Genomic DNA, 72,089 nt, shown 5'->3' on the forward strand with positions numbered 1-72,089 from the left:
TAAAATTACGTGAACTGAAATTTTCAAATTAAACATTCAAAACGATCTAATCGAAACGCAAACACCCTACGCGTTGCACGCCCATGGGCTGTACGCACACAGCCATTGCTGGCCATGTGCGCGCAGCCCATGCGCTCGTTGCATAGCTGCTGCTGTCTCATACGCAAGCCTCCGCACAGCGCCCCATCGCACGCGAGCTATCGCTCGCAGTGCGCGCGCGAGATCGCTCGCTGGGCGCGCTGGTTCGCTCGCTGGCGCGCGAGATCGCTCGCTGGCGCGCGAGATCGCTCGCTGGTGCGCGCGAGCCATCGCTCGCTGGCGCGCGAGATCGCTCGCTGCGCGCGCGCGAGCCATCGCTCGCTGGTGCGCGACATCGCTCGCTGGGCGGGCGACGTCGCGCGCTGTGCGCGCGAGTGATGCTGTGCGCAGCGCTCGTGGCACGCGAGCTTGCGCTCGCTGCGCACGAGGCTGCGCGCTGTTGTGCGAGGCAGCGCGCGCTGTGGCGCAGCTCGCTTGCTGCCCACACGCGACTGCCTTGGCTTGCCCCTCGCCCATGCCCATCCGTTCATTGCTCGTGGCACACGACACAAGGCAGGGCTGCTGCCTTGTGCTCGTGCACTACGCCCTTGCTCATTGCATTCGTGCCGCACGGGCGACGAGCTCCCTTGCTCGTCGTCGCATGCCCGCATTATACAACACCCCTTAAAGGTAACACGAAGCGTCCATTGCTTCGTGCGTGCAAGTTATTTGAACGAATCGCATAAAATTTAAAATTTATATTTAAAATTAATGACAAATTAATAAATATTATTAATTTCATAATTTTAGGGCGAAAAATCGAAAATTTATTATCCAATTGATTTCCGATTGATATGGATTCAAGTCTAGGTCATAAAAATTTAAAATTTATCGTAAATTTACAATTTTTATGGTGGTTTTTAATCATAGGTTTCTAATTAAATTACAATTAATTATGAAAATCAAATTAATTCTAAATTATTCTAATTTTCAACAAATTAATCATAATTACAAATTAGATTGCATAATTAACAAGACTAGGCATTCAAACTTGTTAAACATATGCAGTAGGTCAATCAAAAATTCAAGATTTATCAACAGGAATCGCAAATATTTAATTTAACATCTTAAATTTACGAAATTTTGCATCCGAAAAACTAAAACCTTCGAAAAGTCATAGTTAGGCTTCGAATTTGAGAATTCTGGGTTCGGCAGAAAAATACTATTTTTGTCAAAATTTTAGAATGCCTTTTACATACGGAATTGACACAAAAATCACTCAATTCGGATGAGTAATGAAGAAACTGCCGAAAAACTGCGTACATATATTTAAATAAACGCAATTTGCAATTAATTAACAATTACGAAAATTAATCACCCCTTTTAATTCTTGCAAATTTGTAATATTTAACCATGTTCATGCAATTTAGATTATGAAAATAATAAGGGGCTCTGATACCACTGTTAGGTTATGATACATATGACATTTACATAGATCATGCGGAAACAACCATTAACCCAGGAAACATATTATTTACACATAATCATATAGCATAATTAGATGCATACTCTTTGTTGCGTGCCTTCCCTAGCTGCGCCCGAACCGAACAAGAACAAGTCTTTTAGGACTCCAAGTGTCGTCCCTCCGTAGAAAGTCCACAGCACGTCCGGATCCGCCTTAAGATTGACCAACTAGAATCGCCCTTAAGGTACTCAGAAAATTCGGCACTTTTGGGGCAAGATGGGTGTTTGAATTTTCTCTCAAAAACCTCACTTTTGAATACTTTGAAACTTATGTATAAATTATGACCCCTAGGCCTTTATTTATAGAGTTATGGAAAAGGAATCGTAATCCTAGTAGGATGCGAATTAATTGGAATTAGAATTCTACATGAATTCTATTTAATCAATTTATCCAATAGGAATAGACATTTAATCATACACTGACTCTTGCAGATTCAGGAATCTCGCATGAGCTCAAACTCACACACACACGGCAGCCACAAGGGCTGCCCACGCATGCGAGCAGCAGCCCACGCAGCGCGGCCCACGCATGCGCGGCCTTGTGCGCGCTGGGCTGTGGCGTGCGTGCTTGCTGGGCGATGGCCTGGCTTCGTGCTGGGCCTTCGTCCGGCAGGCCTCGTCCGATGCTAATTCGTACGATACGCTTCCGATTAAATTTCCATTTCCGGAATCTATTTCCGATACGAACAATATTTAATATTTCCGATTCCGGAATTAATTTCCGTTTCGAACAAATATTTAATATTTCCGTTTTCGGAATTATTTTCCGATTCCGGCAATATTTCCGATTCTGACAATATTTCCGTTTCCGGCAATATTTCCGATTCTGGTAATATTTCCATTTCCAATAATATTTTCCGATACGTACCATGTTTCCGTTTCCGGTAACATCTACGACTTGGATAATATTCATATTTCCAATACGATCCATATTTCCGTTTCCGGCAATATCATCGTTTCCGGAGTATTCATTTCTTGCCTGTGACGATCTTAGCTCCCACTGAAACCAAGATCCGTCGGTTCCGAATATTCATAGATGGAGTATTTAATGCCATTAAATACTTGATCCGTTTACGTACTATTTGTGTGACCCTACGGGTTCAGTCAAGAGTAAGCTGTGGATTAATATCATTAATTCCACTTGAACTGAAGCGGCCTCTAGCCAGGCATTCAGCTCACTTGATCTCACTGAATTATTAACTTGTTAATTAATACTGAACCGCATTTATTAGACTTAACATAGAATGCATACTTGGACCAAGGGCATTATTTCCTTCACGTTCCGGTAACTCCTTCTCTCCCCTTGTGTTTCTTTCTTTCTCTCTCGTTTTTTCTCTCCTCCTTCATAAGTGGTTCTGTTTTCTTGCACAGCCGCCGCACCGCTGCCGCCAAATTCCTCCGCCGAGACGCCCTGTCGCCGGCGAGCCTCACTCTTTCATATCTCCCTCTCGCTAGCTTGTGGAACTCTTCCACTTTGCTGCTTCTTTGTTTCTTGCTCACAGCCACGTGCGGCCGCCTAACCAACCACCGCACGGCTACCAGCGCTCGCCGCCAGTCGCGGCGCCTCCCCTACTCGCCGCCGCGCCACCCTGTCCACCGGCAGCCTCTTGTTTTCTTCTTTATTGGGTTATTTCTTAAACCCTAAGCTAATTAAATTAAATGTTTTAATTATATTATTAATTTAATTTATGTTTTGATTGAATTAAATTTATGATTTTTGTGTATTATTTATGAATTTCAGATTTTAATATTGCATAATTGAATTATTAATTTTTAGATTTCATAATTTGATTGAAATAAGGGTTTGAATTATTTAAGGCATGAATTGCAAGGCTTTAATAGTTTTAAACCATGGTAGAATAATTAGGAATTACTAAAACTATTATTTTTATACTCTAAGCATGATAATTTGATTTTGGTAAAGCTTTAAACGAGTTTATATTGCTGGAAATTTAAAGTATGTTCTTTTGAAGAGTTTTCAACGAATTTCAATCATTAATTCAATAATTATTATGCTAGGAGATCAAATATTCAAGTTTTGATATTGGGGAAGGTTCTAAATATGTTTAGGATGCATTTAGAATGCTTTATTATGGTTGCGAATTATTAGAAAGTGATTGGGATCATTTGTTGGTTGTTTTAGGCGGAGAATTCTCTTTAGGCGACTTTTGAAAAGTGTTAAAGTGGTCTATCAGTTTGTTTACACAAGGTACGTACATACCTGTGTGCTTGGAATGTGTGTTATTTGTTGAATCCATTTTGAAATTTGTTGATGAACTTGATTGTGTTGGAATTACATGTTTAATATTGTTGGATGAACATGTTGAACATATATATTTCGTTATGAGAATTATAACATGTTAGTATATGATTGATGCGAACATGTTGGTTGGGAACATTAGATTATTATATATATATATATATATATATATATATATATATATATATATATATATATATATATATATATATATATATATATATATATATATATTATATTGATTCATATCGATTGTTCGTTGTTCCCTTTTAGCTTTTCACTACTTTATGAGGGCCGAGGACCTTGTTTAGTAAGTTGAAACCTTATACCCATATAGAGGGGTTGATCAATATTAAAGAAAAAGTTGAATTAATTGGAATAAGTCTTGATTGATACCTATGTGATCACTTACTTAATTCCAAGATAAAAACAGTTGAGAATTAATGATTGTTGATTGTATGACTTATGTGATTGTTGAGTAATAACAGAGTTTAATTTGTAAATCATGTAAAGTGAAACTGAGTAGCAATAGCTTTAGACTGTGCACGTCTAAAGTGACAGGCAATCAGGAGTTGGGGTCATGAGTTGCCTATGGATTTCTCTGGGCCGGATTGATCACCGGTTCTATTTTATTCAAAAGTCCCTCGATATCGCAGGTCATTGGGGTTTGCGGAGTCGCGCCCGTACCTCGTCTTCCTTAGTGAAGAAGTTTCTAGTAGACAACTCAGTCCATTGACTATTTCAATTAAAATAATGTTAATGATACAAAGGTCTAGTTCAGTCAAATATAGTTTTCAAGTCAATATGTTTTGGTTATCCTTGCTTATATTTTATTAGTATCATGTTAGGGTTGTTCGTTTGATAGTATCATGTTAGGATTATTATTGTCTTGGTATGTAGTACTCAGCTTTGCTGATTACGTGCTTTGTTTGTGTGTGTTGATCATGGCTATGCCTTATTGATCATGTGATGACCCATTTTTGGTGAGCAGTCTCTAAGGATCAATAAGCGTTGTCATCTACAGGTTTGAAGATGATGCATCATTGGGATCGGGATTAGAGAGCTTGTATTTATTTTTGTTTTGCTAAGTGACTTCGTTTGTTAATTTGGACTTGAAACTTGTCGTACTATCTACATTTCCTTATTTTAGTTGATTGGTTTTTGGATTTAATATGTAATCGATTATTTATAAACTTAAAAGTTAGTTTTATATTTTCCGCTGCAAAATTCTGAATAAGCCGTTACGTTTTCACACGGGCGATAATACTTTAATAATTCTCTATAGTTATATTTATAAAAAGGGTTATTTTAGAAGAAGGAGAATTGTCGGGGTGTTACAAAGTGGTATCTAGAAGCTAAGGTTTTACTTTACTAAATTTTTAGGCGCCTAACTATCTAGTACTTAAAATAAATTTCTTAAAATCGAGCTCTTACATATTATAATGTTATAAAAAAATTGGTACTTTTTTTTGGGGGGGCGAATTCCTTTTATCTTGTATGAAAGTATATAACATTTACTTATTTATTCAAATTAAAGTGATAGTTTCGAAATTTTTATTTTTCTTATTATTTATTATTCAAAAAAATTGGTACAATTTTTTTTTAAAAGAAGTTCGAAAGTTTTAGTTGCTTTAAGAGGTTATAAGTCTTTGTTTAAGGAAATATAAATTCTTTATTCGAATTAATAACTTCATTTACGATTTTATTCGCTACGAATTTTCTTAATTTATTTTATTTTATTAATTTTATATTTTTGTTTATTTATTATTTGATTTTCTTATTTTCCTATCACTATTCTCGTTTTATTTTATTATTTAAATTACTTCAACGTTTTAGTTTACGAGAGATGGGCAGTATAAGAAGGATGTGCATTAGTAGCTAGTTAATGCTAGCATAAGAAATTAATTGTTATGTACGTGCATGTGTTCATTGTTTAAATGTTGCAATTATATGTGCATAATAGAAATTGTTTGCTTCCACCAAACTTATTGTGTTATCAAATTTTGATTATGATTTGGTTGGGAAGTCATTAGTAAGACCTGAAATTGTTTATTTCAGGAATAAGATATTTCTTTCCAAGTACACCAACATAGGATCTCTCGAGAAAGATCGATATAGAGACCACTGATATTTTGTGTGAAGAAAGTGGTGTTTAGATGTGAATATCTTGCTAGGATTCAAGAGCAACCCAATTGTAATAAGTGATCATGAGAATGAAATGGATTATGAGTCTGACATATATAGTTACACCAGCTTTGAACGCACTATGCGTCATATATTAATAACAGGAGAGCCTGAAAGGGATGAGGAAGCCCTTCGTGAGTTTGACCGTGCTAGAGGGCATACTAGAGATGATATTTATAATGTAGTGATACTGAGCCAGAGGAGGATGACCTCAGTATCAAAGAATACGAAGATCCACAAGGCAGAGAAAACTAGCTTAGTATTTTAATACCGAGGATGAGGATGAGTTTAAATACGAGCCCTTTACTCCAGAAAGCTATAAGAAATCAAAAAACAAGATTTATAATGTTTCCCTCTAAGATTGTTTCATTATTTATTTATGTTGGGAATAATGTGGGACAAGTCGCCCAACGGTAGTTTAAATTTATTGCATAGCGCTTTTATTTTCTTTTGGGACAAGTACGTTATTATGGTTTAGAAATTGTTATTAATATTCTTTTGAGGAATACAAGTTTCTTTTGAGAAATTAAAGTTAAATATTTAATTATCCAAGTGGTCAATGATTTAGTTTGGGCACGCGAAGAGGAATAATTTCTTTTATTATTATTATTATTATTTGTGATGATTGAATTTGATTTGTTTTCCCTCGATCAGATGTCCGTTATGTGAATGTCGTTCACGAATGATCCAGGAGGATTATCTTGCAATGATTATTGCATCTTCGTAAATGATTTTATGTGAATATTTTTTATTGAGGCGATCTCTATGGTCAAATCAAATATTGCTTGGTATAGAACGACATGTAAGTGGTGTTTAGAACCTAAGATAGAGTATATTAATTTCAGGTCACGTTCTAGAATGACCAACAACAACCACCTAGCTGCCGTTATTCGCCTCTTGGCAGAAAAACTGACCCAGGAAAGAACTGAGCGCCCCGATTCTGCAGGGGAAATGTTTGAAAGACTTTCTAAGGTTAAGCCACCGTATTTCAAGGGTCAAGCAGATCCTACCCTCCTGGAAAGCTGGATTAGGGAGTTTGAGAAACTGTTTGAGGGTGTGAGTTGCCCTGGAATTATGAGAGTAGGTCAAGCTGTCCTACATCTAAAGGATGAGGCCGATCTGTGGTGGAAGGAAATGGGGTTAGACTTAGGGATGCTGAAGAATTTAATTGGGATTCCTTTGTCACTGCTTTGAGGGGAAAGTTTTATCCTCCTTTTACGAGAAAACAGAAAGCCCAAGAATTTATAAACTTTAGAATGAGGAGTATGACCATTGCACAATATTACAGTAAATTTATAACACTATAGAGGTTTGCACCTGAGGTTGTAGCCACAGAGGAACTAAAAGCTCAAAGGTTTGAGCAAGGGTTGACTGTTGAGATTCAACTGGGATTAGGTGGGGAAACTTTTACATCCTTAGACATAGTGTATGGGAGAGCTGCTCATATTTATGATCTGCAGTCCAGAAGGGACAAGGAAACTGTGGTAATTGGGGAAAAAAGAAAAGATTTTAATGTTGGGGGTATCCAAGAGAACTTTAAAAGGAATAGAAACGGAAATGGAAATGGAAATGGAAATTTCCAAGGAGCAAACAATCAGGGGCACCACAACAATACGAACCGATTTGAGAGAGTGCATCATTGCAAGATGTTTAGTAACAATCACCCTGGTAGGAATTACAAAGGAGACTTGGTGATATGTAACTACTGTCATAAAATGGGCCACAGGGAATATGAGTGCTTCACTAAGCAGGAAAAGGAAAAAAATGGTAATGGAAGTGGAAATCAAGTGAGGTTTAACCAGTCTGGAAGTCAAGATTCAAAGCCTGGAGGGGCACAAAACAATCAAGGAAACTATAATAAGCCTGTAAATGATAACAACAACTAGAATAAGGCTCCAGGAAAACTGTACATGATGAGTCAGAATGAGGATGAACGATCTGCCGATATAGATTCTGGTACTTTTCTATTAACTTCGTGCTTGTTAAAGCATTAAATAATTCGTTGGCGACTAATTCTTTTGTTTCGTCATCTGTTGTTAAGAGTCTGAATTTAATAGATTTTGAGGTGATTGATTTACCTGTTAGTGTACCTACTGGTGTAACCATAAGGTGTACCAAGTTGTTAAAGAACTTTCCTTGGAAGATAAAAGATTGTGTTTTCCTTCTGATTTGATAGAGTTTAATCTGGGGAACCTAGATGTAATTATGGGGATGGATTGGCTAAGTTTGTACAAGGCTAAGGTAGATTGTCTAATTCAGAAAGTAAGTTTAAGGAACCCTATTGGAAGGTTGACCTCATATAGATATTTTGAGATGACCAAGAATCTTTAGTTATTTCGGTAATGCAAGTGAGGAAATTGATGAATAGGGAGTGTGAACAATTTTTCTGTAGTGTGTTAGAGGTAAGTAAAGAAGTTGGAGTGAAAACCGAGGATGTTTCTGTTTAATTGGATTGATTGATGTGTTTCCGAGTGAAATTGCAAGTATGTTACCTATTAGAGCCTTTGAGTTCACTATAGAGTTAAATCCCGAAACAACACCTATATTAAAAGCACCATATAGAATGACACCTCCTCAAATGAGAGAATTAGGACACAATTGCAAGAGTCGTTTCTTGCATCACCGTGGGGAGCTCCTGTGTTGTTTGTTAAGGAGTAAGATAAGAGTATGGAATTATGCATCGATTTTAGGGAACTAAACACCATCAAGAACATGTATCCTTTGCCTAGGATAAATGACACATTGGATCAATTGAATTGGGCGAATGTGTTCTCGAAGACAGATTTGCGTTCGAAGTACCACCAATTGAGAATATATGATAAGAGCCTAAGACCTCATTAGGATTCGTTATTGTCATTATGGGTTTGGAGTAATGTCTTTTGGGTTAACCAATGTACCTGCCATAATTATGGATTTGATGAATAAGATTTTCCATGAATTCCGAATTAATTAAGTTCGTTATTATGTTATTGATGATATCCTAATTTATCCAAGTAATAAGAAAGAGCATGACAAATACTTGAGGATTATTTGGAGACGCTTAGAAAGAATCTAGTTTTATTCGATGAATTATACAAATCGTGAAGTCATGTGTGTATAACTGACACCGACGGAAAGGTGAAGGACTAAATGGATTGAAAACTACGTTACGTAAAGGAATAAATTTAAGAGAAGATTCGAGTGGTCCAGGATCGTTAGAAATCATTTGTTGTATTGAAAAGACGGGAGGAAATACATGAATTGGTGCAAGAGCTAAGAGTTAAGCAAGAAATTTATACATCCATGAAAGACGAATTGAGGTTCGGTAAAAAGGAAAAGTTGGGCAGAAGGAGTTTCTGTAGATAATGCTAAGATACAAGCTGTGAGTGAGTGACCTACTCCAAAGAACGTGTCTGATATCTGAAGTTTCCTAGGCCTAACTGGCTATTATAGGAGGTTTGTGAAAGACTTTTGGAAGAAAGAAAAATCAATGACCAACCTGTTTGAAAAAGGAATCGAAATTAAAGTGGAGTGAGAAATGGGAGTAAACTTTCCAAGGTTGAAAAGAGCATTTGACCTCTGCACCTGTTGTCGCGTTAGTTGAAACCCTATGGGACTAGTTAACCTACTCATGACCTAAAGCTAGCTGCTATTGTGTTATCTGCGAATATTTGTAGACATCACCTTTATAGGGCAACATGTAAGATCTTTACCGAGCACAAAAGTCTGGAATTTTGACAATAAGGTCCAACTGTAGACACCTACTTTTGTCCCCGTTCCCGCAAGGGAAAGGTTCGATGATGAAAGCATAAAAACTCCACTTGACAACGCATCTCCTATAAAATAAACAAATCTCGATTCCCCATTTCATTTCACCCGAAACCTGCTATTTATGGAAACCTGCTAAAAATAGTAACTGCCATAAAAGGTAGCGTCTAAAAGTGGCAAATCATAAAAGATAGAAACCTGTCAGAATTAGGTGTTGCACTCCAACATAAATCCTAAACGACATAGAAAACTGCGAGAATCCTATTCCTAATATGATTCAGAAATAAGAGTTACGTATTAATTAAAATCCTAACGAGCCTAGAGTTCGTAACGGGCCCGGATGCATTCCGTCACAAAATTGATACGCGCTAAAAGACTCGAATTAATCTCAAACTCTACGGATTTCAGGAATCCGAATCTGACTAAAGAAAACTGCCCACACCCTATTTTCAACGCCTGGCTCTGGTCGCCGAAATCTTCGGCGCCCAGGCCTGGGCACTGAAAATACCTGGGTACGTTTCTTTTCCTAATTCTTTGTGGATTAGAACTCTGCAAATTCTATCTTTCCACGAACTCTTCCCTATAAATAGGCCCCTAGTTTCGACGTGAAACGACACACAACAACACACATAATATATTCTGAGTATTGACTCTAAACCCCTTAGCCTAAGCCTCTCGCTGCGAAACTGTTCACGCGTTCTGTCGCAATCGGTCCATAAATCGAACAGAACGTATCCTGTCCCATAATTGAGATTCGTTAAATAAAAAGGAGAAATAGCAAAGTCAAAGTGGTTAGTTTTCTGAGAACCGTGACGCACCTACGGCCGTCGTGGTCAAACATAATTGCACTCCCTTTATGTCACGATAACCAGGTTTTGTCAGTTTTTCTCATTGTCGTTAAAAACTGAATGGCGACTCCTATATTACTAGTCAATTGGGTGTATACTCACAGGAAATCCAATTACACTTGATTGAATAAAAAGAATCGTCACACCCACGAGGGACAAGGTCACGCATCAGCCTCGCGCTTTTTCGACCCCCTCATAGTGGCGACTCCACTGGGGATAGTGAAGGAAATACTCGTGCTTGTAGGTAATCAAAATAGCCGAAGGGTGAAACGATCCTACCCCGCGTTTATTTCCCCATCAAGTTGGGACGACCTGAAAATCAGCATATTAATGTGAACAGGGCAGAACATCATAACGAATCTCGGCTCCCTCGGGAGTTGGGACTAAGGATACCTTTTTTCGCCAATAGGGGGGTGCATACGCCGCGCATGTTTCCCACTCGGTACTTGTGCAGGTAGTACACCTATCCCGAACCCAATCGCTCGCCCATTAGGTCCCTCTCGCCTGCATGCCCCCTTGGCTTGCACTTGCGGGTTGGCCTCTTGAGCGAAATTCGTCTGCTGAAGACACTACCTCGACCGGGGCATGTGTTGGATCTACGATAGAAGCGGTACCAAGCCAGGCGCAAATAAACTACCCATAGAAGCCTATCATAAACTACGTGGCATATTTAATTTTCAAATCCATGTTTGTAATGTAGTTATGTGTAGCGAAATATGTGATTGTGTGTGACAAACTATCCTAAGAAAACCAATGACCTTAAAAATTGCCCAAACATTCATAGACTAATTTGCCAAAGAGTTCTACCGAAACACGTATTTCGCAAACCCGAATGATCGCCACAAAATAAGCGACGCTCGGGATGGCCTGTAACGAATCCCACAAACGCTGTTACGCGTAAAGGACGTTATTAGGCAAGCACACAAATCGAAGTCGCATAAACAGAAAACGAGAACCAGCCAGGGACGCATTTTCAACGCCCCTGGCTGGGCGCCAAAATTTCTCACGCCCACTGCTGGGCGCTGAAGTTGCTGCTTGGCTTTCTGGTCAGGCGCAGCAGCCTCGGTGCCCATGCAAAAAGAAAGTACGTAGCACAAAAAATGTTCATCAAAAGAATTGCTACGAGGGCGTAAGAAAAGCACTCGATTTCAAAAGGCGACTCGCGAAAAATTAATAACTCTTTGTGTCGTCGTTAGGCCTCCTACGACGGCAATGCTCGGCACCAAAACCGAACATGCTAACAACTATGAATGTCACACGGGCAAGTGTTTCGAAAATCCAAAGAATGACCAAAATAAAAAAAACCCCAAAAAAGTGTACCGACAGAAGAAAGAGCGAAAAAAAAAATACACAAATTTAGAGAGTCGAAGTCTAGACTAAGTAATGCTTGAAACTTTGGGAACCTAAACTTTAGCTTATCTTATGCCTAGGACTGGTCCTGCCACTTGGTGCCGATCAAGGAATCAACGGCTAGTGCGTCTCGAAGATACATCACCAACACCAGGTTTAGTAACTCCAAGCTCCGTCCGTCGTCCCTCATTTCAAGGATCTCCGCTTCCCCAACCTCGATTCGCACCTCCAAACATGTCCATCGAAGATTTGCGAGACCAGATGGTCCAAATGACCCAACTCATGGGCCAACTGAAAATGGAAAACGAAGCCTTAGCGGCAGCGCAAGCCAAAAATGACCTCGAAAACGAGAAGAGGATTGAAAAAATGGTCCTACAGCAAACCATGGCGAGCAAATACTTCTCCCTCGAGCCTGAACCTTTTTCTGGCAAATTACCAGAAAAGTTCAGTTCATCTGACTTACCAAAGTTCAAGGCCACGGATAACCCCCGTGATCATCTACTGAGCTTTGTGAATACCATGAACTTGAAAGGCGTGGACAAGTCCATGTACTTACCTGCCTTTCCTTTGTCCTTGGAACCTGTGCCGCTCAAATGGTACTATCACCAGGACCCTAAGCTCTTCCCCACTTGGGAAGACTTTGTCAATGTCTTCATCAAGCAATACTCGTCGAACATGGACTTTCAAGTCACCATGCGCGAGCTGGAAGTTCTCTTCCAAAAGAAAAATGAGGGTTTCACAACCTACTTTGCTAGATGGAGGGACTAGGCGGCCCAGCTAATCAATAGGCCTCCCGAAACAGAATTGGTCCAAAAATTCATTGACAATCTGGACCCAGCTTACAGACAACACCTTAGGTACCTGGGACTCGACACTTTCAAAAGAGTTTATGATGTGGGAATAAAAATCGAGGACGACCTCGCCAAAACCATACAGAGCAAACCTACATATAAGACCAACACCTATAATCGGGGTAACACATCCCAAGCCCAAGAAGTCCATGCTGTAGAAGAGGCTCCCGCCCGAAGATACCCTGTAAGATGGGTCCGAGACCGAAAGTTTGCCCCACTCGGGTCAACTTTGGTACAAGCCTTTGAAAGACTAACCAATCAAGGAAAGTTGAGACCTATAGGCCCCACCCGTGACCCACCTGTCAAAAACAAATATTGGGTCGAAGGTACTTACTGCAAATTCCATCAAGGAAATGGGCATGACACTGAAAGCTGCTGGAATCTAAAACATACGATCCAGGACATGATAGAGGATGAAGTAATACCTCTCCCTAACGTTGGCAAACCCAACAACAACAAGAGCCCACTCGGCTCTTGTCACATCTCTCTCGACCAACCAGAGAATTTCGACCCCACGGTGTATATTACACCTCAAGGTGCACCACTCGCTGTGGTACCTATGGATCGAATCGAGGGGGAAGTGTGCGGTGTGTGGAACGATGATGCTGAAGATATTTACCTATCTCAAGTCTCGGGCCAGGACCTCTTCACTGAAACTTGGCCCGGGTATGCTCTCATTGACACCACCCCTCAAGAGCCCCAGGTCGATAACCTCACCCGATCCGGAAGGATATACCAACCGGATATTCACCCGCCTCCTATGGACGACATCCCGGTCAGACAAACTCCTGAGAACGGGCGGCACGCCACTGTCGCGGAAGTCAATGAAAATCCTCTCCTGAAACAACTAAAAAGAACCAAGGCTGAGATTACCATCTGGGATCTTATGTGTACTTCAAAGGAACATCGCGAAAAGCTTATTCGCTCACTTGATCTCATCTCGGTACCTACAGATATCACACCTGACTCATTGGTTAGCCATGTCACGAGAGATGCCGGAGAAAAGGCCATAGTTTTCACTGATAAAGACTTACCCAAAGAGGGGGGTGATCACAATAAAGCCCTTTACCTAGTGGTTGGGTGCAAAGGACAAAACATCCCCCTAGCGCTCGTAGATAAAGGTTCGGCGGTTAATGTCTACCCATTGCGAACCGCCCATTGCTTGGGGCTATGAAACGATGATTTCCAAACCTCCACGCAAGGGGTACGAGCTTATGATAACTCCCGAAGGCCTGTATTGGGAAAAATCAACCTTACCATACAAACCGGGCCTGTGGCACGCACCACGGAGTTTCAAATTATCGACATCAAGCCCACATTCAACCTTCTCTTGGGGCGACCTTGGCTCCATGACTTAGGAGGTGTGGCTTCAACCTTGCACCAAATGGTTAAACTTAACCATAACGGGGTAATACTAGAAATCCGCGCCCCTCCTCTCGACGTCAGTTGTACTATGGTTGGAACGTCTGAAACTGCAGACGACCTTTATGGGTTTCAAATGGAAGAAACAATCCAGTTCATCGAAGATTATGATCCAGCATTCCTAGACCCGCATGCATCCCGAGTCATCCCTAGGATGCTGTTAGCTCAAGCCTATTTTCCAGGAACCCCATTGGGCATAAGGAAGAAGGAATGCACATTCCATCCTTTTCCCAACAAATCTACTCCCTTTGGCTTAGGTTATGAGCCAACGGAGGAAGATATTGCTGACCGCCTATCCAGGCTACGCCTTAACAAAACCAAACAAACCACCCTCCTTCCCCCATATCAAAGGACCCTTAACGGGATGTTCATTCGGGAAGGGGAATAACACCCATGCTGTGATTTCCCTGAACCCTTCGTTCAGGATGGCTTGCTAAAACCCGGATTTGAAATTTTCCATGACTGCCACACCTTGGATGAGGCACCCCACCTCACCAAGACTAAAACAGCTGAAATATTGGACAACCAGGCTCTGTGGACATTGTTTAACGAATCGAGGCCTATGGAGGATGAGACTGTGATGACTACCCTAGCTTTACAAGATGAAGGTTTCGATCCAACCCGGTTAATCTCTCCTGCATCAACACTAGAAGAGGTCGAGAACGGATGGGTGAAGACATATCAGTGGGTCAACGCAAAAGGAATAGGATTCAAGATGAGTACCGGTGAAGGACCGGAGTTTTATGAGACTAAACCCCAGGCTCGAGCCATATAGAGCACCATTAGTAAAAAAAACGCCTAGTAGTTCTTTAGATTGATAGAAAAAAATAATAGAGACTTTAGATGGTCCTAAGGCCCCTTAGAATATGGGCCAGTTTTATTTCAGTGTGTTTTCCTTACTTTCCAAATCAATAAAGGCGTAATATTTCTCCTAAAATTTTTATTCTAACACTAAATAAACACCAAATGTACTTGCAAAATAAAAAAAATAAGGAAGCGGCCCACTCTAGGCCCAACAAACAAAGCCCACTCGGTTTTGAAATAATGCCATGTGAACCAGTTCCCGAAACCCACAAAATAAACCACACTATCCCATCCTCAAAACCTAAAAAGCCGACCAATGTCATCATAAGAGCCAATCCATGCAACCCCAAAATCAAAGGAAATCAAAAATTTAAAACAAATGCAAATGTTACCAAAAATAAATAAATTCATAAAACATAGATTCCATCATACCCTTCACTACCAACCTACCTCCAAAGCCTACACAAAGATCTTCATAAGTTCCGCACCCTAACTCCATTTTCAAAACTGTTTTGAGTCACCAATAGAAAAAATTAATCTGGACAAAAATGCGTTTCACGCTAACAGTCAAAAAAGCCTCCAAAACAGCCTCAAAATTAACTTTAACTACAAAGCAAAATATCAAGGCACAAAAAACGAAATAGAAATAAACGCAAGAACATGTGAAGCAAAACGTCAAAAATTGACCGCCCAAGTCATTTTCAGCGCCCAGGGCTGGGTGCCGAAATTTCTGACGCCTCAGCCTGGGCGTTGAAACTCTCTGCCTGCCAAAGGTTTTCTTTTTCGGAAGTGCTCGTCATTTTATCCGCACACAACGGAAAAACAACGAACACTTGGGGGGTACAGTACGTATCCAAATAGGTTTACCAACAAATTGGTCGAATTTTACGCAACCTATAAAAAAACGGCAGATGAAAATAAATGGCAAATACTTCACTCATTTGACCGATTAAGTAATATGTTTCCACTTCAGGGCATATCTACCGAAATCCGGCGTACTAGAACGTATTCTAAAGCCAGAACTACGCGCGACCTGATTCTGACAAGATACGTAGGCAATCCTTACCAAGGATTCGGTCCAAATAAAAAAAAATATATTCTTTGTGTAAAAAAGTGTTAGACATGTAAAAGAGAGAAACGAAATGAAAACTAAAAATACGCCTTTATTAAATAATAAGAAGGAAAACAAAGTGCTAGAAATAAAAAACAAACACAACTGAAATAAATAAAGGGCACCTACACCCTAGCAAGAACTACACTACTCTAGTTCTTCCGGATCATCAAATAAAGTCTTGTAGAGATCAATGTTCGCAGGATCCACCCCCATAGTCTTCTGCGCTGCCCCAATATCAATCTTCATAAGAGCCGGCTCCTGGACACTAACTTCCAAAGATGTCAAGGCTTCAGAAACATTCTGGATTATAGCCCGCTCAGCCTCGAAGGCACAAGCAATGGTGGGAGAAGGGTTATTATCATCAACCGGGCTAGCCACTGTTTCTACAGGCGGATGAGCCTTCCTAACCCATACATTGTTCCGGCGACGATCTCCGCGAGAGCTTGCATTTCTTTTAACAACAGCAGGCCCCTTCATGTTAGGCATCTTTTTAGGCCTGACACTGGAACGGGGAGGAACTTCCTTTCGCTTTCGATCAGGACGAGCTTTCACAGTCTTAAAACTATAGGTACGAGGTCTGGCAGAATCATGACCCTCATACTTAACACGAATACGAGGTATCAAAAGCTCAGCCGGCTCCCCATTTCGAGCCTCGGTCCTCACATCTTTGTCATCGGAATTCATCCACAACTTATAGTTTGCAGAAAGACCCACAAAGCCATTTGTAGCTACGGCCCAACGCGGGAGACCATCATAATACCTAGCCCACGCTAAGACCCGTGTTTGTGAAAAGGCCGCTACCTTAGGTGGTACCGTATCAGAAAAGGGGATAGTCTGCCTTAAACCATATTGACGCATGACTCGGTAAGGGAAAATATAAATGGGACAAGATAGCCCCAACAAAGAAACATAAACCGATACATCAGACCCCCCTGTCATAGTAGTCAAACCCCACCATGGTACCACCCACTTAATAGAACAAATGCCATAAGTAAAAAAAGGAGGTCCATTCGGCCTCGTCCTGGCCTTGGTGCAAGTATTTTCGGTTACCCAAAGCTATAGGGCGATAATGTTTAGGATCGCCAGGAGCTTCCAAAAGTCTAAGCCGTTCCGCAAGCCAAATCTGCAAAAACAGGTACGATCGAATCAAAAGAATGAAAAGAAAGAAAAAAAAAAAGGGGTTCCTGGGGCGCAGTTTCAACGCCCATGACCAGGCGCCGAATATTCCAGCGCCCAGCCCTGGGCGCTGAAACTCAGCCCCAGGCAAAAAGAAATATATAAAAGTGGCGTATGTATGCGCAAAGAAAAAATAGATTACCTGCAGTAATAGGGGGCTTCCCTTAAAAATTTCGGATTTGGCATCCTTTTTCAGCTCATCCGCACTCAGCAAAGTCTCAGCAAAACAACCAACGGCATAATAGAATAGCAACTTTGCATCTGGCTAATCAAGGGGATCAGCCTTATGTCACCGAACTCACCATTATTATTCGACAGCAAATAATGATTCAACAAGCAAAATACAAGGGCTCGAATGTTCAATTTTTGTTCGGTCATATTCTTACTAGGCCTAAAATGATGTTTTACGAGTTTTGCCAAGTTAACCTTATCGTCTACAACAAGTTCAGCAAACATGTTATCATCTAGCCCTAGGAAAGCCCTTATGGTTGTTTTACCCTCTTCAATAGTCCCAGGGGTAACAGGAGTAGCATTAGTAGGATAACCAAGGATCGCAGCAAATTCATCAGGCAAAGGACATATTTCATTACCCCGAAAGGAAAAGACATGATGATCGGAGTCCCAAAAGTTTAGGGCAGCATGCAGAAAATTATAATCAATATTAATTTGTTGTAAGCCTAAAAGTGCCTCTAAGTGGTATTCTTTTAACAAAGCTTTTTCTGTGGGAGTAAGGGCTCGTAGCCAACGCCTAACAGTCCGTTGGAGTGAGAAAGTAGGGGTCGACATGGCAAAAGCAGTAAATAATTAGAGCACAACAAAAAGAGAGAAAGAATTTGAGAGTGGTGGAAAATAAGGACGTATCTAGCCCCTATATATAGCTGAACGCACCCAATAACATCCTGATCCCATTCGGAAACGTGTTTAGAAATCCGAAAATCAAATATTACCAGGAAAGAACTTTCAGCGCCCAACTCTGGGCGCCGAAATTTTTAACGCCTGAGCTTGGGCGCTGTAAATGCAGCCCAAGGCCCAGATTTCACAAAACACGGAATAGGAAAGGACTTAAGACCGTGTTGCTAAAACACGAGGCCATATTACAAGTAAGATCAAGCCCAAAGCACCTTTAGCTCCCAAATAGGCAAAAAATAATAATAACATTAAAACTTGGTCGAAACTTAGACTCGTCTCAGAAAACGCTCATGTACACTTTTCGAAAAAAAGCAAGTTAAATATCATGGTCATTCTTCGAAACACCAAAAATATGTGTCGTCAAGTCATTGGTTTTCCAAATAGAAAATGTCTGTCTGTCAGAGGGATAATCCGGGCCAAGCCAAAACCGGATGTCGCCTGAAAACTAAAGTCGCACTCCACGGCTTCACTAAAATAGCACACTACTATAGGAGGTCGCTCGCACATACGAGCGTGACCCAAACATGATCACAAGACGCAAAAAACAACCGACGAGCCCCAACGCTTGGGGGCTCGCAAAAGTGGACTCCAACAAGGAGGGCGCAATCAAAATCACATTCCCAGACTGCGCCACGCACCATATCATGTTTGGATATCTCAAAAAATATATTGTTAAAAAAAAATATACACAGTGTGGACCCACTTATAGGACACATCTAATCAGGAAATATTACGACCCACCAACAGGTTGTAATCACCAAAAATCTCCTACATAGGCAAAATAAGAAATTCAAAATGGGGTCTGCGTCACTAGCCGCGCAGGTCCTCAGTTTTCGAAAAATAAAGTCTTCAAATTTAAAATAGGCTCGCCATCTTCAGCCGGCGGGGTCTACGGCGCAAACCACGTAGGTCCTTATTTTAAAAAAAAAACAAAAATAAAACAAAATAAAACAAAATAAAATTTCAAAACAGATTCGTCCACTTCTATCGGACGGGGTGTCCACCCTCAGCGGACAGGTTCGCCATCTTCAGCCGGCGGGGTCTACGTCACAAACCGCGTAGGTCCTTATTTTCAAAAACATCAAAACAGATTCGTCCACTTCTATCGGACGGGGGGTCCACCCTCAGCGGACAGGCTCGCCCACCTTCAGCGGGCGGGGTCTGCGTCACTAACAGCGCAGGTCCTTAGTCGCTGCAGCGATAACTTTTATCGGTTTTCCCTTTTTCCGAAAATTAAAGGATTGGTTTTCCCTTTTTCCAAAAATTAAAGGATTGGTTTTCCCTTTTCCAAAAATTAAAGGATTGGTTTTCCCTTTTTCCAAAAATTAAAGGATTGGTTTTTTCGTTTTTCCAAAAAAGAACGATGTGTTGGATTTTCCTTCGTTTTACGTCCTATAAAAACAAGGGGGTTTTCTCGTTTAGCTAGCCCTGAAAATGAGAATCTTTAAAAACGTTTTACCTCGTGATTGGGCTTGGCCAGGCCCAATTACACTTTACAACTTTAATTTCGAAAACATCTGTAGTTACTCCCAATGACAAAGTGAGGCAGTTTCTACGCATCTTTAGATCCTTCCAATGACAAAGTGAGGAAGTTTCTATACTATCAGTTGACAAATCCCAATGACACGTGAGGGATATGTCGACACTTCAAGTGATGACCCTTAAGTCAAATGTTGTCACTCGGGGGCTCGTGAGACCCTCGCGAAATAGGTCACATACACCATGGCTTGTGTGACGCACTCCGTCTAATACTTTGACCATCGTCTTACTCCAAGACTCAGTCAAAGTGGGGGCTAACTGTAGACACCTACTTTTGTCCCCGTTCCCGCAAGGGAAAGGTTCGATGATGAAAGCATAAAAATTCCACTTGACAACGCATCTCCTATAAAATAAACGAATCTCGATTCCCCATTTCATTTCACCCGAAACCTGCTATTTATGGAAACCTGCTAAAAATAGTAACTGCCGTAAAAGGTAGAGTCTAAAAGTGGCAAATCATAAAAGATAGAAACCTGTCAGAATTAGGTGTTGCACTCCAACATAAATCCTAAACGAGATAGAAAACTGCGAGAATCCTATTCCTAATATGATTCAGAAATAAGAGTTACGTATTAATTAAAATCCTAACGAGCCTAGAGTTCGTAACGGGCCCGGATGCATTCCGTCACAAAATTGATACGCGCTAAAAGACTCGAATTAATCTCAAACTCTACGGATTTCAGGAATCCGAATCTGACTAAAGAAAACTACCCAGACCCTATATTCAACGCCTGGCTCTGGGCGCCGAAATCTTCGGCGCCCAGGCCTGGGCGCTGAAAATACCTGGGTACGTTTCTTTTCCTAATTCTTTGTGGATTAGAACTCTGCAAATTCTATCTTTCCACGAACTCTTCCCTATAAATAGGCCCCTAGTTTCGACGTGAAACGACACACAACAACACACATAATATATTCTGAGTATTGACTCTAAACCCCTTAGCCTAAGCCTCTCGCTGCGAAACTGTTCACGCGTTCTGTCGCAATCGGTCCATAAATCGAACAGAACGTATCCTGTCCCATAATTGAGATTCATTAAATAAAAAGGAGAAATAGCAAAGTCAAAGTGGTTAGTTTTCTGAGAACCGTGACGCACCTCTCAAGGGTGCGTCGTAATGTGTCCCTTTTCGATGATTTAACTGCTTTCCTCGCCCTTTTTATGAACTGTTAAACTAACTAAATCTGATTGTTCTATCACGCCTAACAAATATAATATTTTTGGGAAATTGGATTATCATGCTAGGTCCCTTAATATTATTTAAATCAGATAATCACGATCGAATTAGTATTATATGTTGTATATTGCTAAAATCAACTCAGATTAGTTTAATAGTTAACGCATGTCCCTTCAATTATTTATGCTGAGCTAGTAAGGATATCCTGCCTCTGGAGTTATCGACGAGCGAATTACTCCTCTCGGTAGTTACAGTCCCCCGAACCCTCAATCTCTACCTTGCGGGTGTATATTGAGAGATTGCCACACCAGGGATCACAAGGGAACCTACGGCCGTCGTGGTCAAACATAATTGCACTCCCTTTATGTCACGATAACCGGGTTTTGTCAGTTTTTCTCATTGTCGTTAAAAACTGAATGGCGGCTCCTATATTACTAGTCAATTGGGTGTATACTCACAAGAAATCCAATTACACTTGATTGAATAAAAAGAATCGTCACACCCACGAGGGACAAGGTCACGCATCAGCCTCGCGCTTTTTCGACCCCCTCACACCAACTGAATCTTGGGGACAACATTGAAAAAGAGTACTGCTTTCCACCCTGCAATTAATGGTCATCCTGAGAGGACTAACCATACTATGGAATATATGTTGAGAGCCTGTGCTACTGACTTTAAGGGTAGTCGAGAACCACATAGATTTGATTGAATTTTCTTACAACAATAGTTACCATGCGAGCATTAAGATGACACCTTTTGAGGCATTGTATGGAAATAAGTGTAGAAATCCCACTTACTGGAATGACTTCGTGAAAATGTTGTATTGGTAACAGGATTCGTTGAATTAGAAATATCCAGAATTATTCCCTGAGATGAGTTACGAGGGCGTAACTCGTTTTCTTTAAGGGGGTAGAATGCGATAGAAATTCGCGCTTTTTACCTATTTTTATAGCAATTTTACGCATTTTATGCTCATTTTTAGCAACTTAGGCATGTTGATGCAAGTAAATAGATTCTCCGAATAAGAAAAATGTGTTCATGAGTAACACAAGCAACTTTAAGTTGGAGAAAGAGTGCACATGAGCGGCACAAGTACATCTCCAGTAAGAATAAGTTGAATTTTTTTTTGAAAAACGTGTGAATTTTCGTGTCAAGTTCCGGGAAGAAACTTCTTTTAGGAGGGGTAGATTGTAATTTCCCGTAAAATTATAAATGTTATTAATATATTTTAACGTTTAGTTAATTATATTTAAATAGAATATATAGAAATAAATATATAATTAATGTATATTTATTTTATTACGTTCTAAATATTTAACGGTTTATGAAATCAAAAATAATTTTTGAATTTGATGTTGAAAAGAATTTGAATTACGAAAAAACACATTTGAACTTGGAAAACAGTCCTAATCGGTTTTGGATTTAAATAATAAAACTAAATTCAAATCCTAGCCCAGTTTGATAAAGCCCAAAACAAATAAACACATAATTCTCTACCCATGTTTCAATTTCACGTGAAATATCTCAATTCTCACCTTATTCAACTTCACGTGAAACAAAATACATAAATATAAAAAAACAAAAACTCGCAAACCCCTTCCTCCCTTTCACGTGAGACAGTAACTCAATCTCCTCCCTGCTTGCTGCGCCGCCACCTCCGTCGGCCAACCATCACCCGACCACCGGCGCTGACCTCCTCCGCCGTCCGGTCAGTTCCTCCCTCCTCCGTCGTTCCGGTAACTCCTTCTCTCCCCTTGTGTTTCTTTCTTTCTCTCTCGTTTTTTTCTCTCCTCCTTCATAAGTGGTTCTGTTTTCTTGCACAGCCGCCGCACCGCTGCCGCCAAATTCCTCCGCCGAGACGCCCTGCCGCCAGCGAGCCTCACTCTTTCATATCTCCCTCTCGCTAGCTTGTGGAACTCTTCCACTTCGCTGCTTCTTTGTTTCTTGCTCACAGCCACGTGCGGCCGCCTAACCAACCACCGCACGGCTACCAGCGCTCGCCGCCAGTCGCGGCGCCTCCCCTACTCGCCGCCGTGCCACCCTGTCCACCGGCAGCCTCTTGTTTTCTTCTTTATTGGGTTATTTCTTAAACCCTAAGCTAATTAAATTAAATTTTTTAATTATATTATTAATTTAATTTATGTTTTAATTGAATTAAATTTATGATTTTTGTGTATTATTTATGAATTTCAGATTTTAATATTGCATAATTGAATTATTAATTTTTAGGTTTCATAATTTGATTGAAATAAGGGTTTGAATTATTTAAGGCATGAATTGCAAGGCTTTAATAGTTTTAAACCATGGTAGAATAATTAGGAATTACTAAAACTATTATTTTTATACTCTAAGCATGATAATTTGGTTTTGGTAAAGCTTTAATCGAGTTTATATTGCTGGAAATTTAAAGTATGATGTTTTGAAGAGTTTTCAACGAATTTCAATCATTAATTCAATAATTATTATGCTAGGAGATCAAATATTCAAGTTTTGATATTGGGGAAGGTTCTAAATATGTTTAGGATGCATTTAGAATGCTTTATTATGGTTGCGAATTATTAGAAAGTGATTGGGATCATTTGTTGGTTGTTTTAGGCGGAGAATTCTCTTTAGGCGACTTTTGAAAAGTGTTAAAGTGGTCTATCAGTTTGTTTACACAAGGTACGTACATACCTGTGTGCTTGGAATGTGTGTTATTTGTTGAATCCATGTTGAAATTTGTTGATGAACTTGATTGTGTTGGAATTACATGTTTAATATTGTTGGATGAACATGTTGAACATATATATTTCGTTATGAGAATTATAACATGTTAGTAGATGATTGATGCGAACATGTTAGTTGGGAACATTAGATTATTATATATATATATTGATTCATATCGATTGTTCGTTGTTCCCTTTTAGCTTTTCACTACTTTATGAGGGCCGAGGACCTTGTTTAGTAAGTTGAAACCTTATACCCATATAGAGGGGTTGATCAGTATTAAAGGAAAGGTTGAATTAATTGGAATAAGTCTTGATTGATACCTCTGTGATCACTTACTTAATTCCAAGATAAAAACATTTGAGAATGATTGTTGATTGTATGACTTATGTGATTGTTGAGTCATAACAGAGTTTAATTTGTAAATCATGTAAAGTGAAACTGAGTAGCAATAGCTTTAGACTGTGCACGTCTAAAGTGACGGACAATCAGGAGTTGGGGTCATGGGTCGCCTATGTCTTTCTCTGGGCCGGATTGATCACCGGTTCTATTTTTTTTCAAAAGTCCCTCGATATCGCAGGTCATTGGGGTTTACGGAGTCGCGCCCGTACCTCGTCTTCCTTGGTGAAGAAGTTTCTAGTAGACAACTCAGTCCATTGACCATTTCAATTAAAATAATGTTAATGATACAAAGGTCTAGTTCAGTCAATATAGTTTTCAAGTCAATATGTTTTGGTTATCCTTGCTTATGTTTTATTAGTATCATGTTAGGGTTGTTCGTTTAATAGTATCATGTTAGGATTATTGTTGTCTTGGTATGTAGTACTCAGCTTTGCTGATTACGTGATTTGTTTGTGTGTGTTGATCATGGCTATGCCTTATTGATCCTGTGATGACCCATTTTTGGTGAGCAGTCTCTAAGGATCAATAAGCGTTGCCATCTACAGGTTTGAAGATGATGCATCATTGGGATCGGGATTAGAGGGCTTGTATATATTTTTGTTTTGCTAAGTGACTTGGTTTGTTAATTTGGACTTGAAACTTGTCATACTATCTACATTTCCTTATTTTAGTTGATTGGTTTTTGGATTTAATATGTAATCGATTATTTATAAACTTAAAAGTTAGTTTTATGTTTTCCGCTGCAAAATTCTGAATAAGCCGTTACGTTTTCACACGGGCGATAATAATTTGATAATTCTCTATAGTTATATTTATAAAAAGGGTTATTTTAGAAAAAAGGAGAATTGTCGGAGTGTTATAATTTATCTATTTTTATTTTAAAAATCTGAAATATATTAGTGTTTTTTTAAAATAAAAAACTTTAAGAAAATTCTACTGTTTCCCCACCCAAAACCTACCACTTTTTTTCTTTTTTAAAATAAAAAACTTTAAGATAACTCCCCATCGTACAGTGCAACAATATATCCTATTAATTTTGAATTTGAGATAATTTCTATTTGTAATTCTATCTTATTTTTTAAACGGGATAATTATATCTTTTTCTCTTATTATCTTTTACTTGATACTTATTTACTCAATGATGATGATTAACCAATTTCATCGGTTTCCAAGCTAATTGTAATACTTCCTTTCTAACCGATCAAATGTGAGAGTTGTTTAAAAATATAGTTGAGTCCAAAATATAGCCTAAATAATGTTGTTAATCGTCGATCATCAATTAATGTTGTAAATCGTTAATGTTTGACTCAATTCCAATGAAAATATGTAATCTTATCAACTCAAAGATAAAACAACTCAAAAGTCTCAAATTAACACCAATATGTTTTGTGTCATGTTTATTGATGATTTTCAAATCAACTTATTTTGATAGTTCTTCTATTAATATTTGATAGTTCTTTTATTAATATGATTATTAAAAATAAATTCTAATAATTATACCTGGAATATTCAATTAAAAAATAGAGAGTACTACCTACAAAATAAAAACAAACTGCTTTGGAGTAATCTACTGATGATAAATAAAATTATAAAACTATAATAAAATGAAAAGAATAAAATAACTTAATTAAATTAACGTAAAAATGAAAAGTTCATAAGGTGACGAAGCACAGAACACCCAATAAGATCTCATAGATAGCTTATAAGTGGAGGCTCATTCTAAAACAGCATACTCGTACATTGTTTTCATCAACTACCAACAAAAAGGCAGCCCTGTTTTGCTTAACACAATCTAGAAAGCCATGTAAACCAAGTTACACATGCCTGCCTAAAGAAATTCTCCGTATAACTAATCTAAACAATGAGCTGAGACGTTTTAAGAAAAAAGAAATGAGTTTATATAAATTGATAAATCAGTATTTTATTTTTCTCAAAACTCTATTTATTTACTTTTTTATCTTAAAATATATGAAGTTAATTTTATCTTTTTATCATATTTATCTATGTACTATTTTTTTAAAATAATTAATATTTGATTTTATGAATGGACTTTCCTACGTGGACGCTCCCAATGCTCTTGAAAAAACTCTCCTTTATATATATATATATATATATATATATATATATATTTATATATATATATATTTATATATATATATATATATATTAGATTAATTTCAATGTTATATATTTTTTGGGATGAATTAAAAGTGTATTAATTCAATAAAGATCGAAGGATTTTGATTTGTGGTTTTCTAGTTGGGCAATAAATGAAGAACAACAAATAATCAAATAAAAAACACTAAATTTATAGTAGTTCACTGATGAATGAGCTATATATATCCACTTTGGGGGGATTAATGCTTGTATTAATCACTTCAAACTATGATATATGAGGTATTACAAGTAGAAATGGTGTGAGAATGAGTGTAGATCTACTTTCTCTCTCTAACTCTCTTGTGTTTATGTGTTTCTCTCACTATAAACTAATCACACAAATCATGAAGCCTACTTTTGAGTAAGAGTCGGTTTGTGACACTCTTAATTTGTCATATACAATTGCTTCAATATCAACCATAGACCTTGTATCGTCACCTCCTTTACAACTTCCAGCAAGACCTAATTTGAGAGGCATAGTTGCATAGCCGATAAAGTTTTGAGATCAATCTCTTCCCATTTATCATCTGTCATGTATTCGGGTTCCTTTGCCTTCCTTCAAGGGCTTTGTGAACTCGATTTTGAATCAATAAAGCCCTCATTTTTAATTGCCAAAGGCCAAAGTAAATTGGCCCGTCAAACTTCTCTCTGTCTAACTTCATAGTTGACATAATCTTCAATCAAGAAACCACTAAAACAAATCCAAACACAACCTTGCTCTAGATAATGCACTCATTTTGAATCAATAATGCTTGTATTAGTCACTTCAAACTATGGGGAGGTATTACAAGTAGAAATGGTGTGAGAATGAGTATACTTTCTGTCTCTAACTCTCTTGTGTTTATGTGTTTTTCTCACTATAAACCCACCACACAGATCATAAATAGGTTTAGTTGGTATATATAGTACCAAAGAAGAAACTAGATTAATGTAGTAGAAAAGTCCACGTAGCCCAAAACAAAAGAGGAGAAGAGATCCCGCTCACTTGTGCGCGCGCAAGACTCATTCTGTGCCTGCGCACAAAATGCCCAAAAATTTGCAGTATCTCCGTTGAAATCTGTGCGTGCGCACAACCCTTCTTGTGCGCGCACACAACTCTTATGTGCACATGTACAGCCCATTTGTGTGCGTGCGCACAAAATGCCTAAAACCTTCCAATAGCTACTGTGAAATCCGTGCGTGCGCACGCCATCAAGCTCTGTGTGCGCACAGTGCAAAAGAAGCAAATTGCTTCATTTATTTTCTTCCTCTAATTCTTCTTTGCATAATTAGTAAACCCAATTATATTAATCCTCCATTAAGGATTTAATTCAACTATTCACAAATTATTATTTTTTAGGGTAAAATTAGTTTATTAATAAAATTGTCATGCGACATTTACAATAGAAATCAGAACTAACAAACACAAAACAACTTGGGTCAAACGAAATTCTAATCCGGCAAAACTACGACCGTTGTGGATGAGATCTGACAATAATGAATACTCTCTTTCACATTGTTGTTTGATACAACTTTCAACAAGGGGGTCTTTCAATCTGTTACAGCTTTGGGATGTTGTCCATCAGTACATGTTTTTGAAATGTTGTCCATCAGTACATGTTTTTGAAATGTAATGCATATAATACCACTTTTATGATGCGATACTGAGTATATATTACTATCCTATTTCATTATTTCCTCCATCTTTTTAGTTAGTTTCTTCGTTCCTTAATAAGTGCAACAATTTTGCTTGCGTGTAATTTAGGAGTAAAACACCTTGATTGAACTACATAATTCCAACACTACGCTTAATATGTGACTTGTGAGCACAGCAAAAATAGCAGGGTAGTTTACTACACATTACACATGAAGCCAACCTTTAATACATCAAAATATTGCCCCTACTAGTGCAGTAGTACTTGCCAATTTCGGACGCAGCTGAAGATGAACATCAACCATTGAGCAAAGCTATTTACAAGAATAAACCAAAACTTCATCAACTGCATAAGAAAACAGGAACAGAAGTCAATATTAACAATTTTCCAACTTTCTTTTTAGCTTTTACTAACAATGTTAATATGTTATAAGCTCACATCTCTACAATTATACATATAGACTGCTGCCAGCTTAGAGTGATTAAGATCAAACTGGTCCAATCACATATTTCATAAGAAACTGGAGATGATAATATAACATTAACATGACTTAACAATGCAAACTTACCTCCAATTACTGTCTTGGTTTCTTTTTGGAAGGCACCGGAGTGGATGGACAAATACGTTTGCAGGTTCGATCCACTTCAAACAGCTCATCAGAAGCAAAAACTCCATTAATAAACTTTTCATCTTCCAGCAACAGTTCCAAGTTCTCTCTTGTAAGAAGAAAGTCAACTGACTCTTGCTCAAACTCATAATCGAAACCCAGCTGAATTATCATCCGTAGTTCATTCACAGCCACAGATCTTTCCTCACCCAGAAGGCCTTCTGCAATTTCTTGTGAAAAACAACACCCGAATTCCATACTCAACTTCCGATTTTTATAACAATATTTATCAATGAGCAGCGTGCGTGATTCCTTATCCCAATGAACAACTTTTCGAGAATCCACTTCAAGTGATTTACAACCAGGCGGACGCAAAATATAGCTGACTAGGATCGGTCCATTACTCTCATATACTGACAAGTTTAGCATCGACATAACAGCTTCATGCCTCAATTGCACACCCAAATTAACCTTTGGGCCAGAAAGGTAAGCAAGCACTATCTTTATAAGACCCCTAGGAATGAGTTTCTTTTTCATGTCAGTACAGTTTCCTTGAGATAACACAGAATAAGTTTTGACTTGAAGCTTGACAGATTCAGAGAGCCGTTTAACCCCAAGAGAATCATACGCGAGCTCAAGTTTTGCAGGAATAATAGACGAAGAGATGCTACCTCTCGGGAACCAGACAAATGGAGGGCAATTATCAAGGCTTGTGAACATTCTTTTAAGAAGCAAATCATCTGGGAAAAATACTTGTTCCTTTCCTAAAAGTCGTATTCCTAAACCTGGCAATACAGCAGGCAATTCAGTCAGATTTTTCTTTACAACGTTCTCAGTCTCTGACGTCCACTTGTCAAGAATGTAGCTCCAGAAAGTGTGGCATTCTCTGGAAGTTAGTTTTCGATTCTCTCTCTTGAGCCAGCTACGCCATAACTTCATATAATGATCTAATCGAGGAACTTCAGATACAACAAATGCTCGAGGAAATAAAGGGAGCAATTCCATATCATAATGAGTATCTAGGATATGAAAGAGTGTTTGGAAAAGCTTTTCCCTATCATGAACTATGCAGACCTTTGAACTTACCCATTGGCCTTTGTCAGAATCATTTTGGTCAGGTATCCACACTTGAGGATTGTCGGCTTCATCAGGAATTATTATATCCGTGGAATACTCGTTTAAAAATTTGTAATATCTCTTTACAGATGATGACACCACGAGTGAGTACAGAGATTCCAAAAGAAGTGGACAAACCTCTACTGCAGAAACTTTTACTCCAATACTTTGCAGCTCATCCTCATATTCAGATATTCGGTTGCCATAGTAAATTTCATCGAGAAATGGCAAATCTGTAAACTCAAGAATATGTTTCCATTGAGGCTGAAGTAATACGCATTGCTTAGGAGTTCTGTTTCCTTGACTAGTCTTCAAAAACTCGCTGGCCATAAGATTCTCAAAAAAAGGAGCAAGTGAAATTTTCTCTTTACAAATTTGAGACAATAAAATTCTGATGGTTCTTAGCAAAGTTAAAGCACCTTCAGCCCTGATTTGGTCTGCCTTTATTGGTTTTGTCAAACCTTGAGCAACAAAATGGGCTCCTTCTTCAAACCCAATTACAACCCCTAGAACCTCTAGCTCATCTTGGTAGCCATAGATGTCAACACCATAGTAGGAATCATCAATTGTTGGAAGATCTATAAACAGTGAAATAGATGCCCAAGATTGAGTAGAAAGAATGGATTCACTAGGCCTCCGGTAACCACAGTAAGTCTTGAAAAGAACTTCACCTGACAAAACCTCACGAATCTGATCCAAATGATCAGGCATGGTGTTCACTATACCCCTGACACCTTGCAACAATGTTATTACATTTACAGGTAACATCTTGAACGATGATGAAACTTGATGTATTTCATTGGCTATTATCTTCAATGTTCCATTGAAATCCAAACTAACACCTACTGCTTTCAGCTCATTGGTATAAGATTGTATCAATTTTCCATAATACACTTGATCTAAAATAGGGACCTCAACAATGCTTAGTAGAACACCCAGATTAGGACTAGGAAAGATAGTTGATGCAGGACACCTGAATCCTATCTGGGTTTTCAGCCAAGGTTGATTTTTCAGTTTCTCAATCAGGGCAGTTGCATCCGGGAGTAAGTGTCTTACGCACTCAAGTAGGAACAAGGCACAATTACTTGTCATGGAAGCAGGATTCTCAGGAAATATGACATTTTCAGTGACTAATTCATACACTTGTTGATCAGATTTCACACCAAGTAATGCCAGCTCAGTTGAGAAGGAATCGAGTTTGCTCCCATAGAATAATCTATCAATAAGAGGTAGGCTAGTAATACGACAAACAGCTTCTGATTCCGATTCAGAGTGAAGAAAGACTGATTTACTCGGTGCACAGCACCCCTGGGAAGTCCTGAGCCACTTGCCCTTCTTCATTATCACCAACCATCCACTGTCTAGCATATCCCTTTCCTGAAGGAGACCGATAAATGTCAACAGAGAAATAACACAAGTTTTGCTCATCTCAGAAGAAGCAACTGCTTTAAAATGGCTCATAGCTACCTTTTGCACATCATCCATTCCCAACGTAACTCCTAGATAGTGTAACTCATCTAAATAAAGGTGAATACGATTCCCATAAAATGCCTCATCCAAGATAGAAAGATCGCTGAGAACACAAGATGTCATTTCAAATATTCTCTTCCCTATTTCATTAGGAAGAACACACTTTGATGGAGAGTTAAATCCAGATGTAGTTTTCATCCATTTCCCATTCCGAACACTGGTAATGAATTTTGCAGGAAGAGGAGAATTCTGTGTTCGGAAAAACTTGATCCAATCAAGCAGCAAAAGTGCTTGTTCACTTGTCAATTTAGAAGATGCAACAGACAATGCAATATTTGGTGGAAGCAGCTCGGGTAAATCTTTGGCTCCAGTGTGCTTTTCCATAAAACTGACAAGTGATTTCTCCGGAGTAACTTCTCCAGCAAAGTTCCCACTGGCAGAGTAAACATCCCCCAAATCATAATATCTGTGTTCAGAAAACAGATTTTGCGTTCCAAATAACATTGCCCATTTGCTTCCCTCCATGCTTACAAGATAAGTAAACTTCCCCCTCTGAATAGTGTTGGACCCATCTATTATTGGTATACGAAGAATCAGATATGACAAATCAGTGTCAGATAGGAATCCTTTTCGGTGAGAATGGTAAAGAAAATGACACAGTTTTAGCAGAAGACTTTTCTCCATGTTGTTCAAGATATAATCAATAAGTGACATAGAAAAACTATAGGCAGAACAACACTCAATTTTTGCATAAGAAGACAACCAACCAATTAGAACAGGACTTTGTTTATGAGCAACAAGAGCAGTCTGAGTCGAGTTTGGCAGGAGAAATACATCACCTGAGCAAGCGAATTCCATGTTGCAAGTACTAAGCCAGGCATGAAGCGTAGGCTCCATTGCAAACAAAATCCTGTGACCATCTTTCTTGGTATTACAAGCATTATGTAGGTTAACATATCCAGTTTTATCTGTATACCTAAAAACAGGAGTTCTTATGAAGAAATGCTTTGAAAATACTTCCTCATTGTGAGCGAAAATCCTTAACATCTCGATGTAATCAGCCTCAGATGCTTGGCAGAGCAGTTTGCAAGCACCAATACACTTCTCATACCAATCATAGCTCTCTGAAGTAGACAAAACACAGAGAAAGTCAAGAACCTTATCAAATTCCTCCACGTCAAGGGAAGCATCTACTGGATGCTTTTTCAACGAAGATAACCCATCAAGTGAAATACCATTTTCTTTCATGTGCATCAACAAATGTCTAAAGTCAGACAGAATTCTCAGAGACGAGAGTGGCTTGCATAACTTTAAGCCGTCATCAAAAGTTTCACATGGCATGATTTTTGCATCGCACAACATCAGCCTGATATTTTCTTTCACTTCATCAAGCTCAGTAATTGAGGATTCTTCCACAGGCAAAAACTTGAAAGCCTTAGCAGGAGTAAAAAGTGTATATCCGTCCTTCACGAAAGAAGTAAAAGCATTCAGAAAAGCACAAGGAATACATTTAAGTATGCCTATATTCCATTTGTTGTCTAAAAGTATGCTTTCCCGCGAAGAAGCAAGCAAGAAATCTGCTTGTATTATAAAAGGAAAGTCTGTAACCATCATTGTTGGGAGGAACGCAAAGATGCCAACAGAAGCTGATGTTCCCCTTGTTAGCCTATCCCCAACAGGGAACGCCAATGAGATGGTCCACTCTTTAACATCCTCTCTGCCATGAACCTTGTTTTCAGTCTTCACTGGAAATGATTGCCTCCAAATATAATACTGACATGTCTCTTCATTTGAACCTTGTGAACCACCAACAGCTAGATGAACTACACGTGAATCTGCTTTTTTCGACCGAACAACCACATGTTGAGTTTCATGAAATATTGAAATAGCACACATATCAGTGGCATCTTTATAGTAGCTGTTGCTACTGCGAACATACAACCTCTTTATTTTACATAAAAAGAGAAGAAGCTCTGGATGCAGCTGCAAGAGCTGCTCTTTCACAGACTCAACCTTCTCAGCTTTCAAGGGAAGAACAATTGTAGTTGTAGGAATGCTTCTGTTGGATCCATACACTGTTTGTATATCAGAAATCAAGGATTTGTCTCCAACCCATTCAGGAACAATATAACCAATGCCGCAACTCCTATCTGCTTCTTCAGTGAATTTCACCTTATATCCATTGCTAACAATATGTGGTTCCTTGCTTACAAGAAACACACTCTTGAATCCGATTCCTGAAATGGACATTGAAATACATCCATCAGTTTCTCAGTTACGCTAGATATCAAGCAAAAGAGGGAAGAGGAAATAAATATTGTTAATGATTCAAATTGAATGGTCCAAGGCAAATAACAACATCTTAATCATTACATAAGTGTCCTCATTTATATTCCAACGCACTTAGAAAGTAACAGAAGAAATGCTTTCAGTTGCCATCTCTATGAATAATTGGGCTCTCATTCAGTCTGACTCTACAATTAACCTCGCCATGCCGCGTGAACAATGTACATAACACATTGAATGGATATGGATAGAAAAGTGTTAGAACAATATGCATCCTGATTTCTGTTAGATACTTCTTAAGAATATACTTGATGTGACATAGAAACTCTAACAATGAGCAGGACTACTGGTACACGGAGCATATATCAGCTTTATGTATACAGTACAACATGTAAGACATTGCTAGAACATATTCCAAACACAAACTTTTGTTCATTTGTGCAAAGAAAGACGGCTAGCATTCTATGGTTTCATCCGTGAATTAAAATGTCCAATGATCTGTGCTCAAGTCTAACTAAGTATTTAAGTAAAGCCTTTTCAATAGTGCAGTAAATGAAAAAGAGAGCTTCAACAGGGTGCAAATTTTCTGTTTTTCTTCTGGTTCGACAAAATGAAGCAACTATGCAAACGATTCAACTCAGGGAATATTACATACTTGTTATATCCTATAGAATAGAACTTCAAATTCAATTCATAAAAGTTTCACAATACAACATGACATTTAGAACGAAAGCTATGCCGAGAGTTGCTCCTCTTCCTAATATATAAATGTAAACAACCAATCATGCTAATATCTTCTCCAGCTTACCTTTAAAAAATCTAGGCATGACAAACCCCTAAAAGACATTAATTTGGTTAGTATTACATCCATGTACCTTTTCTATTGTCACATTTGTAATTGTAGATAACTACTTTTCCAAGACATTGCAAATAAACAACGAATTAGGCTAATTGAACTTTTTACACTATTTACAAATCTATACTATTATTAAATCTCAATGGCATTTCATGCCATCTCGCCACATGTCGCCGTCATTAGAGGGCAAGTGACATGGCATAGCCACATTGACATACATATCACCACCATTAGATGGCAAGTGAGATGGCATAGCCACATTGACATATAATATTTTCTTACAAAAAGATGAAGAAATGCAAATATCAATGCTTGAACCCATGACTTCATGTTCATAAGTTAGAACTTTAACCAATAATCCAATAATACAACTAATGATATTTAAGCAATCGAAAACATATAAGTTATGTTTATTAATACCTTCTATTAAAACTTTAATGCCTACCATAATTATACATTTTAATAATTTTCTTATGAAACTAAACTATACTTAATTATTTTTTTCATTTACATTTTTATTTAGGTTCATTTATAATTACGTTTTTTAGCACGGCAGTTCATGTAAGTTTACCTAGAGTAATAAAAAAAAGAGTATTACACTTAACAAAAGACTACTCCATTTTAAATTTAAATTTAGTTTACTAAGATGTTTAACCAAATTTTATATTGAATTACCCTTACATAAATAAAATATAAAAATAAATTATGCAAAAATATTTATCTCATGTTATATGTAAGTATTTAATATCAAACTATTATAATTATTTTTAATTGACTCAAATTTTATCAAGATTAGTTCTCAAATAACATATAGTCACCGGGGCATCGTCCGGGGCAATAACTAGTTCTATTTTATAATATAAAACATAGTAACGTGCTATATTGTTAGATTCATCTCAATGTGTATTTTCAAATAATATTTGCTTAGAGAAAATTAATGATATTAACATCAAAGTTGAGTGACATGCGTGAAAGTGACCAAAGTAACGAGTAAACGTTCGGAGGAAGTATATTATACTACAATACTAATACCTTTTTCACCAATAAAGCCTTGATCTCGTTTGCCCCTCTTGGTAGAGCGACCCACACTACAAAGGGAGAGCATGTTCTGCGACGAAAAGCCAACTTCATTGTTGAAGACTACAAGTGTAGCCGGAGCTCCGGATCCGGTAATATCTCTTTTTGTTAGTACCAACTCTAAGGTTGGCTCTACCTCTTTCCCATACTCATTGTCCTCCGCATTCTGCCACCAAAACAAAACAAAAAAAAATTAAATTAAAAATAAATTCATATAATAATACTCAGTTTACTCATGCATGCAAATTGCAAGTCAAAGAAACACAATAAAATGATAACATAGTTTTGCACGATCAAGATCAAAGGTGAGTAACCTGAATGAGCTCCATAAGAAAGTGGACATCTTTAGTATAAAGCTCAGCAGAAAGCCTAGTAACAGCACGATGAAGATCAAAGGTGAGAGGATTCGGGGTTTTACCACCAATTGAGAATTTTTTACTTCTAATTTCTTCAATATGTTCTTTTGCACCTATTTCTGCCAAAGATTTGCTAGGATTATTATTGTTATTGTTACTACCATTTTTCTCTATAATTAACTCTTTTCCTCCTTTCAACATTTTTCTTTTTGGTACTGTATAATTCTTGAATATGGAAATGGAGAAATTTGTCAAAGTTGCACAAGGAGAGTTCAGAACAGAGTTGAAAAATTGGAAAGACTTAAATTGTACTACTACACAAGCTATGAAAGCAGGAGTGGCTAATCTCTCTATGTTTCCAGGTGTACTCTTGCCCAATCACTGCTGGGCATGTAACAGATGGACGGTTGTAGAAGAAAATTATACTACCTCGGTCTTTTTAAGTGTATTAATTATATTTTACGTTTGACATTGTAAAATTTTGAACATTACTATCTTTAACGATAAAGTATTTTAGTAAAAATTACCGAGTATTAAAATTTGATATTTTGACACTATAAATTAATACGAGTAAGATTTAACATGTCTATGTTTTCTGTTACATACTCTATATAGTGTATACGTACTCCATCCATTTTTTAATACTTGTAAGTTGCAATACTTGTTCTTTGGATACGAAACCACTATTTCTTTATTGTTTCTTACTTTTTCTCCACTACTTGGCCCACTTGCATTAATTCCTTATTATTTTTTCTCACACAAATAATTAATTCAACTTACAACATACTCTGTATTCATTACTACCCACAAACATTCCCAAACGCTCTAACGTAAGTGTTGCCAACATTTTGAAACGAATGATTTATCTATGACTTTATACTAAAACTGATATTAGGACCGACAAATATCACTTCCTAGTGCAAAAAATTTCCCGTCAAAAATATTTTACCTTAAAGTAATCTCTACTTATTTTATTTTCCATTCTTTTATATAAACTTTTTATGCATGTAAAAGAAAACATTTGTTTAAAGATTATGGAAATAATAGATAAGAAAATAAGACTTCAGATTATTTTAAAAAGATAACCCCAAAAGTTTGGATTATTCTAAATTAATCTAAAGTTGGGATTATTCTAAATTAATTGGTGATCAAGTAAATTACAATTATGACTATAAAACTATTTATCAGGAAATGTTTTATTGTCACAACAAAAGGAAAGAGTCCAGAAGCTGTTTTGACAGATTGAGCTAATCATAAAACTTATGTTGGCCTCACCTAGACTGTTACAAAGTATACTCCTTGTGTGTGCATTAATCATGGCAAGTCCTACCGTTTTTTTTTTTTTTACATCCACCCAAAAGGAAATTCTTAGGCAAAGCAGCAATGTTCTCAGATCAAACAGAAACCAAATTAAAATGATCAAAACCCACTCAAATTCTCCGTTGCTCTTCACACTTGACTGAAACTGCTTCAAAATTTGCTAGTACAATCACACTACAAAAACAGTTGATGAAAAATTAGTAAGGAGGAACCCTAGTATTATAGAATAACAAGTAATGAAAATAAATGATACTGGAATTTTCTTTTCAAAGCCTTTATATATTCCCCCACGAAATGGGCAGAGATTCACTAATGTTTAAACACTAGTACTAGACCCTCTCATCTCATCCCAATAGTTCAAATTATATTCACATATCACAAATGCCAACCAATTACACTCTAAGAGCAAAATAACAGTTATGAAATATTCCAAATTCAAAGATGGGAAATTACTAATATTATCTAGCACCAGAACGAACATGAACCTAACAAATTAAGACTGTCCCAATCACATTTTCGACCTTTCCTGTGACATTTATGACAACATTCGAGATCTCTCAAGTAAGACAATATAATGGGATTGATAGATAAAGTTACGACCTTGTAGTAGGGAAGAAGGGAAAAAAGGAGAGACAAAAAGCATTATACCTTGTTCTGATGGAGTGATGGAGGCAATCGATCCCCAACAAAAATGAGATTCCCAATTTATGTCTTCCTTCAAAAGAGAATCTATTACGGAGATTTTTGCAAGAAAAAAGAGTGAATACATGAGTTCTAACTGTCAAGCATAAAGCTGGTATTGATATATAACATAAAGTTGAATTACCAAAGTTTTATACAGAAAGTAACACTTAGCATCTCCGAAATCACATACTCTGTAGCATCCATGTTGATATCTCTCATATGAAAGCAGGCAAATTGAAGAAAGCATGAATTTGACCCAAATTGAAACTTACCCTCAACAGGATTTCACAAACAGAGTTTATGCGACTTCCGCAGTGCCGCCTTCTTCATCCACACTACGATCAGATCGTGACTCTTTAATACATGTCACCTGATGTTCAGATATTATTCAATGATGCAACCATGTAACTAAATACTAATAAGAATAATGCCACAAGCGGGGACACTAATACCGTATTCCTGTAGTAAGCTTCCAGCTCTTTTTCATATTCTGCCTTCTTCTTCTCTCTAACTTCAACGTAAGGAGCCTTTTCCTGTAACATTTTCAAAATTCAAAATATCTGCAAAGCTATATATATAGAAGTATGCCACAAAATCCATATCAAACAAATTCAAGTTGAGTTTCATCCTGCTGCAACTCACAACATCAGACATAGCTCTCCACTTCTCTGCACCAGCTTTCGAGACCTTGTAACAAAATCACACACAGAACAGTGATCAGGAAACTGATGAAGCCAGGATAACAAAGATTTCTTTGGAGATACAGATTTTATGAGAAATGCTCACATCACCAACTGACTTATTGTGTGGGTGCTCCAGCTTGTATTCCTTCCTGAACTCCTCCCTTTGTACACAAAAGAGAAAATGTTATGCATTAGAACAAGCATTTTATGGAAAGACCAGTAACTTCACACTAAAGATATAAATAGAGCCTTAACGGAAACATTTTCCTTTTCCAATCAAAGTAACTTGACTTGTTACTACAACAAACACTTTTTTGTTTCGCATGTTTAACAGATCTCTTCTTTTTGTCCCCTCCCTCTATTCCATTAATACAGCTCAGGTTCATTATCACATCTTACAGAAATCCGCATCAACATACAATTTTGAGCTCTAGTTTTCATTCTCATTAGTCAACTTCATTTATTCTATTACTCAAAGCACACATTTCTGTGTAGCTTCCATGACCAACATTTTTTAACAAATTAATAAAGGTCTCTAACTAAAGGGACATTTCTATGATATTCTATGACATGTACAACAAGTGCAGGAAATAACTTTTTTTCCGCTAAGGTGGCCTAATCCTATCCAAAACTATACAGTCATTTCAATACGAAATACGTAGTATGTGTTACCCATACGAAATACGAAATACTGTGACTAAAAGGTTTTATTTTCTAATTTACAACATGAGATTTAAGGATCAAACCTTGGCGTCCAGCCATATGTTTCGAGTTCTGCTATTACGTACAAGGAGTCCCATTTAATTGATTGGGAAATTATATTCATTTGTAATCTCTTTCGTACGGGAGGAACTTGTGCAAACAGATCAAGTTCAGAGTTGGTGTTTTATTTACATTTACAGTAAATTTAATAATGTTACTTGAAATAAATAAAAAACATCTACAGAAGGTAAATTTGACATAGTTCAAGAAAATCCAAAAACATCAAAGGTTAATTTATAACTCTATACAGCAGAATAACACAGGAAATTTAAATTTATTTCTATATGTATGTAAATGTATATGTATGCTGTATGTTGTATGAATAAAAGATGCATACATGAACGCAAGAAAGGACGTAAGAGGCTTCTTTGGCTTGATAGGCACGGTATCCTTGGCTTCGATTTTTATCTTAGATGACAACCTGTACACCAGATGGCACAGGCATAGAGAAAGGTGAACAATCTAAAAAAAATAAGCACAATAAAAGTTCCATAAACTTCCAGCGAGGTGACACACAACCCGAAAGTGAAAATAAATTGACGACACACATAACACGCCATAAAATTTGAAATACATAATAAACCCTTACTTGCAATCAACCTGTTTGAAGTTAGACGTTGACCTGTCTTCAGTTCCATCTGACACTGCAACTGCAGAGTAAGACAGTTTATAAATTGAAAGTACGAAGGACAGAGTTACTTCGCTCTTAAGATAAATCGCTTATCTTTCTTACAGGCTTCAACTGCGAAGTTACAAACTGACGTTGCCTTACCAGCCCACAATAAGTACTCCATACTGTCTAGTGTTTATTCAGTTCATAAATTACTGAAAGTTCCATTATGGAGTTTCCAAGGCATTGTTCCTTAACCATGTGGATAAGTACACCCTATTACTCTAGGAATCATATTCACAATATGCTTCGAGACACAACAAAAAAAAGCTAGCATTAAGGATTTCACATACCTATATCGTCCAATCTTCTTCTCTTCACACGTTGGGAAACACTGGGAGTCAACGGACCTGATTGCTCCGTCTGAACAAAAGCTCGTTTCTCAAGACATGAGGCATATGAACCTTCAGCTACAGAAAAACAAGCACCAAGAAACTCTCTATCTTCCACTAAGATCTCAATATTCTCTTTCGTAAGCAAAAACTGAATCGAGGGCTCTTGAAATTTGAACAGAAAACACATCTGGATCAGATTCCGGAGATCATTAACAATCGGAGCTCTCTCTTGTAGCAGTAAACCTTCAGCAATTTCTGCAGCAAAGGAATTCACAAACTCAGCACTGGCCTGTTGGTATTCAGAAAATGCCCCATCAACGAATAGCCGTTTGGATCTTTTGTCCCAGTGAACCAACTTCACAACTTCCCTTTCAAGGCATCTCTCAGGTGTCAGAAGCAATTTATACGAGACTCGTACATTTTTATCACTCCCAATAACAGAAAGGCTAAGCAAAGAATTCACTGCTTCATGTCTATCCTTGGTGGACATGTGAATCTTACAGGCAAGAAACCCCAATATAATTTCAATCAGGCCTTTCACGATGAGCATCTTCTTCAGATCAACTTCACCACATCGATCTAATGATGGCATACTCTTCACACTATATTTAACGCACTCAGATATGTTTCTCACTCCAAGCGCATAGTAGACTGCACATAATCTTGTTGGAGAAACAGCAGAGAACACACTGCTTTTAGGTAGCCACACAGATAGAGGAGAATCTTCAGAGTCTATAAACATATTTTTGAGCCACAGATCATCTGGGACAACAACTTCTTCTTTGCTAACTAGGATGATATTTCCATCGGACAATGATGCAGGTACCTTGGCCAACTTTTTCTTAAGTGTATCCTCCATTTCCTGATTCCAGTTCTTGAGAATATAACCCCAAAAGAAGAAACATTCAGTTTCCAAAATTCTATGAGTCTCCCTAGATTCCCAAAGGCTCCAAATTTGCAAGAAGTGACTAGTTGAAGGACATTCTAGGACTTGAAAAGCGTTGCTGAAGAATGGGAGCAACTCTTTATCATAAAAAGTTTCCAAATTATATAGTATAGGAGCAAAAAGATGGGCCTTGTCATGAAGCACACAGAGCTCTGAATCCACCCACGTTCCCTCGCTGGAAGATTCTTTTGCAGGAATCCAGACCTGCCATTTGGCTGATTCTGGGGAAACAGGTTTCCAATGGAATTCCTTGAGAAAACGATATATCCTTTTGATGGGAGAAGACTCAGATAATGACGGAAGAGACACAGAAAGTGCTAGGCAGACCTCTTCGATATCAATCTTGACACCAAGTTTTTTCAGTTGATCGCTAAAAGTAGACATATCAGTCCCATAGTATTTATCATTAATGAATGGAGCATCTGTCAGCTCAAGCATCTCCCTCCAAGAAAACTGGAAAAGGATGGTATCCTTTGGAAATTTATGTCCACAGCTTGTCATAAGAAGCTCACTTCTCGCCATGTTGTCAATAAGATTGTTAAGAAAAGGATGAGCATTTTCATCAGCCATCAAGAATTTCAAACAATGTAGCAACGAAAATGTGCCTTCAGCTGTCAACAATCCTTGTTCAATTGGCCTGCTCAGCCCTCGAGCAACGAATATAGCCCCTTCTTCTAAGCTACTTACTACACCCAGCATCTTCAGTTCATCTCTGAGACTGTATATTTCAATTCCATAGTAAGAATCATCAACAAGAGGAAGATCCACAAAGAATGAAATAGTCGCCCATTTTGAATTGAAAAGTATCGATTCTCCAGGCTTCTTCTGTCCATGCCGAGTTCTCAAAATTTCTTCCTTGGCCAAGCATTCACATAAATCAGTTAAAATGGAAGAAGTGGTTTTCTTCAGCACTGTGATGCAATGCAACAGCTTAATCAAATGGTCTGAAGCCACCAGTGATGACAAAAGGGTCTTCAATTCACTAACAACTATCTTCAATACATCTTTAAGATCAACAGCCACTCCGATTGCTTTAAGTTCATCCACATATAATCGGATTCCATCCCCATAGAAAGCCTCATCTATTATTGGAACACTAACAATTTTCAGCAAACAGGCCCACTCTGGTTTATCAAGAATAGCGGATGAAGGGCATTTAAAGTCAATGTTTGTCTTCAACCAAGGAGTACCACGTACCTTCTCCATAAAGGATGTAGCTGAAGACTTGGTGTTGCGTAAGCAATTAAGTATGAAGAAACCACAATTGGAAGTGAGAGGTAAAGGATTTTCTGGTAAAGAAAGATTCTCCACAGCTAACGAATACACCCCTAAGTCAAATTTGAGACCTAGGATCCTCAGTTCATCAAGATAGGAATGAAGTTTGCCTCCGTAGAAATTTGCATCAACAACATGCAGACTTGTAACCAAATGTGCAGCTTCAGCCTCTGAATCTGATTCGAAAAACACAGAATTCGTTGGAGAATCATAGCATTTATAAGTCTTCAACCATCTAGCATGACTCATACACTTTAACCATTCCTCATCTAGCATTTTCCTTTCCTTTAAGAAGCCAATGAATAGAAGAAGTGAGAATGCTTCCCCTCTTTTCATGGTAGAAGAAGCCAGACACTTGAAACGGTCCATGACAATATTTTGCACACCATTTATCCCACATTGAACACCGAGAAATTTTAGCTCATCTATATATAAACTGATCTGATCACCATAAAAACCCTCGTCAACAATGGAGAAACCACTAAGAATGTCCTTCATAAGTTCAAGTATTGCCTTGCCATTTTCAGTAGGAATTGCACAACTTCTTGGACAGTCAACTCCAGTTTTTGTCTTCATCCACTTGCCAGAGCGAATGCTCTCAATAAATCTTTCTGGTATTTTATCACCCCTGGTTCTGTGAAACCTGATCCAGTCCAGCAATAAGAAAGCCTGTTCACTAGTCATTTGCGATGATGCTACTTGAAGTGGCAATTGTGGAAGTGATATCTCCGGCAGGTCTAGGGCTCCAGCATGTAGTGTCAGAAATTTGAGGAGCTCTTTCTCAGGAGTATATTCTTCAGCCAACTCACCACTTGCAGCGTAAATTTCCGATATGTCAACATAATTTTCTTGTAGAAATGGATTACTTGGTCCAAATAACTTAACCCACTTACTTCCTGATGCAGTCACAAGAGTCTGAATTCTTTGTTTCCTGACAGATCCCGAGCCATCAATGATAGGCATCAATTGTGAGATTGAAGAAATACTAGAGTCCGTCAAGAACTTCTTAAGTTTACAATGGTAAAGAAAGTGAGACAATGTAATCATATCCTCTGGCTTCCTTTCACGTGATAAGTAATCACAAATCTGGGAGCTATATTCAGATACAGAACAAGTTTTTACACCAGCATAGGACAATAACCAATTGGAAACTTCTTTACATTTCGGGTGCTTTGTCAGAGCAACCTGGACGGAATTGGGTAAGAAATAAATTGAATTCGGGCAGCCAAAATGAATATTGCATTTCTGCAGCCAAGCATGATGATCTGACTGTAAGCAGTATCGAATTTGAAGTTTCTCTTTCATATTAGCAAGACTACCACACAATGCAATCTCACCCCTTTTATTGGTGAACTTCAATAGACAGCAGCTGCTTTTTGATATATAGTAAGATAACCGGCTCATTAAGTACAAGAGATCAATATACATGTCATCAGAAGCTTGGGAAACAAGATTGCAGGCAGTAATACACGTTCCATACCACTCATTTTGGTGATGGATACCAAGGAAGTCTAAGCTTGGACTATACTTGTCTTGATCTAAAGAAGGCTGCACAGGATGCATTTTCATGGTAGAAATACCGAACAACGAGATCCCTGCTACCTTCATCTTAGTCAGAATATCCCGAAAATATGAATTAATTCTCACTGCTGAACTAGGCTTGCAATAAGTTACCTGACTGTTGAACATTTCACAAGGCACAAATACAGCATCACAAAGCTTCTTTCGGATTGTGTCTCTGATTCTATTGAGTTCTGGAAATGGAGAAGCTAGTGATGGCAAGAACTTGAAGGCTCGTGCAACATCAGGCAAAGGTGAGCCTGGTTTTACACAAGACATAAAAGCATTGACAAATGCCGATGGTACACATTCAAGAATTCCCAAATTCCATCTACTATCAAAGACAATTGATTCTCGTGAAGAAGCCAGGATGAAATCAGCTTGAATGACAAAGGGAAAATTCGTCACCATAGAAGTAGGGAGGAAAGCAAAGACACCAACCGAAGAGGTCCCCCTTTTTAGCCTCTTGCCAAATGGAAAGGCAAGGGACAAACTCCATTTTTCTATATCTACTCTTCCACTGACTTTAGCTTCAGGTGTCACTGGAAATGCTTGTCTCCACAAGTAATATTTGCATTTCTCTTCAGGAGCATCCGGCTTCTGCTTCACAGAAAGATGAATAACGAATGATTCTGCATCTTTATCTCTTGAAACCACATGATTAGTGTTGCTGACTATGGATATTGCGGTCACACTGTCCGCTTTCTTCTGTTCACTGCTGTTCTCGTGAACATACAACCTACTCAACTTTGATAAAAACAGAAGTAGCTCAGGGTGAAGCGAAGACAGTTCCTTTTTTACAGGATTCACCTTATCAGCCTTTAGAGGAAGGACAATTGTCGTTGTGGGTAAGATCTCTGATCCATAAACAGATTGTATCTTAGAAATAAAAGATACATCAGAAATCCATTCAGGGACTATGTATCCAATACCACATTCCTTGTCTGGTTCTTCACTAAATTTCACCCTGTAACCATTGCTAACGATATGAGGATCCTTACTCACTAAAAAAACACTCTTAAATCCAATACCTGCAGCAAAAATCAACCAAATATCAGGTCATGCTGCAATTAGCAGAACAAGACTTCCGTGGTACAAAAACATTTATATTTATACTGATATTTTAAACACACAAGCCTACAGACACATGTCGCCCCTTCCCCTTAATTACATCTATTTCCCTTGGAACTAAAAACAATATACTTCGTATATAGTATGTAAAGGCATTGGACTTGCAATATGTCAATAAGATAACAGACATTATTGCCATCTCAAGTGATCATGTCTTCCTTCACCAAAATTAGTAACATCCCTTCATGTCTCCCTTCACTCTTCTTGAAATCATTACCCCAATGATAACAAAAAAAAAATTATATATATACATAGAACTCGTGCATTACATTCTTGTAGCAACTGATCAATATAATTGATTGAGAAAGGGAACACAAACATTATATGACATCTCCTCCTACTTATCTAATTTTATAACATGGCAAATGCTCTTAAAAATATTGAATGAAAATGAAGGTCCGCCATCATTTTAGACATAGTGTCTTGCTCATCTAACCCAGACAAGCACGCCAAGTATAACAGATAACATGCACCTTGAAATCAAGCCAAGTATAAGTGTATAACCGATAACAATAAAAATAAAGACAGAGCGGAAGATCTTAATGGTCCTTTATAAGATTCATTGTTCCATATCCTGTAATTGTAGTATCTATTATTAGGTCTGAAATTATATAAGAAGTGAATGAAAATCATGGCCCATCATCAAGTCATCAACAAAATTCATCTTAGTAACTAATTTGCATACACCCTGATACTAGACGTAACAGAAAGTGTAAAACAAACAATTAAGTTTCAGACATTGACACAGAACATCAATAATCCAATACCCCAGGTACACCTAAAGCTCTACGTGTACCCACGGGCCACGGGTATGTTTTGCGTATTAACAGAGTTCGAAAGAGCGAAAAAATTCTCCAAGTAGTTCAGTTGGTGAAAGTAGTGGGTTTTGGTAACCTTTTTCGCCAATGAAGCCCTTGTTTCGGTTGCCTTTCTTTGTTGATCTACCCACACTACAAATGGACTCCATGTTTTTCTTGGAGAAGCCCACCTCATTGTTGAAAACTAGAAGGGTTTCTTGAGCTCCACACCCAGTAATATCTTGGGTAGTCAACGAAAATTCGAGGGTAGGCTCAACACTTTCTTCATATTGGTTATCCTCTGCATTCTGCATTTCTCAAACAAACAACACAAAAGTGTCAATCACTTGAAAACATCTTACTTCGCATCGTCCAATTTTACCATTAAACCTCATCAATTTCAATACATAAAAACCTTGAACATATTCTCAACCCATTACCCATATATCGTAAACAAAAAATTTCATCTTCTAAACAAATATTTAAGTAAAATTGCCAAATTCATCCTCAACATATTTTCACTATCACAAAAAGTCTTTAATTACATGCAAATGGTTAATGGAAACTACCAGTTTGATATGGTAAACCAAATTCATCATTTTATTTCATTTTGTGTGCAAAAGTTACAACTTTATATACCTTATTTTACAAAGAGAAAGAAAACATGACAAAAAAAAAACAGAAAATTTAATAAATTGGGTTTCAAACACTAAATCTTTTAAAAACCTAAATATCAAACAATGAACCAACCGTCAAAACCCTTTACGGCCGGAAATTTAAACGAACAAACTTAAAAAAATAAAAAAAGAGCATATCTAGATTTGATAATCTTGCATTTGGGAAACTTGAAAAACCCAAGGTAAATAAATTATACATATTCCAACAGAAACATTGAAACAAAATTACGAAAACAGAAGCATAAGTTTAAATTTAAAAAAGAAATAAAACCTGGATGAGTTCCATGAGAAAATGAACGTCTTTAGTATATAGCTCTCCAGAGAGGCAAGTAACAGCATGGTGTAAGTCTTGTGTTAAAGGATTTGGCTTTCTTGAACCAATCGAGAACTTTTTCTTCCTTATTTCTTTAATGTGATCTTTTGCCGTTACTTCTTTTATGTAATCACTTGCCGCTGTTACTGCGGCGGCAACGACGTCGTCTGAGCCTGAGCCTGAGCCGAATATGCTGGTGATGATGTTACTGTTGTCATGCCTGCTTTTGCTCGTTTGCATGGTGTTTTTACTGTTTAGATTGTTTTTTGGGTGAAGAAGAAAGGGAATTTAAAGGAATGTGATTAGACAGCTCGGACCTCGGAGAGTTGGAAAGGATAAACACGCATACTTCAACCGTATTCAAGATTGTAAGCTTTTCTGGAGTACCGTTTCTTAATTTGGACTTTGGAGGACCATGTTTAAATCATTAAGTTGATTTTACTAAAACAACAGGTAAATAGAGAATAACAATTTTAACAAAAGAGGTTAAAAATATATTTATGGGATAGAAAAATTAGGGTCGTGATTATTATCGTCCTTAAAATAATATAAAAGATCACCGGATTAAATGAATCGGAAATTCATTTAATGACAAATCGGGAATTTAATTAGTTCGAAAAACATATATATACGATGAGACGTTGGATCGTAATCGTATATCTGTAGACACCTAATTCATGTCTCCCCTAATGGGATGATGACAATACTATTATCCTTGCTACGTGGTTTGTGCAACTCCGTGCGAAAGACCCAATTGCTAAAGTGTATTCCAAAATCCAAAGTCCAATTCCCGAGCCCGTTCCTATTAAGGAACTCGGTACAAAATTCAAATTCCAAAAATCAATTTCGAAATCCAAACACAATCTCACCCAATGGACTTCTCCATTGGTCTTACAAGGCCTTTTCCGGTCAAAATGACATTAAGCAATCCAAATTCGGGTGCCGACCCACAAAACCGAGCATGCCGAGCCCCGTCCCGTAAAACCAAGTACAAATACGAAATCCGAAATTAAAAAACGGCTTGTTTCTAGACGCAAATCAAACCTTAATCCCCAAAAAAACACTACGTGCCAAATTTGTACATATAGTACGAAGGTACAACAATACAAAACAAACCAAGGACGGCGTCATCGTCCTTGTTTTGGCGGAATCTGGGCCACGTCACCTACGCCAGGCGCAGGAGGCTTTTGGATTTAGCCGCTTAATCTCCTATAAAAACCCTCATTTGCTAAGCATTGGAGGAAGCATTTTTCTAATACAACGTCGTAATCTAAAATTCTGCCCTCAAAATCAAATACAAAATTCAAGTTCTAATCTACAATTTCCATTTTCAATTTCCAAATACTTAAGAAATTGGGAGCACTAATCGGAAAACCAACCTAACCCTAATTAGGTAATTCCGAATCCCTAATACAAATTTCGATGATTTAATTAAAGTTTCCATCTTTATTATTTCAAGTTTTCCTATGATGTTCTTATGATGTTCATACACACATTTGAACTAGGAAATGTCAAAAAAGGAGTAATCTTTGAGGGGATTTCAAGTATGATCATCCAAACTCCTTCTACAAATTTCAAGTTTCAATATTTATGCTTTGATTTCAAAAAAACATGATTAGTAAGTTGAAGCTTTCACTCTTGAAAGTATTCCTTACAACACTCATCTTCAAATCTTCAAAAACCCCAACTTTATACAAGTTCAAGGATGTTTGGAAAAGTGTAAACCCTTTTACAAACTAGAACACATGAACCCTCATTTTTGGTGTTCAAATGCAAGTCCCACTTTCAAGTTTCAATGATGTTTAAGGTTGTTTGTAGTCACTTCCTTAAACTAGAATCAATTTCAAGTTATGGAGCACATTAATGGTGATGCCTTTTTAACATTAAAAGGTCTAATCTTTGAGATTCAAGACTCCTAATTTCAATACTCAAGTTCAATATTCAAGTTCTATATTCAAGTTCAATATTCAAGTTTTATTTCAATAACCAAAATCAAAGATACTCTATGATGAGCAACTCATCCAAAGTTGAGATTTTTAGAATTGAATCCGTGTCGGGCACACTTATTATTAAGTAGTTGTTTGGTGTTTGGATCTCAAGTACAATAATAAAATTTCAATATTGCATTTCGATCAATATCGCACATTTCAATATCGCACTTTCAATGCCGCAATTTCAATATCCTTTACTTTTGCAATTTCAATTCCGCACTTTACTCACCTTTTTCAGGGTGATGTGGTTTTGTACGCATTTAAATAATTCCTACTATCTTGTGATGATGTTTTACATGTTTATTTCTTTTATCACCTCACATGCTAAATTCAATAACATAGAAAAGGTTACTGTTAGGTTATGATACATATGAATAAACATAAATCATGCGGAAAAACTATAAAGCCAGGAAACATATTATTTACACATAATCATTTAGCATAATTCAGATGCATACATTTTGTAGAGTGCCCTCCCTAGCTGCGCCCGAACCGAACAAGAACAAGTCTTTAGGACTCCAAGTGTCGTCCCTCCGTAGATAGTCCACAGCACGTCCGGATCCGCCTTAAGATTGACCAACTAGAATCGCCCTTAAGGTACTATATATTTTCGGCTAATAGGGCAAGAATATGGATGATTTTTCTACTTAAAAATCTTAGCTTTTTATTGTTTGAATACTTGAAATTGTGTCTCATAAATTGTGACCCTAGGCACTTCTTTATAGAGTTATGGAAAAGGACTTGGAATCCTATTAGGATACTAATTTATTTAATTATAATCCTACTAGGACTCTAATTAAATAAACTAAATCTTTTAGGATTAGATTTAATCATATGACGAATCCCGGTAGCCTTAGGATTCGAGTAACACACTTCGAGTGATACGCTAGCACCGCACGCAGGCCTTATGGCCCACGCACAACGCCAGCCCACTCGTCGCAGCCCATGTCGCAGCTCCGCGCGCGCCAAAGCCATTGTTGGGCCTGGCCTTGCGCTGGGCCTGGCGTGGCTTGGCAGCGTGTGTTTGGGCGCTTGGCTTGCTGGGTGTAGGCCTGGCTTCGTGTTGGGCCTTCGTCTAGCAAGTCTCGTCCGATGCTAATTCGTACGACGCGCTTCCGATTAAATTCCCGATTCCGGAATTCATTTCCGATACGAACAATATTTAATATTTTCGATTCCGGAATTAATTTCCGTTTCGAACAAATATTTAATATGTCCGTTTCCGGAATTATTTTCCGATTCCGATAATATTTCCGATTCTGACAATATTTCCTTTTCCGGTAATATTTCCGATTCCGGCAATATTTCTATTTCCGATAATATTTTCCGATACGTACCATGTTTCCGTTTTCGGCAACATCTTCGACTTGGATAATATTTATATTTCCGATACGATCCATATTTCCGTTTCCGGCAATATCATCGTTTCCGAAGTATTCATTTCTTGCTTATGACGATCTCAGCTGTGAGGGGGTCGAAAAAGCACGAGGCTAATGCGTGACCTCGTCCCTCGTGGCCGTGACGTTGTCAGATCAAGTGTAATTGGATTTCCTGTGAGTTTACACCCAATCGACTAGTAATATAGGAGTCGCCATTCAGTTTTTAACGACAATGAGAAAAACTGACAAAACCCGGTTATCGTGACATAAAGGGAGTGCAATTATGTTCGACCACGACGACCATAGGTTCCCTTGTGATCCCTGGTGTGGGGATCGCTCAACGTATACCCGCAGGGCAGAGATTGAGAGTTCGGGGGACTGTAACTACCGAGAGGAGTGCTCATCGATAACTCCAGAGGCAGGTTATCCTTACTAGCTCAACATAAATAATTGAAGGGACATGCGTTAAACTATTAAACTATTCTGAATTGATTTTAGCAATATGCAACACACAACACTAAATCGATCGTGATTATCTTATTTAGATTGATTTAAGGTACCTAGCACGATAATTCAATTGTCCAAGGTATTATCTTATTAGGCGTGATAGATCAATCAAGTTAATAGGTTGACAATTTTATAAAAGGGTGATGAAAGCGATTAAATCATATGAGGGACACATTACAACGCACCCTTAAGAGGTGCGTTACGGTTCTCAGAAAACTAACCACTTGGCTTTGCTATTTCTCCTTTTATTTAACGAATCTCGGGTTTCCAAGCAATGTTCCAGTATTTAGGCTTAATTCATCAGCTACAAGGGGCAGGACGCGTTCTGTTCGACTTTTGGGTCGATTGCGACAGAACGCCGGATTAATTTCGCAGCGTGAGGCTAGGCTTAAGGCTGGAGTCAATACTCAGGTTATGGAATTGTGTGTTGTGTTCACGTCGGCTGAAGATGGCGAGCCTGTTTTGTGTTTTTGAAGATTCCATTTTTGAAAACTGAGGACCTGCGCGGTTAGTGACGTAGACCCCGCCCGTTGAAGGTGGGCGAGCCTGTCCGCTAAGGGTGGACGCCCCGTCCGATAGAAGTGGACGAATCTGTTTTGATGTTTTGAAAATAAGGACCTACGCGGTTTGTGACGTAGACCCCGCCCACTGAAGGTGGGCGAGCCTGTCCGCTGAGGGTGGACGCCCCATCCGATAGAAGTGGACGAATCTGTTTTGATGTTTTGAAAATAAGGACCTACGCGGTTTGTGACGTAGACCCCGCCGGTTGAAGATGGCGAGACTGTTTTGTGTTCTTGAAGATTTCATTTTCGAAAACTGAGGACCTGCGTGGTTAGTGACGCAGACCCCGCCCGCTCAAGGTGAGCGAACCTGAATTCGTCTTTTCGATTTGGGACCCGCGCGGTTCGTGGCGCGATCTTGCCCGATTGAGGTGGGCAAGTCCCTATTTCTTCGTTCTTGGGATTTATTTTGAGAATTTCTTTTTTATTCATTCTTGTAAGAGCGAATTCTTTCGAGGGATGCTCGGATTTAGTTGCAACCTGAATGTGGGTTGACAACGTTCTTAGACGGACCATTGTCTCGTGTTCATCATCTTTCATGGTTTTAAGCTAGTCTTTACGTCCCAATTTTGCCACCTCTGGGTCCTTGATTAGGGGACTATGTATAAGTATTGACGGTGACCTTTGTCTTAAGGTCGTAATTCGGTTTTATCTTTTGAGATTATCCAAACACGGGACTTCGTACAGCATAGTCTGGGAATATTGTTTTATCTTTGCATACTCTCTTTTGAAATACATATTTTCTTTCAAGCCCCCAAGCATTCGTGCTTGACGGTCATTTCTTGTCAAAGAGGTTCCTTGGGGATACGCATTTTGTAATGTCCTTGATCGTGTTTGGGATCGTGCTCGTAAGTGCGAGCGATCTTTGTAGTGGTATGCTACTTTGATGAAGTCGTGGAGTGCGACTTCATTTTCCGGGCGACAAAGTGCTTCAGTTTTCAACAATTAATACATCAAGCTCACTTTGGCCCGGCTTGATCTTTTGACAAATAAACGCTTTTTTATTTTAAGAAACCAACGACTTGATTTTTTTTATGTTTCGAAGAATGACTTTGTTTATTTTTTCTATATCGCCTTATCAAAATGTACATATAGTTGAGATGAGTCTAAGTTTCGACAAGCTTTAACATTTGTTTTCACTATCCGGGTTCTAACGGTGCTTTGGGCTTGATCTTGATTACAACATGGCCTCGTACGATTTTAAGTCCTTTCCTGCTCCGTGTTTTGAAGGGTCCGGGTCCTGGACTAGATTTCCGACGCCCCTGGCATGGCGTTAATAATTTCGGCGCCCAGCCTTGGGCGCTGGAAATGCTATTTCGACAGTTTTCTTTTCTTAATTCCGGATTTCTTAACACGTTTCCGAATGGGATCAGGGTGTTACTTGATGCTTTCGTGTATATATAGGGGCAAGTACGTCTTTCTTTTTCACCACTCTCCATCTTTCTTTCTCTCACAATTGCCCGGCTTTTACTCTTTCCTATTCTTGCCATGTCGATTCCTCCTTTCTCCCTCCAACGAGTTGTTAGGCGTAGGCTAAGAGCCCTTAATCCCACAGGAAAGGCTTTGTTGAAAGTATACCACTTAGAGGCATTCTTAGGCTTACAACAAATTAATATTGATTATAACTTTCTGTATGCGGCCCTAGACTTTTGGGATTCTGATCACCATGTTTTTGTTTTTCGGGGCAATGAAGTATGCCCTTTGTCAGATGAGTTTGCCGCGATCCTTGGTTATCCTACCAATGCTACTCCTGCTACCCCTGGCACTGTTGAAGAGGGTAAAACAACCATAGGGGCTTTCCTAGGACTAGATGCTAACGTGCTTGCTGAGATCGTTGTGGGTGATAAGGTTAATTTGGCAAAGCTTGTAAAACACCATTTTAGACCTAGTAAGAATATGACCGAACAGAAATTGAATATTCGAGCATTTGTATTATGCTTGTTGAACCACTATTTACTGTCGAATAATAATGGCGAGTTCGGTGACATAAGGTTCTTCCCCTTGATCAGCCAGATGGAGAGTTGTTATTCCATTATGCCGTTGGTGGTTGCCGATACCTTGCTGAGTGCGGATGAGTTAAAGAAGGATGCCAAGTCTGAAATTTTTAAGGGGAGCCCCCTATTGCTGCAGGTAATCGATCGTTTATTTGCGCGCACATATTTATTTTTTATTCTTTTCGTTTGCCCCTGCCTGAAGATGATTTTCAACGCCCAGGGCTGGGCGTCGTGTATTCTGGCGCCTGGTCCTGGGCGTTGAAAGTGCGTCCCAGGCATTATTATTTTTCTGATCGTACCCGTTTTTTTGCAGATTTGGCTCATGGAACGACTCAGGCTTTTAGAAACTCCCGCCGATCCTAAACGTTATCTCCCTATAGCCTTGGGTAACCGAAAGTATTTGCACCAAGGCCAGAACGAGGCCGAGTGGGCCTCCTATTTTACTCATGGCATATGCTCTATTAAGTGGGTGGTACCGTGGTGGGGTTTGACTAATATGACGGGGGGTTCCGAGGCATTAGTTTATGTTTCTTTGTTGGGGTTATCTCGTCCCATTTACATCTTTCCTTACCGAGTCATGCGACAGTACGGCTTAAGGCAGACTATCCCGTTTTCCGATACGGTACCTCCTAAAGTAGTGGTCTTTTCCGAAGCACGGGTTCAAGCGTGGGCTAAGTATTATGGTGGCCTCCCGCGTTGGACCGTGGCTACCGATGGCTTTGTCAATCTTTCTGAAAACTACAAGTTGTGGATGAGTTCCGATGATAAGGCTGTGAGAACTAAGGCTCGAAATGAAGAGCCGGCTGAGCTTTTGATACCTCGAGGTAGGGCTAAGTATGAGAGCCGTGATGCTGCTAATCCTCGTGACCATGGTATTAAGACTGTAAAAGCTCGTCCTGATCAAAAGCGAAAGGAAGTTCCTCCCTGTTCCAGTTCTAGGCCTAAAAAGGTGCCTAACATGAAGGGACCTGCTGTTCACAAAAGAGATGCAAGCTCTCGCAGAGATCGTCGCCGGAATAATGTATGGGTTAGGAAAGTTCAGCCCCTAGCGGAACCAGTGGCTAATCCAATTGATGTTGATAATCCTTCCCATACCATTGTTTGTGCCCTTGAGGCTGAACGGGCTATAGCTGTTCAAACTGAAAATGTTTCTGAGGCCTTGGCGTCCTTGGAAGTTAGTGTCAAGGAGCCTGTTCTTATGGAGATTGATATAGGAGCAGCGCAGAAGCCCGTGGAAGTGGACCCTGCGAACATTGCCCTCTACAACACTTTGTTTGATGATCCGGAAGAACTCGAGTAGTGTAGTTCTTGTTAGGGTGTAGGTGCCCTTTATTTATTTCAGTTGTGTTTGTTTTTCATTCCTTAGCACTTTTTGTTTTCCTTCTTATTATGTTTAAATATTAATAAAGGCGTGATTTTATTTTTCTTGTTTTCCTTTTGTTTCTCTTTTTTATTTGCTAATTTCTAACACTTATGCACGTTTTTTTTTTTTTTTTTATATTTGATTGGACCGAATCCATAAATAGGATTGCCTACGTATCCTTTCTAAATAACTTTAACTTAGAATCAGGTCGCGCGTAGTTCTAGCTAGAATAGATTCTAGGATGCCGAATTCGATAAGTATGTTCTGAGATGGAAACATATTATTTGAAACGGTAGAATAAGTGAAGTTTATTATTTTAATCTGTTGCTTTGCCGAAAAATAAAAAATTGATTTTATTTTTTGAGTACATTTTATTTTTTGAGTACACGTATTTTGCACATCATTTTTTCATGCGTTTTTTTTTGTGGTACGCATACGTGCTGTACCCCCCAAGTGTTCGTTATTTTTCCGTGTATGTGTGGATAAAATGATGGGCACTTCTGGGCAAAAGTCGGCAAGCAGAGAGATTCAGCGCCCAGGCTGGGGCGTTAAAGATTTCGGCGCCCAGCCCTGGGCGCTGAAAATGATTCCGGGGCAAGTTTCTTGGCGCGTTGCCTCTTTTCCTCTGACATGTTCTTGCATTTATTGCTTTTTCTTTGTTTTGTTTTACTCTTTGTTCGTCAGGAATCAATTTTGACGCTATTTTGGAAGCTTTTTGGACTGTTAGCGTTAGACGCATTTTTGTCCGGATTAACTTTTTCTATTCGTGACTCGAAACGGCTTTGAAAACGGAGTTAGGGTGCGGAAGATATGAAGATCTTTGTGTAGGCTTTTGGGTGGGTTGAGGTGCGTGTTGTTAATGAAGGGTATGGTGGGGTTACGTTTTATTAATTTTCTTTTTAAGCAACATTTGCATTTGTTTTAGATTTGACTTCCTTTGATTTCTTTGGGTTGCAAGGGTTGACTTTTATGATTGCACGGGTTGACCTTTACTTCTTGGAGATATGTAGGGGATGGTACGGTTTATTTTGTGGATTTCGAGAATTGGTTTTGATGTCACAATTTAAGACCGAGTGGGCCTTGCTATTGGGCCTAAGGTGGACCGCTTCCTTATATTTTTTTTATTTTATATTTGCAAATATGATTAGTGCTTGTTTAGTGTTAGAATAATATTTTAGGAGAAATCTTACGCCTTTATTAATTTGGAAAGTAAGGAAAACACACCGAAATAAATTAATCAATATTCTAGGGGGTTTTTAGGACCATATCTAGGGCTTTATTCTTTCTATCATCTAAAGAACTAATAGGCGTTTTGCTAAAGTGCTCTCTACGGCTCAAGCCTTGGGTTTAGTCTCGTAGAACCTTGGTCCTTCGCCTGTATTCATTCTAAACTCTATTCCCTTTGCGTTGACCCACTGACATGTCTTCACCCATCCGTTCTCGGCCTCTTCTAGTGTTGATGTAGGAGTGATTAACCGAGTTGGATCGAAACTTTCATCTTGTAGAGCTAGGGTAGTCATCACAGTCTCGTCCTCCATAGGCTTCGATTCGTTAAACAATGTCCATAGAGCTTGGTTGTCCAACATTTCAGCGGTTTCAGTCTTGGTGAGGTGGGGTGCCTCATCCAAAGTATGACAGTCATGGAAAATTTTGAATCTGGGATTTAGCAGGCCATTCTGAACGAAGGGTTCAGGGAAGTCACAGCATGGGTGTTCTTCTCCTTCCTGGAAAAACATACCGTTAAGGGTTCTTTGATATGGGGAAAGGAGGGTGGCTCGTTTTGTCTTGGCTGGCTTAAGGCATAGCCTAGACAAGTGATCAGCAATATCTTCCTCCGTTGGTTCATAGCCTAGGCCAAAGGGAGTAGATTTGTTGGGTGGGGGATGGAACATGTAGTTCTTCTTCCTTATGCCCAATGGAGTTCCCGGGAAATAGCCCTGAGCTAGCAATATTTTAGGGATGACCCGGGTTGCACGCGGGTCTAGAAATGCTAAATTATAGTCCTCAATGAATTGGATGGCTTCATCCACTTGAAAACCGTAAAGGTCTTCCGCAGTGTTGGCCGTTCCAACCATAGTACAGCTGACGTCGAGAGGAGGGGCGCGTATTTCCAGAATTACCCCGTTATGGTTGAGTTTAACCATTTGATGCAGGGTAGAACCCACACCTCCTAAGTCATGGAGCCAAGGGCGTCCAAAGAGGAGGTTGAAAGTGGGCTTGATGTCGATTATTTGAAACTCCGTGGTACGTGCCAAGGGCCCAGTTTGTATTGTGAGGTTGATTTTTCCCAACACAGGCCTTCGAGAGTTATCATAAGCTCGTACTCCTTGCGTTGAGGTTTGGAAGTCATCGCTTCCTAGCCCCAAGCAATGGGCGGTTCGCAATGGGAAAACATTTACCGCTGAACCGTTATCTACGAGTGCTAGGGGGATGTTTTGTCCTTTGCATCCAACCACTAGATAGAGGGCCTTGTTGTGGGCGCCTCCTTCTTTAGGTATGTCTTTGTCAGTAAAAACTATTGCTTTTTCCTCAACATCCCTTGTGACGTGGTTAACCAACGAGTCAGGTGTGATGTCCGTAGGGACTGAGATGAGGTCAAGTGAGCGAATGAGTTTTTCACGATGTTCCTTTGAAGTGCACATGAGATCCCAGATGGTAATCTCGGCTTTAGTTCTTTTTAGTTGCTTCAAGAGAGGATTTTCGATGACTTCTGCGACGGTGGTGTGTGTGAGGGGGTCAAAAAAGCACGAGGCTAATGCGTGACCTCGTCCCTCGTGGGCGTGACGTTGTCAGATCAAGTGTAGTTAGATTTCCTTTGAGTTTACACCTAATCGACTAGTAATATAGGAGTCGCCATTCAGTTTTTAACGACAATGAGAAAAACTGACAAAATTCGGTTATCGTGACATAAAGGGAGTGCAATTATGTTCAACCACGACGGCCATAGGTTCCCTTGTGATCCCTGGTGTGGGGATCGCTCAACGTACACCCGCAGGGTAGAGATTGAAAGTTCGGGGGACTGTAACTACCGAGAGGAGTGCTCATCGATAACTCCAAAGGCAGGTTATCCTTACTAGCTCAGCATAAATAATTGAAGGGACATGCGTTAAACTATTAAACTATTCTGAATTGATTTTAGCAATATTCATCACATAATACTAAATCGATCGTGATTATCTTATTTAGATTGATTTAAGGTACCTAGCATGATAATTCAATTGTCCAAGGTATTATCTTATTAGGCGTGATAGATCAATCAAGTTAATAGTTTGACAATTTTATAAAAGGGTGATGAAAGCGATTAAATCATGTGAGGGACACATTACAACGCACCCTTGAGAGGTGCGTCACGGTTCTCAGAAAACTAACCACTTGGCTTTGCTATTTCTCCTTTTATTTAACGAATCTCGGGTTTCTAAGCAGTGTTCCAGTATTTAGGCTTAAATCATCAGCTACAAGGGGCAAGACGCGTTCTGTTCGACTTTTGGGTCGATTGCGACAGAACGCCGGATCAATTTCGCAGCGTGAGGCTAGGCTTAAGGCTAGAGTCAATACTCAGGTTATGAAATTGTGTGTTGTGTTCACGTCGGTTTTTAGGCTGTATTTATAGGGAAAGAGTTTGTGGAAAGATAGATTTTTAGAATACGAAACCAAAAAGAATTCAGAGACGACACGGCCCCAGGCATTTTCAGCGCCCAGGGCTGGGGGCCGAAGATTTAGGCGCCCAGATCCAGGCGTCGAAAATGGGATCTGAGCCGAGTTCTTTGTCAGATTTGGACTCTTAGAAGGCGGAGCTTTGAGACTTATCCGAGTCTTTTAGTGCGTATTAACTTTATGACGGAATGCGTCTGGGCCCGTTACGAACTCCAGGTTCGTTAGGATTTTAATTAATACGTAACTCTTACTTTCGAATTATACCAGGAATAGAATTCGTTTTGCAAATTCTATCTCTTTTAGGATTTATGTTGGAGTGCAACACCTAATTCTGTCATGTTTCTATCTTTTATGACTTTACCACTTTTAACAACTACCTTTTACGGCAGTTACTATTTTTAGCAGGTTTCCATAAATAGCAGTTTTGGCCGAAATGAAAAGGGTGATTGAGATTCGTTATTTTATAGGAGATGCGTTGCCAAGTGGAGATTTATGTTCTCATCATCGAACCTTCCCTTTCGGGAATGGGGACAAAAGTAGGTGTCTACAGTTAGCCCCCACTTTGAATGAGTCTCGAGAGGAGACGATGGTCAAAGTACTAGACGGAGTGCGTCATACAAGCCATGGTGTACGTGACCTGTTTTGCGAGGGTCTCACGAGCCCCCGGGTGATAACATTTGACTTAAGGGTCATCACTTGAAGTGTTAACACATTCCTCACGTGTCATTGGAATCTGTTAAGCGATAGTATAGAAACTCCCTCACTTTGTCATTGGAAGTATCTAAAGATGTTTTCGAAATCAAAGATATAAAGTGTAACTAGGCTAGGCCAAGCCTAATCACGAGGTAAAACGTTTTTAAAAGATTCTCATTTTTAAGGTTAGCTAAACGAGAAAACCCCCTTGTTTTTATAGGATGTAAAACGAAGGAAAATCCAGCACATCGCTTTTTTTGGGAAAACGAAAAACCAATCCTTTGATTTTTGGAAAAGGAAAACCAGAAAAAGTTATCGCTGCAGCGACTGAGGACCTGCGCGGCTAGTGACGCAGACCCCGCCCGCTGAAGGTGGGCGAGCCTGTCCGCTGAGGGTGGACGCCCCGTCCGATAGAAGTGGACGAATCTGTTTTGATGTTTTGAAAATAAGGACCTACGCGGTTTGTGACGTAGACCCCGCCTGCTGAAGGTGGGCGAGCCTGTCCGCTGAGGGTGGACGCCCCGTCCGATAGAAGTGGACGAATCTGTTTTGATGTTTTGAAAATAAGGACCTACGCGGTTTGTGACGTAGACCCCGCCGGCTGAAGATGGCGAGCCTGTTTTGTGATTTTGAAGATTCCATTTTTGAAAACTGAGGACCTGCGCGGTTAGTGACGTAGACCCCGCCCATTGAAGGTGGGCGAGCCTGTCCGCTAAGGGTGGACGCCCCGTCCGATAGAAGTGGACGAATCTGTTTTGATGTTTTGAAAATAAGGACCTACGCGGTTTGTGACGTAGACCCCGCCGGCTGAAGATGGCGAGCCTGTTTTTTTGTTTTTGAAGGATTTATTTTCTTTTCGAGGGATGCTCGGATTTAATTGCAACCTGTTAGACGGACCATTGTCTCGTGGTCATCATCTTTGATGGTTTTGAGCTAGTCTTTACGGCTCAATTTTGCCACTACTTGGGTCCTTGATTAGGGGACTATGTATAAGTATCAACGGCGACCTTTGTCTTGAGGTCGTAATCCGGTTTTATCTTTTGAGATTATCCAAACACGGGACTTCGTACAGCGTAGTCTGGGAATATTGTTTTAACTTTGCATACTCTCTTTTGAAATATATATTTTCTTTCGAGCCCCCAAGCACTCGTGCTTGACGGTCATTTCTTGTCAAAGAGGTTCTTTGGGGATACACATTTTGTAATGTCCTTGATCGTGTTTGGGATCGTGCTCGTAAGTGCGAGCGATCTTTGTAGTGATGTGCTACTCTTAACAAAGCCGTGAGGTGCGACTTTCAGTAAAGAAATTGGCAATTTTCGAGTCGAATGGATACGACAGGACCCTACAGAAGTCAGGGCTCTTTTTTTGGGCCTGGGCTCATTTTCGGCGCCCAGGCCTGGGCGTTAGAAATAATTCACGCCCAGGTGGGGCGTTGAAAATATTGTTTGGGCTGGTCTTTTGATGACACAGTTGGCCTCTTGTTCGTTCGTTTATTTCACTTGGAAATTCTACGTATTCACTTCTCTTTTGTTTTTTCTTTATTTTTGGAACGTAGAATTTTATTAGAGATCACAATGAGTTGAGTGATCGTGATGATTTCTCGAGAAGCCGTAGCCGATTGGTGGACTACGGAATTTGTCGCTTTGGGGCGATTATTTAAAGGAACTGTCGCTCTTTATTTCAATAGTTGGGCGAGTCTATACGGCCTGAGGAACATATCTTGAGGCGTAAGACTTTGATTGCGTATATATTTTTTTTATTTTGCTACGGTCGTTTCGTAGCTCGGAGCCCCCAAGTATGCATGTTGGGATGCTTCCTTTTGGCGTACGATTTTCGTAGGTTCTTGAGAAAGATGCCTTGGGGTTCCGCTCGTGTAGGTGCGAGCTATCCCTTCCGTGGTAGGTAATGTTTTGCTACCTTCAATCCTTAATGTAGAAGTCGTGTGGCTCGCATTTTGAATTTGGGCGATAAGTAGTCTTTGCCTCTTTTACACATGCTCTTGGTCGTGCCCGCATTAGTGCAATATGACTTACTCTTTTTTCTTAGACTTGTACCGTGGGATGGTTGAACTTATGGTGCGATGTAGGCTTGTGTGGCCTAATAGCGTGTCTTAGAACATTCCTCCAGGTGTTGGGATATCATTATTACTTTTTGCATTGGAGTACTTCATCACGCCTCGTTCAGGTGCTCGAACAAGTGTGGCACCTTCTGCGTGGGTGTGCATGGCTTATTACTTCGTTCGATGCGAGGATTCATAGATGTTTCTTTCTTTCAATTTTTTTATCCTTGATTTTTCTTTCGCTTTTGCTTTGGAACGACGTAGACTGTGTAACAGGGGCTTGTAGGGCGAGCGTTATGTGCAGTAGTTTGATCGGAGTTTTGGTGACTTGCGATTTTCAGTTACCCTTGCTAGTGGGGTGACTTTATATATTCTAAGTAGCGCTTTAGAATTTGGGAGGAGTTGTAGCCATTCTAAGGTTCGGTTTACACGATCAAACCTTAGGATTGTGCCCCTATGACGTGTGTATAGCATTAGCGTCGAGAATTTGCGATAAAAATCGTCATTTTGAGCATTTTTAGAGTGTTTTTCTCAAGCCCCCAATTGTAGCTACGGGAATGGCTTGGTGCTATAATTCTTTGCATACGTTTTTATGCATTCATGGTGACATGGATCATGAATAGTTTGAACCAGACTCGTTTAGTGCGAGGTACGTTCGAGTAGTGATTCGCTACTTCTCTTGTAAATGTCGTATTGTGCGACATTGCCATGGTCAAGGTAGTCACATGTTGAAGTGTGCCTTGACCAAAAGCTAGGTGCCTTTCTTTACCCATAATCATATTTAGAAATCTTTTTGACTCACTTGCCACATCGAGATAAACGCACACTGAGCTTAAACCAACGACACTTTATTATGTTCGAAGAAGTCTTTGAAAATTATTTGAAATCCGAGTCCTACTGTGTACAATCCGAGGTGTCCTAAGTAAGTTGACTTATAGAAGGGTTCGTACAGGATTATATGAGTGAATCAAAATACTGTTACGATTGCTGTCTAAGGATTTGCTGGAAGCCGGGGTGCAGGCGTCAAGATATTACTTGTGCCCGTGTGGCACATGATTTAGGTTGTTAGGGCCGTCATTTCCAGAATTGCAGCGATATAAACCACTTTCAAATTGACTTAAATTTACTTGGTGTATGTCTGTACAAAAGGTCAAGGTATACTTAGTTCTTTCCCTAGTCCTTTCATTTCAATTTTTAGCCCCCAGTTGCTACTATGTCTTCTCATAAATGATGCTTTCAGATTTCGATTTTAGATGACCGTGTCATATGTCTGAGTAGGGCGAGCCTTGGGTTAAGTTCCAAGTCCTATTGACAATGTCTGATTTTTTTCAAAGGGGATTCGCAAGCATTTGAATTACCATGAACGGGTGCCCTGAGTTCGAAGGAACGATGGGGCGATGCCGTAGAACAATCCTCTTTATTGCAAGCTTACTGCCCTTACTACTTGTTGGCGATTATGACTGTGTCTAGTGGTGAAAGAAGGTCTTTAAGTGAGTTACTTTGCTTTAGGGAGGGTCAAGTCGAGTACTTTAGAGGTCATGGATGCTCGCGCTAGCCCCCATTCAATTGAGGCAAGGCGATCTTTTGAGTATTGGCTAAGTGCCTAGGAGTGTGAGTGCTCCTTCTGGCAAGGGTACGTGCCCTTATTATTTTTAGATGTGTGCTCATTTTGGCATCTTGGATTCTTCTTTTGACTTAAATTTTTCTTTCGATTTGGATTGCAAGTAATTAACTTTCAATAAGGGACTCTATTTTTTATTCTTGTTATTCTATAGGCTTTAACATTTTTGCAAATTGGTTGGACCGAATCATGGATTGCCTACGTATCCGCCTTAAATAGATTTAATTTGGAATCAGGTCTTGCGTAGTTCTTAGGCTGAAAATGGTTTCTTAGAATGCCGATTTTAAACAAGTACGTTCGAGTGGAATCGTAATGTTTGAAATAGGGTGAAATAAGTGTACGAAAATTTTGGAGCTTGCGTATTTTACGTATTTTATACGATCTTCTACCCCCCAAGTGTTCGTTATCCTTCCGCATGTATATAGGAGAATATACGAACACCTTTAGGAATTGGGAGTTGAAAATCAAGAACGACGCCCTGGGCTGGGCGTTATTAATTTTGGCGCCAAGACCTGGGCGTTGATAATGTGTTCTAGGCTACCTTTTTGCGCTGCTCCTTTTCGTTTTGTGCCAAATATTTGAGAATCTTTTTCTGTGCGCTAAATGCTTCTTTTTCTTTTTAGACGAACTTTAAAGGCGCTTTGCAAAGTTTCTTTTTTATTACTTATATATATATATATATATATATATATATATATATATTTACGTTAAGCGTAGAATGTACTTTTCATTTGTCTCTTTTTTATTCGTGACTCAAGACGGCTTGAAAGATGGGTTGAATGAGATAGGATAATTTGTATAGGTATTAGTCAAGCATGAGGATTGGAAAGGGTAGAAGACCGTAGAACTTTATGTAGATTTTTGTGGTATGATTTGGATTGGTTGACTCAATTCTTTTCCTTCGTTTACTTGGGTAAATTTCGCACTTTGGAAGTATTTCATGGCTCGCTCTTTTCGCTCTCCCCTTTTCTCTTTCTCTTTTTTCTTTTTTGCTTGGGATTTCTCCCCCTTTTTATTTGGGTTAGAAGGTAGATGGTTGCGGTCTTTGAGTCAAGAGGCGAGACTGAGTGAGCCTCGTTTGGTAGGCCTATAGTGGACCTTTAATTTTAGTAGGCTTAGGGTGGACCTTTAAATTGTCTTATTTTGCAAGCGTATTTAGTTGTTTCTTAAAATGTGAAAATAGCGGAGATTCAAAATGTTGTTTTTACTTTATTGAAATTTAACGAAAGAATTACATCGAAAATAATTTCTTTGCTTATTTTCAGATTCCAGTTTCCGGGATTTAATTGGAAGTTGTGATTTAGACTCGAACTTTCATTAATTTTTCTGATTATAACCCGTGTATGAATACAAGGAGGTGGCCTAGACTCAAAATAATGACGTGGCGTAAGCCTATAATACTTGACCAAGCAACTTTCAGACTTAGGCTAATTGGACCATAACTTTCGTTGGTTGACACTTTAGATTTTAACCCTTGGGTGTTCATTTGTCATGCGCCATTTTGCTTAGTGTTGGCAAGGTAGTTAGTTGGGGAGATCGAATTTTCATTTTTGCAAGACTGGAATCATTAGTGCGGCTTCCCTCTCAGTGTGTATTGCTTTACCCCAATGGTAGCCTTATGGCATGCCGATTTGGGTATTTTCATGGTTCGTCATGTTGCATTAATGGAAAATCTTTTAGTCCGTACTTAGGAGTACTTCAAGGAGCGAGTGGCTCAAGAGGACTATGATAGTCGTGACCCAATGTGATCATAAGCCTTGAGGCCATTAATTTTTCTCGCCAATGGTATTGACACCTTAGGCTCACTTTGGAGGTTGTGCGACTATGGAGGAATGATTTTCATAATGTGACTGTTTCCATTTTGCAAACACTTGAATTACATAACATATTCTTTTTTATTGGTGAGAGAGAGTATTGAGGCCGTAGATTCTTAGCAAGGGATGACAATTACATATGGGTGCTTATTGATTTCTTTTAAATGTTAGGAAGGGAGACTCAATATGGTTTAACCTTTTAACTTGCAGGACGACACCAAGCATTAGGACCGATTCTATGTATAAGACAACTAAGACTTAGGATTTAGATTGTACTTTTGCATAGCCTAGTCTGGACTCGGATTTATTTATTTTTTATTCGAACATTATTTTTCCTTGAAAACTTTATTTGAACATTATTTTTTTTGAATACTTTGCCCGTGTGACATTCAAGGTCATTTAATTACTGTGCTCGGTTTTGGTGCCGAACATTGTCGTCATAGGAGGCCTAATGACGACACAAAGAGTTGTTTATTTTATAAGACGTTCTTAGAATCGAGTGTCTTTTTCATACGTCCTCGTAGCAAATTTATTACGAATTTTTTATTGCTACGTATATTTTGTGCGCGGGCATCGAGGCTGCGGTGCCTGGCCAAAAGGCCAAGCAGCAACTTCAGCGCCCGGCAGGGGCGTTGAAATAAATGGCGCCCAGCCAGGGGCGCTGGAAATGCGTCCCTAATTGGTACTCGTATTCTGTGCGTCTATTTTTATTCGTACATACGACTTAATTTTGCGTGCTTGCGCAATAACGTCCTTTGCGCGTTATGCAGCGTCGTGGGATCCGTTACAGGCCGTCCTGGGCGTCGCTTATTTTTGTGGCGATCTCCCGGGACTGCGGGACACGTATTTAGGTATAACCCTTTGGCCAATTGGTGTTTATGAATGTTTGGGCAATTTTTAGGGTCGTTGGTTTTCTAGCGTTATTTGTCACACACAATCACAACTACACATAACTAACATTACAACATGAAGCAAAAATAATATGTCACGTAGTTTATAATAGGCTTCTATGGGTAATATTTGCGCCGGCTTGGTACCGCTTCTATCGTAGATCCAACACATGCCCCGGTCGAGGTAGTGCATTCAACAGACGAATTTCGTCCCAAGAGGCCAATCACGATGTAAGCCAAGGGGGCATGCACCAATGAGAGGGACCTTCGTGGGCGAGCGATTGGGTTTGGGACGGGTGTACTACTAGCGAAAAGTGCCGAGTGAACAACATTCGAAGCGTATGCACCCCCCGGTTGGCGATGGGTATCCTTAGTCCCAACTCCCGAGATGAAACATGCCAAGGGAGCCGAGATTCGTTATGCGGTTCTGTCCGTTCACATTAATACGCTGATTTTCAGGTCGTCCCAACTTGATAGGGAAATAAACGCGGGGTAGGATCGTTTCACCCTTCGGATATTTTGATTACCTACAAGCACGAGTATTTCATTAACGTTCCCCGGTGGAGTCGCCACTGTGAGGGGGTCGAAAAAGCACGAGGCTAATGCATGACCTCGTCCCTCGTGGGCGTGACGTCGTCAGATCAAGTGTAGTTAGATTTCCTGTGAGTTTACACCCAATCGACTAGTAATATAGGAGTCGTCATTCAGTTTTTAACGACAATGAGAAAAATTGAAAAAACCTGGTTATCGTGACATAAAGGGAGTGCAATTATGTTCGACCACGACGGCCATAGGTTCCCTTGTGATCCTTGGTGTGGGGATCGCTCAACGTACACCCGCAGGGCAGAGATTGAAAGTTCGGGGGACTGTAACTAGCGAGAGGAGTGCTCATCGATAACTCCAGAGGCAGGTTATCCTTACTATCTCAGCATAAATAATTGAAGGAACATGCGTTTAAATTATTAAACTATTCTGAATTGATTTTAGCAATATGCATCACATAATACTAAATAGATCGTGATTATCTTATTTAGATTGATTTAAGGTACCTAGCATGATAATTCAATTGTCCAAGGTATTATCTTATTAGGCGTGATAGATCAATCAAGTTAATAGTTTGACAATTTTATAAAAGGGTGATGAAAGCGATTAAATCATATGAGGGACACATTACAACGCACCCTTGAGAGGTGCGTCACGGTTCTCAGAAAACTAACCACTTGGCTTTGTTATTTCTCCTTTTATTTAACGAATCTCGGGTTTCCAAGGAATGTTCCAGTATTTAGGCTTAATTCATCAACTACAAGGGGCAGGATGCGTTCTGTTCGACTTTTGGGTCGATTGCGACAGAACGCCGGATCAATTTCGCAGCGTGAGGCTAGGCTTAAGGCTAGAGTCAATACTCAGGTTATGGAATTGTGTGTTGTGTTCACGTCGGTTTTGAGGCTGTATTTATAGGAAAAGAGTTTGTGGAAAGATAGATTTTTAGAATACGAATCCAAAAAGAATTCGAAGACGACACGGCCCCAGGTATTTTCAGCGCCCAGGGCTGGGCGCCTAAGATTTCGGCGCCCAGACCCAGGCGTTGATAATAGGATCTGAGCCGAGCCTTTTTGTCAGATTTGGACTCTTAAACACGGAGCTTTTGAGACTTATCTGAGTTTCTTAGTGCGTATTAACTTATGACAGAATGCGTTTGGGCCCGTTACGAACTCTAAGTTCGTTAGGAATTTAATTAATACGTAACTCTTATTTCCGAATTATAGCAGGAATAGAATTCCTTTTGCCAATTCTATCTCTTTTAGGACTTATGTTGGAGTGCAACACCTAATTCTGACAGATTTCTATCTTTTATGACTTTGCCACTTTTAACAACTACTTCTTACGGCAGTTACTATTCTTAGCAGGTTTCTATAACTAGCAGTTTTGGATGAAATGAAAGGGTGATTGAGATTCATTATTTTATAGGAGATGCGTTGCCAAGTGGGGATTTATGTTCTCATCATCGAACCTTCCCTTTCGGGAATGGGGACAAAAGTAGGTGTCTACAGGATCCGTTACAGGCCGTCCTAGGCGTCGCTTATTTTTGTGGCGATCGCCCGGGGTTGCGGAACACATATTTTGGTATAACTCTTTGACCAATCGGTGTTTATGAATGTTTGGGCAATTTTTAGGGTCGTTGGTTTTCCGGTATTATTTGTCACACACAATCACAACACAATCACATAATTCGCTACACATAACTAGCATTACAACATGAAGCAAAAAATAATATGTCACGTAGTTTATGATAGGCTTCTATGGGTAATATTTGCGCCTGGCTTGGTACCGCTTCTATCGTAGATCCAACACGTGCCCCGGTCGAGGTAGTGCATTCAACAGACGAATTTCGTCCCAAGAGGCCAATCACGATGTAAGCCAAGGGGGCATGCACCAATGAGAGGGACCTAGTGGGCGAGCGATTGGGTTTGGGACAGGTGTACTACTAGCGAAAGTGCCGAGTGGACAACATTCGAAGCGTATGCACCCCCCGAGTGGCGATGGGTATCCTTAGTCCCAACTCCCGAGAGGAGCACGAGTATTTCGTTAACGTTCCCCAGCGGAGTCGCCACTGTGAGGGGGTCGAAAAAGCACGAGGCTAATGCGTGACCTCATCCCTCGTGGGCGTGACGTTGTCAGATCAAGTGTAATTGGATTTCCTGTGAGTTTACACCCAATCGACTAGTAATATAGGAGTCGCCATTCAGTTTTTAACGACAATGAGAAAAAATGACAAAACCCGGTTATCGTGACATAAAGGGAGTGCAATTATGTTCGACCACGACGGCCATAGGTTCCCTTGTGATCCCTGGTGTGGGGATCGCTTAATGTACACCCGCAGGGCAGAGATTGAGAGTTCGGGGGACTGTAACCACCGAGAGGAGTGCTCATCGATAACTCCAGAGGCAGGTTATCCTTACTAGCTCAACATAAATAATTGAAGGGACATGCGTTAAACTATTAGACTATTCTGAATTGATTTTAGCAATATGCACATTACATTAAATCGATCGTGATTATCTTATTTAGATTAATTTAAGGTACCTAGCATGATAATTCAATTGTCCAAGGTATTATCTAATTAGGCGTGATGAAAGGGTGATGAAAGCGATTAAATCATATGAGGGACACATTACAACGCACCCTTGAGAGGTGCGTTACGGTTCTCAGAAAACTAACCACTTGGCTTTTCTATTTCTCCTTTTATTTAACGAAGCTCGGGTTTCCAAGCAATGTTCCAGTATTTAGGCTTAATTCATCAGCTACAAGGGGCAGGACGCGTTCTGTTCGACTTTTGGGTCGATTGCGACAGAACGCCGGATTAATTTCGCAGCGTGAGCTTAGGCTTAAGGCTGGAGTCAATACACAGTTTATGGAATTGTGTGTTGTGTGTCCTTTTCACGTCGGTTTTGAGGCTGTATTTATAGGGAAAGAGTTTGTGGAAAGATAGATTTTTAGAATACGAATCTGTTGTTCCTAAGTTTTGGTTGATGACACACACATATTGCAAACTTCCTGATTATGGTTGCTAAATGACTTTGAACAGGCATATGCCCAAGTTTCTATTAGGATAGGAACTTGAATAAGCTGGTGAAGTTCCTGATGTACACTTGGAACAGTAAATGGAGTTTCAGAGCTGGAAGTTGTATCTGTTCCAGTTTGAAGTCACAAGAGGAGCAACACAGTTACATATCAAGAGTTCCGAATATCCACAAGAACTATTACAGACTCATAGCCAAGAGTTCCTGTGTTAGCAAGAGAGGAACTCATCAATGTTCCTTAGCTGGAACGTCTGAAGCTTCTGAGTTGCAAGTTCCAGACAAAGGGAAGACATAAAGTCTAGGTAGTCCACTGTACTTAGAATTTTATGTAAATATTAATTATGCTAATGGTATATAGAGTACTCAAGGAACTTATGATTTAATTAGGCCATTTATTTTATTGGAAGCGATTTTTATGGAAAACATTTACATAAATAAAAACAAGTTTTACATATTTAATATAAAATAGATTTACGTTTTATTTTATTTAAACAAAACTTATTTTCCTAAAAATTCTCCTAAGTTTTTGTAGATAAATAAAATCTGTTTTAAAGAAATATTTTAGGGTTTGATTGAGTCAAACCACTAACTGCTTTATGGCTGAACGTGGGAAGTGGTCTTCCCCTTGTTCCTCAAGTCAAGGGACGTGGAGACCAAAGTGCTGGCAGTTAGCAGTTGAGGTTTTGAAGGGAACTAACCCTAAGGATAAACACTATAAAAGGGAAATCGTTTTTGGTTTAAGGTACACAAACATTCTGAGAGTTCTTGCTTTCCTAAAAACGTTTTGTCTAAGATTTTCTAAAACAGTTTGTGTCCTAGTTAATTCAAAGTTCCTAAGTTCCTTATATCCACACAAAAGCATTATTAATATCTAGAGTTATCCAAACACGAATTATATTTTGTATTAGTAAGGATAGAGTTATCCTGTTTAGACTTAGAGTTTAAGTCTGAGAGAGAGAAGTTAAGGAGTTGTAATCGAAGTAGATTACTGTGAGGAACACGAGTTTGAGAGGAACTTGTGTTGGAGAGATTATTGTAATCGAGGCATTACCATAATAAAAGAATTCTCTTCTTGATTAGTATCAAGAAGTTTTCACAATTGTTGTTATTGTCTTCTCTATTCTCAGTTCCTTGATTGTTTCTTAAGTTCCGCAAGAAACTTTATCAAAGTTCTAATTACAATTCACCCCCCCCCCCCCCTCTTGTGCGTGTTCCTACTGGAATAACAGTTGGTATCAGAGCCATTACTCACCAAAACACAGGAAACCCTGTTTGAGTCAAGTTCCTGAAAGTATGAACTCACAAGAGAAACTGGAAGAAGGTTACTCGACACAAAGGCCACCTATGTTCAATGGCAAGTTCTACTCATACTGGAAGAATAGAATGGAGATATTCATCAAAGCTGAAAATTACCAAGTTTGGCGTGTAATTGAAGTTGGAGACTTCGAGGTAACAAAGACCAATGCTGAAAACGAGGTAGTTCCTAAACCAATGTCTGAATTTTCTAAAGAAGACTTTGATAAATATGAGATGAATGCCATGGCTGTCAAAATCTTACATTGTGGGCTTGGACCTCATGAACACAACAGAGTCATGGGGTGCAAGAACGCAAAACAGATTTGGGAACTACTTCAAGTAACCCACGAAGGAACTAATGAAGTTAAGCGTTCCAAAATTGACCTTCTGATGTCTAAATATGAAAGATTTGAAATGCTTCCAAAAGAAACTATTCAAGAAATGTTCACTAGATTTACTAACATAACCAATGAATTAGTCTCTCTTGGTAGAATCATTCCCACAGATGAACAGGTAAGAAAAATACTAAGAAGCATGCCACAAGATGATCGTTGGAGAACAAAGGTCACTGCACTGTTTGAGACCAAGGACTTCACCAAGTTCAACATTGAACAACTTGCTGGTTCCTTGATGACACACGAATTACATCTTGGAGCTGCTGTTCCCGAGAGCTCAAGAAGTCGAGGACTTGCTCTAAAGGCTGAGGAACTCGATGAATCTGAACCAGATGAAGAAGAGGCTGCCATGCTGGTCAGAAGAATGAGAAAGCTCTATAGGAACTTCAAACCAGGAAACCAGAAAGGAAGGAACTTTGCCAAGAAAATCACTAGTTCCAAAACTGAGCAAGGTTGCTTCAAATGTGGAGAAACTGATCATCAAATTCGTGAATGCCCTCTGTGGGAGAACGACAAGACCAGAGGAAAAGGGAAGGAACAGGTCAAAGATCGCTTTAACAAGTCTACCTTCAACAGACCAAACTTCAAGAAGGCCATGATAGCTGCATGGGGCGAAGCAACAGACTCAGAAGACGATGAGGAACAACCAAATGAAGAAACTGCAAATCTCTGTCTTATGGCTAGAACAGAAGGAACTGATCAAGTTCCATCAGAAGAAATTCTAGTGAAGGGGAACAGCTCGTGGTATCTCGACAGCGGGTGTTCCAAACACATGACAGGAGACAAATCTAAATTCCTCTCACTAGAAGCCTACAATGGAGGAACTGTGACCTTTGGAGACAACATGAAAGGAGAAATTGTTGGAATTGGAAAAGTTGGAAGGTCAAGTTCCTACGCCATTGAAAACGTATTTTTAGTCGAGGGTTTGATGCACAGTCTACTAAGCATCTCTCAATTCTGTGACAAAGGAAACTCTGTAAGTTTTACTTCTGAAAACTGTCAAATCATAAACAATAACACTGGGAAGGTTATTTTGGAAGGAACTCGTAAAGGGAACACATATTCTGTGGATCTCAATACAGTTCCCAGGAACAATCTAACCTGCCTCAGTGCCCTTGAAGAAAATTCCCTACTATGGCACAGGAGGTTTGGACATGCTAGTTTCTCTCTGCTTGACAAACTAAGATCAAAGGAACTGGTTCGAGGACTCCCCTCAATCAAGTTCCTAACTGATAAAGTGTGTGATGCATGTGCAAAAGGCAAGCATGTCCGAAGTTCCTTTAAATCTAAGAAATTGGTAAGCACCACAAAACCATTGGAACTCATCCATATGGACTTATGTGGACCAATGAGAATTCAAAGCAGAAGTGGGAAAAAATATGTATTAGTTATTGTTGATGATTACTCTCGCTTTACTTGGGTCATATTTCTAACAAGCAAGGATGAAACGTTTGATGAGTTTGTTACATTTTCAAAGAAAATCCAGAAAACCACAGGTCACCAACTGATCCATATAAGATCAGATCATGGAACAGAATTTGAAAATTACAAATT

General features: G+C 39.2%; 1 protein-coding gene across 4 annotated transcripts; it reads right to left on the reverse strand.

Annotated features, from left to right (window-relative positions):
* Positions 1-26,360: 26,360 nt before the first annotated feature.
* Positions 26,361-47,089, reverse strand: LOC110776295 (uncharacterized). Of its 4 annotated transcripts, none has more exons than XM_056831153.1 (11): positions 46,697-47,089; positions 45,846-46,056; positions 39,998-44,851; positions 39,624-39,684; positions 39,372-39,455; positions 38,376-38,433; positions 38,232-38,276; positions 38,042-38,122; positions 37,862-37,959; positions 37,554-37,634; positions 35,262-35,395 (listed from the first exon to the last, which is right to left on the reverse strand). In XM_056831153.1, exons 1-9 carry the CDS (start codon positions 46,976-46,978, stop codon positions 37,888-37,890), a joined length of 5,748 nt encoding a protein of 1,915 aa, XP_056687131.1. In that variant the 5' UTR covers positions 46,979-47,089; the 3' UTR covers positions 35,262-35,395; positions 37,554-37,634; positions 37,862-37,887. The 4 variants fall into 4 exon arrangements, with proteins under 4 accessions (XP_056687133.1, XP_056687132.1, XP_056687131.1 ...); XM_021980839.2 differs by lacking the exon at positions 35,262-35,395 and adding an exon at positions 36,766-37,079; XM_056831155.1 differs by lacking the exons at positions 37,862-37,959; positions 38,042-38,122; positions 38,232-38,276; ... (4 more) ...; positions 45,846-46,056; positions 46,697-47,089 and adding exons at positions 26,361-28,162; positions 28,386-31,582; positions 31,850-33,247; positions 35,544-37,079 and having other exon boundaries at positions 35,185-35,395; positions 37,554-37,638.
* Between the last annotated feature and the right edge of the window lie 25,000 nt (positions 47,090-72,089).

This window comes from Spinacia oleracea, chromosome 6, assembly GCF_020520425.1.
Source record: "Spinacia oleracea cultivar Varoflay chromosome 6, BTI_SOV_V1, whole genome shotgun sequence".
Classification (NCBI taxonomy): domain Eukaryota; kingdom Viridiplantae; phylum Streptophyta; class Magnoliopsida; order Caryophyllales; family Amaranthaceae; genus Spinacia; species Spinacia oleracea.

Bases quoted from the DNA above. Each gene is read 5' to 3' on its own strand.
- LOC110776295 (XM_056831153.1), bottom strand. From the start codon at position 46,978: ATGCAAACGAGCAAAAGCAGGCATGACAACAGTAACATCATCACCAGC. The intron at 46,057-46,696 runs GTTTTATTTCTT...TGAGAAATGCAG, and splicing joins TTCTCATGGAACTCATCCAG to AATGCAGAGGATAACCAATA. The intron at 44,852-45,845 runs GTTACCAAAACC...TTTTTGCTGCAG, and splicing joins GGGCTTCATTGGCGAAAAAG to GTATTGGATTTAAGAGTGTT.